The following is a 65600-nucleotide window of genomic DNA, read 5'->3' on the forward strand; positions in this document are numbered from 1 at the left end:
CGCGTCCCTATTGGCCAGGGAGCCTTCCATCATCCGTTTAACCCCCCCTAGTCCCGCCCATCCTCGCCCCGCCCCGGCTCCGCGGCCGACCGTTAGCCGCGTGCGCGATTTCCTGGGCGTCAGTGCACGCGCGCGCACGCCGGGCCAGGGAGGTGTCTCATTCAAACGATCCAATCAGCGGGCGCGTTCCCCCTCGCGTCTTCTGCTCCTCCATCATCCCGCCGCATTGCCCCCATTCTCCAGGGACCCCATTACGACCCCCGCGCGTCCCCATTGGCCGGCCCGCCGCGTGCCCCCCTCCCCAACTTCTCCTGAGTCTTCTTGCAGCTTACGGGAAGGGAGCGAGCGCCTCGAACGCCTAGGGCCGTGCGCGGTGACATCACGGGTCAAGGCGCGGCACTCCGGGACCGTGGGGGGGTGTGGCCTACAGGCGGCTATAAAAGGGCGGCGTTGCGCGCGCGGCCGGCTCAGTGCGGCCGGGTACTTGGGGCAGGCGGAGTTCTAGGCGCGCTTCGCGGCGGCCGTCGGAAACAGCCGGGAGCGGAGCGGGGCCGCCGGGGCCTCTCCAGGGCCACAGCGGCAGCAGTTGGGCCCCCCGCCCCAGCCGGCGGCCCGGAGAGAGCAGGAAAGGGGCCGGGGGGACCCGCCCCCGGCCAGCCACAGTCATGGTGAGCGCGGAGGCCAGGCCCGGGTTAGGCGGTCGGGGGGCCCCCGCTGGAGGAGGAGGCGGGGTCTCAGGAGCCTCTCGCGGACCGTGTGTATTGGGGGGTGTCCCGGGCCTGAGATGGGTCACAGGCCTTCCTGGAGGCGGGCAGGAGTGGAGGCTGGGCGTCTCGCAGGTTCCCCGAGGGGAAGGCCGGGCTGAGCCCCGGAGAGGGCTCTCGGGCTTTGTGGCTGGGCCGTGGGGGTTCCGGGAGCAAGGTATCCGTCTCCAGCCCTGACTGGAGGTTTCTTCAAGGTTAGGTAGGGGAGGGGGCCGGGGTAGGCCTCGGGCACAGCCGGGATCTTTTTTGGAGGGGGGGTACCGGACCCACCCGCAAGCCCCTTGAAAGACCGCCCCCATTTTTGGCGAGAGGCCAGCCTGGGACGACCCTAGAAGCGTACTGGGTGGGGTGTCTGGGGCTGCCGGGTCAACACCAGGATGGCCCTAGCATCCTATCTGCGGGAGGCCCTGGCTCTGCCGGTTGCTCACTCCTTTTTCTCTATGTCCAGAACTCCAATGTGGAGAACCTGCCCCCCCACATCATTCGCTTGGTGTATAAGGAGGTGACAACGCTGACTGCTGACCCGCCTGATGGCATCAAGGTCTTTCCCAACGAGGAAGACCTCACTGACCTGCAGGTCACCATCGAGGGCCCTGGTGAGTGTGGGACTGGAAGGAGGATGGGTGTGCTTATAGATATCTCCCCATCAGTACAAGAGTAGGTCAGAAAGGCAGACAAATAGCGTATGATTTCGCTTATACGTGGAACCTAAAAACCAGAACTAGAACAAGAATAGGAACCCCCTGTTATAAGTTGGCTCTGCCAGGTGCTGGAGATACAGTGGTGGACTGCACAGAGACACACAAATAACAGAGCATTGCGTATATTTTTCCTGCAGGGAGTGAGAGAGCATTTAATGGGCACCTTACTGGGGTTTGTCAGATAGGGGTTCTCTGGGACCTGGAGGGTGGGCCCCCAAGACAGGGGAGGGAAGCAAGCCAGATGCAGTGTCACAGGAGGGAACAGTAATAACCAAGTGATCGCACGTGACTGTGGAACCGTGCAGGGATGTAGTGAGCTGTTGTCACAAAGTAAGCTGAGAGGCGGCATGAGCATGTGGTGGAGGACCTTGTGATGGAGAACCTGGTCAGGAGCGGGATGTGGTGAGGGCGTCATTGCTCCCAGATAGGGGAGGGCCTGAGGCAGGTGCCCTGGATACTTGGTAGGAACAGGAAGAAGAGACCGATGAACGTTTAGGGCTTGCAGGAGTCTGGAAGGAGTTCAGAAAGGAAGCCATTGGCGGATTTAAAGCACAGGTGATGACTGCAGTGTTCAGTTGAGAGGAGGGGAGGACAGGTTCAGGAGGAGACCAGGAGGTCAGCTGCCCAGGCTACCACGGTGCAGGGTATTGTGGGGGGACCAGGGCGTGAGGAACAACATGGGTCCAGAACCATTCACTGAGGTGGGCAGGCGGGAAGACCCGAAGTGACAGAACAGTCCCATCACTTGCCTACAGGCCTCCCAAGGAGATGGAAGGCAAGTGAGTGGGAATCTTGGGAAGGGTACATGACCAGGACACTTGGGAGAGAAGAGGCATCCAGGGGTGGCTATGGGGCCCCTGGGAACCTCGCTTCTGGTGGAGGAGGTATCAAGGCACTGGCCTCACAGAGAGTCCTGAGCCTCCTGACTGAATCCCCTCTCCCTCCCTCCAGAGGGGACCCCTTATGCCGGAGGCCTGTTCCGCATGAAACTCCTGCTGGGGAAGGACTTTCCTGCCTCCCCACCCAAGGGCTACTTCCTGACCAAGATTTTCCACCCCAATGTGGGCGCCAACGGTGAGATCTGCGTCAACGTGCTCAAGAGGGACTGGACAGCTGAGCTGGGCATCCGGCATGTCCTGCTGGTGAGTTCTGAGATGGCCCAGGCCTCCTCCCTCCTGGATGTCCCAGTGATGTCAGAGCCATGGTGCATTGTTTCTTGTAGTAAAACTAACTCTGAAGTAGTTGGGAGTTTCCATATAAAAAATCCAGATTTCCAGCTGGAAAGTTCTGGGAGGATTGGCAGTGCTTTACCCAGGACACTAAGTATGGTTGTATAGGTGGTGCAGTACCTGGGGTACCTTTGCTGTAGAACAAGCAATGGGTTTGTATAATAGGATACTTTCTGATAGTACAAGTCAAGCATTTGGTTAGGGGTGTTGGGCTTTTTCCTAATCTATAACTTATGATATAAAATTCAACATTCTAAGTATACAGTTGTTGGGTATATAGTAATCACAAAACTTGTGCAACCGTCACTGCTATAGTTCTAGAATATTTTCATAAACTTCTGTTTCTCAAACAGCAGTGATTTGTACCACCAGGGACGTTTTGCATTGTTAGGAGAGGTTTGTAATTGTATCTCGCAGGGGCCAACCAGGGGTGCTGCTCCACAGCCCCAACAGAGCAGTATCAGCCAAGCCAAGATGGAGACACCCATGATCCCCAAAGGCCACTCCCCACCCCACTAAAGCTGAAGAGATGTTTTTTAGGGGCACCTGACAGGCTCAGTCGGAAGAGTATGCAACTCTTGATCTTGGGGCCTGGGATCGGGAGTTCAAATCCCATGTTAGGTGGAGAGCTTACTTAAAAAAAAAAAAAAAAAAAAAAAAAAGGTAATTTTGTTTTTAATGGAATTGCTGATGAGCCCCAGTGGCAGATGGTGGGGGATGGGGAAACTGAGTTTCCTTCAGGGCACTTGGGGAGAATTGAGCTCCTAGGTAAACATCTTTTTCTCCCTGGAGTGTCAGCCATGGCTGCCAGGGATCCTGGAGTAGAGCTCACAGAGTCACTCTGTGTCCCCAGGTGACCCCAGGGAGCCACAGTGCGGAGCCTGGGTTGGTGCTCACCCGGGAGTGAGCTGCGAGAGGGGCCTCTGGCTGTGGGTTCAGTGGTCAGGATTTGGCTGTGGTCCTAGGTCCCTGATGACCATTGGTGATGTTTGCTGGGTCTGGTGCTTTGTCACAGCAGCAAGGGGGAGCAGCTCTCACTGGCCTCAATCGCAGGTGACAAAGGTCTTGTCACCTGGTTGAGGCTAGGTGTGTTTTGGGCTTCACAGGCTCCTTTTCCCAGTGGCTGAAGGTAGAGGTGGAATGGACACCATGGTGACCCTGGTGGAGGGGCCACAGCTGGTGTGGCCATGTCTATCTGCAGGGTGTCCCTGTGCTTGCAGCTTCAGCCTACTCCTCAGTTAAAGGGGGCTCATGAAGGGTATTGGGACTGGCTCCCTTCCTTGGCCTCCCTCTGGGTGCTCCTCAAGGATAGTCCTTCTTTATTGACATCCTGGTGCCTTTCTCGGCTATGATCCAGGCAGCTGGAGTCTAGCTGTGCACTTGGGATCCTGGTAGATCCAGTGGTGACCACCCTGAGTTTGTCTTGGGACTCCAGAGCCCAACATTGTCCTAAATTGTCTTAAATTGTTCCCGAGCAACCTCAGTCAAGTTCCTTCTGTGGCCTGTGCAGGGGAGGACACAAGTGGGGGCTGGGCCAGAGCCTACTTGGGGACTGGTGTTGAGAACAGGGAACAGCCACTCTGGGTGTCTGGCCCTGACCTGGCCCATCTCCCCACAGACCATCAAGTGCCTGCTGATCCACCCCAACCCCGAGTCGGCCCTCAATGAGGAGGCAGGCCGCCTGCTCTTGGAGAACTACGAGGAGTATGCCGCCCGCGCCCGCCTGCTCACAGAGATCCATGGGGGTGCCAGCGGGTCCAGCAGCGGGAGCACCGAGGCGGGCAGGGCCCTGGCCAGTGGGGGTGCCACCCCCTCCACTGACCCTGTGGCCACGGGGGGCCCAGGTGGAGCCGATGGCCCCATGGCCAAGAAGCATGCGGGTGAGCGGGATAAGAAGCTGGCAGCCAAGAAAAAGACGGACAAGAAGCGGGCACTGCGGCGGCTGTAGTGGGTTTTTCTCCCGGTTCTACCCACCCCTGACCCCAACCCCCAACTCTGTCTCTAAGTTATTTAAATTATGGCTGGGGTGGGGGAGGGTGTGGGGGCACTGGGACCTGGATTTGTTTTTCTAAATAAAGTTGGAAAAGCACCTGCTCTGCCTTGCAGACATCCCTGCCCTTCAAGCTAGGCACAGGGCTGCAGCGTAGAGCCTATTGGAAGTCTGCAGCCAGCTCTGTCCAGCTGCGGCGCTGCGGGGAGGGGTCCCATGTCCCACCTGAAAGCTGGGGAGCTGGGCCTGCTCTTGATCACACCTGTCCTTGTTCTTTCCTGAAGTCGGTGTGTGGCTTGGCTGTGTCCCTGCCTAGGACAGCCAGGTGACAGGTGTGGACCTAGCTGGTTGCACCTATCACCTGATCAGCTCAGGGTGACAAAGCACGTTCCATGTGTATTTCTGCATAAGTAGCCTCAAGTCCCAGGCCTGAAATGACACCCATCCAGTCACTCTGCTGCTCTGCAGTGTGGGCACAGCAAGCACAAGTCCTAGGTCTTCAAGCTTATGGTGGGTTTCCGTCCCACCCACTTGGAGGAGCTCAGAAGCTGTCCTCTGCTCTTGGAAGCTCCCTGGGTCGTTCCCCCACGGCCCTTCTCAGCCTCAGGTGTCCCACTTGAGGGCCAGGTCCTTCTGAGAGGCTCCACTGATTGGGTGTGGCCACCCAGGTAGTCCTGTTTAACCCCCCAGTGACCTGATCATGGACAGATTCTGCCGCCACCCCCCCTCCCACACACACACCAGGGAAGGGGCAGGTTAGCTTCGTGTACACGGAAAGTGTGTCTCGGACTTTTGTTGGGCCAGACGTGAAGACCACAAAACCTGAGTGGTAGGAGGGGTGGAATGGGGTCTGGGCACGTTGTAACCTTTATGAAGGGACAGACTAGAGGCAGCCAGCTGGCTTTTTTTTTTTTTTTTTAAGATTTTATTTATGAGGGATCCCTGGGTGGCACAGCGGTTTGGCGCCTGCCTTTGGCCCGGGGCGCGATCCTGGAGACCCGGGATCGAATCCCACGTCGGGCTCCCTGCATGGAGCCTGCTTCTCCCTCTGCCTGTGTCTCTGCCTCTCTGTCTCTCTCTGTGTGGCTATCATGAATAAATAAATAAAATCTTTAAAAAAAAAAAAAAAAGATTTTATTTATGAGAGACACACATAGAGGCAGAGACATAGGCAGAGGGAGAAGCAGGCTCCACGCAGGAAGCCCGATGTGGGACTCGATCTGGGACTCCAGGACCACAACCTGAGCCGAAGGCAGTACTGAACTGCTGAGCCACCCAGGCTGCCCAGCCAGCTGGCTTTAAATTGACTTGTCCCACTAAGAAAATTATAGTCTTCTCAAAAAATGCTAATGGAAAGAGGAGGGAAAGCATGTCTACATAAAGACTTGTACATGAACTTTCAGAGTTGCTTCCTTAGTAATTGGTGAAAAATGCAAACAGCCCAAATGCTCAACAGATTAACACAGAGAAATCATGAGTTCATAGAAGGAAATCCTATTCAGCAAAATATTCATGCCAAAAATGGCATTGATGAATCTCAGAAATACTCTTTGCTAAGTGAGCTGTATACAGAAGTATACGAAATACCTGGTTCCACTTAGATGAAATTCCAGAACAGGCAGTGTGACTCAGGGGCCAAAAGCCTGGCATTGGCCATCTGGGATGAGGCACGGGAGCTTTCTGGAGTGATAAGAACACTCTAGATCTTAAGAGTATACCGGTGGTCACATGGGTGCATAAATTTGTAATTTCAGCAAAATTACACTGAAAATGGGTGTATTTCTGTGTAAATTATATCAGTGAACTGAAGTTAAAAAGTCAACTCATTTACCTAGAATGGAAGATAAGTCAGTGGGACAAGATAATTTGAAGACCTACAACCAAAAAGCACTCATCCAATGTATATAGAGTCCCTACAAATCAATAAGAAACACAAAAGTGGGCAAAAGCACTTAAACGCTTCACAAAAGCAGAAATCCAAATGACTGCCAAACATAAAAAGATACTCCTCTCTAGTTAGGTGAGAAAATTCAGTGTAAGCCAAAGCTGATAGCACTACACTCTCAGGAAACATTGTCAAAGTCTGACAACACCAAGTGCTGACGAGGTTGTAGAATTAGAGACCCCTTCATATGCCCCTGGCAGGAGCACATAATACCAAAACACACCCAGAAACTTCATAGGTGGAAAGCAAGCACACATTTCTTAATACTAAGCATTCTTGCACATATACCGCAGGCTTTAAACATTTGTCCCAATTTCAAGCAGTATAAAGATTGTATATTCAAGAAACAATGCACAGAACAAAAATGGGAACTAATACTGCTTCTAGCAGCATGGAGAAATCACAAATGTCACGATCAACCAAACCAGCAAGTCACAAGATTCCCCACAGTTCAGATGCCTGTTCGCACAATTCCAAAGTAGGCAAAAAGGAGTTGTTCTGCTAAACATACCTATGTAGGTGGTAGAATTGTAAAAATGTAAAAGCAGGATTGTTTCCATAAAGCTGGAGATTCTGATTACTTAAGGCCAGGGAGGAACACAGGAAGGCTTTTGAGGAGCTGGTAGTCCTGTTTCTTGGTGCTTAAGTGATCTCTACACCCAGCACAAGGTTTACAGTCAACCCCAAGATCAAGAGTTGCATGCTCCATGGACCCAGCCAGCCAGGCACCCATGTATTGCAGAATTTTTAAAACCTAAAGAAACTCATATGTGAACGGGCTGATCTCCAAACTAGATTAAGTGAACAAAAGGTAACATGCAAACAGTGCATATACTACCATTTCTGTTAATTTTTAAAATTTTATTTTAGGGACACCTGGTGGCTCAGTGGTTGAGCATCTGCCTTTGGCTCAGGGTGTGATCCTGGCATCCGGGATAAAGTCCCACATCGGGCTCCTTGCAGGGAGCCTGCTTCTCCCTCTGCCTATGTCTCTGCCTCTCTGTGTCTCTCATGAATAAATAAATAAATCTTTAAAATATGTATTTATTTATTTTATTTGAGAGAAAGAGTGTGAAGAGGGGCAGTGGAGAGGGAGAGAATCCTCAAGTCCCCCAGGGAGGGAGGGGGGAGGCCCGATCCCACAACTCATAAGATCATGACCTAAGCTGAAACCAAAAGCTGGATGCTTAACCAACTGAGCCACCCAGGTGCCCCCCTCTGTTAATTTTTAATTTAAAAAAAAAATAGGTATGTGTTACTTGCATATGAACTTAATGCCTCTAGAAGGTCACATTGGAACCTTGAGGGTATCTTGTGAGTGTTACTCTTTCAAAAAGCAAAAATCTTTTTTCTTTTTTTTTTTTTAGATTTTATTTATTTATTCATGAGAGACACAGAGAGAAAGAGACATACACAGAGGGAGAAGCAGGCTCCCCGCGGAAAGCCCAGTGTGGGACTCGATCCCAGGACCCCGGGATCACAACCTGAGCCGAAGGCAGATGCCCTATCACTGACCCACCCAGGTGTACTTTTTTTTTTTTAAGTATTTATTTATTTATTCATGAGAGACACAGAAAGAGAGAAGCAGAGACACAGGCAGAGGGAAAAGCAGGCTCCATGCAGGGAACCCGACATGGGACTTGATCCCAGGTCTCCAGGATCACACCCTGGGCCGAAGGTGGTGGTAAACCGCTGAGCCACCTGGCCTGCCCCCCCTCCTTTTTTTTTTTTTTAAGATTTTATTTATTTATTCAAGAGAGAGAGCACAAACAGGGAGAGAGGGAGAAGCAGACTCCCCATTGAGCAGGGAGCCTGACGTGGGACTCCATCCCAGGACCCTAGGAACATGACATGAGCCAAGTGCAGACACTTAACCAATACTGAGCCACCCAGGCACCCTAAAAAGCAAATTCTTTTTTTATTTTTTTAATAAAAGTTTCTAAAAAATAAATAAATAAATAAATAAATAAAAAATAAAAGTTTCTACAAAGAAACAGCTCCCCCACCACTATTCCTGTCTCCTGAACACCCAGTTCTCTTTATCACCAACAACCAGTGTTACCAGGTTCTTGTATATTTTTCCAGAGAAATTCTACATGAATTCAAGCAAATTTAAATATATATTGTTAAGCCCATCCCCTTTTATCTTCACACAGCACACGGTGTCCTATACACAGCATGCTTCTCCTTGGTTTTTCTAGGATTCTTTTTGAGAGAAAGAGAGAGCAGGGAGAGAGGCACAGAGAGAGAGAGAGAGAATCCCAAGCAGTAGTCTTGGAAGTCTGAAACAACTCAGCCCCACCCAGGTGCCTTAGCACCTTGCTTTTTCTTGCTTGCTTGCTTTTTTTTTTTTTTTTTTTCTTTTTTAGATTTATTTATTCATGAGAGACAGAGACACAGGCAGAAGAAGCAGGCTCCCTATGGGGAGCTTGATACGGGACTCAATCCCAGGACCCCGGGATCACGACCTGAGCCAAAGGCAGATGCTCAACCACTGAACCACCCACGTGCTCCTGCACCTTGCTATTTTGACTAAACTGGAAATCGTGGAAGTCTGTCCATGGCAGCACTTCCCTGCTCCTAAATGCCTAGGGTTCCATCTTATATATGTGCCATAATTTACATCACACGTCCTGCTCTGATTGACCAACAACGTTGGAACTAATACTCTTTGGACATTGGCCATGTGGCACATAAGGGAATATATCTTCAGAGCAAATCTTATAAGTGACATTACTGTGCCAAAGAGTAAATTCATTTGTAATTTGTACAGATGTTGCCAAATTGTTCCCCATGGGCTTTGTACCAGTTTACCCTGTCAGCAACGCAAGTGTGCCCATTCGCCTGTGCACTCACTAGCACTTTGAATTTTACCCAACATTTGCATTTTTCAGTCTGAGAGTTATGAAGTTTCTTAGAATCTTTAATAGGGAGATCCCTGGGTGGCGCAGCGGTTTGGCGCCTGCCTTTGGCCCAGGGCACGATCCTGGAGACCCGGAATCGAGTCCCACGTCGGGCTCCCGGTGCAGGGAGCCTGCTTCTCCTTCTGCCTGTGTCTCTGCCTCGCTCTCTCTCTCTCTCTCTCTCTGTGTCTTATGAATAAATAAATAAAATCTTTAAAAAAAAAAAAGAATCTTTAATAGGGGCAGCCCTGGTAGCACAGCGGTTAAGCACTGCCTGCAGCCCAGGGTGTAATCCTGGAGACCCGGGATGGAGTCCCATGTCAGGCTCCCTGCATGGAGACTGCTTCTCCCTCTGCCTGTGTCTCTGCCTCTCTGTCTCTCATGATAAATAAATAAAATCTTAAAAAAAAAAAAGAATTTTTTAATAAGCAGGCACCTGAGTGGTTCAGTTGGTTAAGTGTCTGCCTTCAGCTTGGGTCATGCTCTCAGGGGCTCCCTGCTCAGCAGGAAGTCTGCTCCTTCTGCCCCTCCTCCCGACTTGTGCTCACTCTCTCTCAAACAAATAAATAAATAAGTAAATAAAGTCTTTTTATTTTTTTTTAATTTTTTTTTAAAGATTTTATTTATTTATTCATGATAGTCACAGAGAGAGAGAGAGAGGCAGAGACACAGGCAGAGGGAGAAGCAGGCTCCATGCACCGGGAGCCCGACGTGGGATTCGATCCCGGGTCTCCAGGATCGCGCCCTGGGCCAAAGGCAGGCGCCAAACCGCTGCGCCACCCAGGGATCCCAAATAAAGTCTTTTTAAAAAAATGTATAACAGGCTTTTTTTTTTTTTAGAATAGTTCCGGATTTATGGAAAAATTATGAAGACAATACAGTATTCCCTCTAACTGCCTTTTCCCCATAAATACTGTAGATAGATGCTAAAACAAATATACTGGTTTTGCTGGAAGAGAGCCCAGGGCCAGGGGTGAACACACAGTAGGGACTGAGTCAGCATGCTGCTCAAACCCACATATACACATGGCAGGTAGATATTTGTGAACAGTTTCCAAGAAAAAGATAAACAGGGACACCTGGGTGGCTCAGTGGTTGAGTGTCTGCCTTCAGCTCAGGGCAGGATCCCAGAGTCCTGGGATAGAGTCCCACATCACGCTACCTCGGGGAGCCTCTTCTCCCTCTGCCTATGTCTGTGTCTCTTCTGAATAAATAAATAGAATCTTAAAAAAAAAAAAAAAAAAAGAAGTCTTTTTCTAAGAAAATAAAACAAAACAAAACAAAAAAACAAAAAATAGGTTGAGGAACTAAGGGCTGGGATCCTGGAGCCCCTCTCCACCCGGGTACTCTCCTTCCATTTGCACATCTCCAAACCTCATGCACGAAACATTCTCATAACAAAAGACTTTACTTTTTTTTTTTTTTTTAAGATTTATTTATTTATTCATGAGAGACAAGGAGAGAGCAGAGACATAGGCAGGGAGAGAAGAAGGCTCCATGCAGGGAGCCCAATGTGGGACTTGATCCCACGCCTCCAGGATCACGCCCTGGGGGAAGGCAGATGCTCAGCTGCTGAGCCACCCAGGCGTCCCATCATAACAAAAGACTTTCAAAGAATAGATGATTTTATTCTAGCAAATGACAAGAGAAACAAAAGGAATGCAACATAATTGCTGGTCAGCCTGGATCAGAAATGCTGCAGAGAATGCCATCTCACACACACACACACACACACACACACACACAAAGTCCAAGGCTGTTCACAGAAGCGTGAAACCATGGGTTTATTGGGGTATATGGATTTAGCATAGATGTTCAAAGTGCTCTGGAAGATAAGGTATTAACACTCCTCCCAGGATGCCTGAGTGGCTCAGCTGTTTAAGCATCTCCCTTTGGCTCAGGGCGTGATCCTAGGGTCCTGGGATCGAATCCCACATCGGGCTCCCTGCATGGAGCCTGCTTCTCCTTCTGCCTCTCTATCTCTGTGTCTCTTATAAAAAAATAAATAATTAAAAACAAACAAACATAAAAAAATAAAAATAAAAAATAAAAACAAAGTGCTCTGGAAAACAGGAGCATCATTTTGCTTGCAGGCAAAGAGTTACAGACCTGGAAAGACATTTCTGATGGTTTGAGTCCATCTGGTCAAAATAACATTTTAGGGACACCTGGGTGGCTCAGCAGTTGAGTGTCTGCCTTCAGCTCAGGGTGTGATCCCGGGATCCGGGATCGAGTCCCACATCAGGCTCCTTGTGGGGAGCCTGCTTCTCCCTCTGCCTATGTCTCTGCCTCTCTGTGTGTGTCTCTCATAAATAAATAAATAAAATCTTTTTTTCTTAAGATTTTATTTATTTATTCATAGACACAGAGAGAGAGGGGCAGAGACACAGAGGGAGAAGCAGGCTCCATGCAGGGAGCCCAATGTGGGACTCGATCCCGGGTCTCCAGGATCACACCCCAGGCTGCAGGCGGCGCCAAACCGCTGCACCACTGGGGCTGCCCAATAAACAAAATCTTAAAAGAAAATTTATTTGTAAAAAAAAAAAAAAAAAAAAAAGAAAATTTATTTGTTCATTCATTCATGCAATGAAATGGTGGGCCTGATCAAAATGTAAACAGAACTTGAGAAATTCCTCCACCCCTTCTGAAAATCCCCTAGACCAGCCTATAAAAAACCCAGCTGTAACCCACTTCGGGGTCCAAGTCCCTGCTCTCTGTGTCGGGTATACTTGGACCCAAGCTGGAGCTTGTAAATAAACCCTCGTGCGCCTGCATCCCTGTTGGCTCCTTGGTCGTTTCCTGGATTCGCAATCTTGGGCACAACATTTGGGGGCTCCTCCGGGATCCAAGAAACCTCCAGGACCCCACCCGGAGGGTTTCACGCGTGGTTAAGGCCGTGATCTTCAGGGACAAACCGGGCGGCCACTCTGACCAGGTGCCCAACATCCTGGTCTGGCAGGACATGATCAAGAATTCCTCTCCTTGGCTAAAACCATTTTTATCCCCCAAAGTGCACAACTCAACTGAAGGTAAGGAGAGACTCCAGGTCCACTGCCAGACTCTAGGGGCAGGTCTCCAGGCTGCCGCGCGCAAGCCTACCAATCTGGCCCAGGTATGGTTATGTAAGACAGGGTAAGGATGAGAGTCCAGCAGCCTTCTTAGAATACTAGGAGAGAAGAGCTGCAGGACTTATAGTAGCAAAAAGAGTCTAGCAACAAACCAAACTAAGTGATCGGCAGACCTGAAACCTAGCCAAGATCCTGCTGGCCACAACCATGGACGACCCACAGGAAAGACGGAGGCACCTCAAGAAGCTGGCTTCAAGGACAGGTAAGGAGGATGGCCCTGGTCCCCGTCGGGAGCACAAGCTGAACAAAAACCAATGTGCTTATTACAAAGAAGAGGGCCACTGGGTGAAAGGCTGTCTTAACAAAAGACCAAAGGCCCCTGCCAAGATCTTGGAGATGGAGGACCTGGACGACTAGGGGAGTCCGGGTTCGGCACCCCTCCCTGAGCCCAGGGTAACTCTGAGGGGAGGGACAACCTGTTGAATTCCTTGTGGACACTGGGGCACAACATTCGGTTTTATTACAACCCCAAGGGAAATTAGCAAACAAGACTTCATGGGTGCAAGTGGCCACAGGCACCAAATAGTACTCATGGACTACCCGAAGAACTGTGGATCTCGGCATGGGCCGGGTATCCCATTCCTTCATGGTCATCCCTGAGTGTCCCTACCTGTTGTTAGGTCAGGATTTGCTCACCAAGATGGGGGCACAAATTTGTTTCCACCCCAAAGGGGCAAAGTCCTAAACAAGGAGGGGCACCCCATTCAGGTGCTTGTCCTGAGTTTAGAAGATGGATATTGTCTCCACCAAACGCCGCCAGCCCCAATGACTGACATTGACAGTTGGCTGTGGGAATTTCCCCAAGCGTGGGCAGAAACTGGGGGAATTGGGCTGGCCCGGCACTGACCGGCCATATACATAGAACTAAAGCCGGGGGCAGACCCTGTCAAGGTCCGCCAATACCCCATGCCTCTCGTAGCGTGTAGGGGAATCACACCCCACATACGTCGACTACCGGACTCGGGCATATTGAGGCCTTGCCAATCGGCATGGAACACTCCCTTGCTGCCGGTTCAGAAACCGCACTCTAACAATAACAGGCCAGTCCAGGACTTAAGGGAAGTCAACCGGCAAGTAGAGGATATGCACCCTATGGTCCTAAACCCATACACCCTCCTCTATTTAAAAGATGCCTTTTTCAGCCTGCCTTTAGCATCCAAGAGCCAAGACCTCTTCGCCTTTGAATTGACGGACCCTGAGAAAGGCGTCAATGGCCAGCTCACCCGGACTCGACTACCACGAGGATTCAAAAATTCACCGACCATCTTCGATGAGACCTTACACGAAGACTTGGGTGAGTTCCATTCAGAGCACCCTCATTTGATATCCTGTTGGCAGCGGAGGACCAGGACACATGCCTGCGAAGCACCAGGGACTTGCTCCAAACCACAGCGGCTCTAGGATACCAGGCCTCAGCTAAAGCCCAGATCTGCAGAGCAGAGGTGAGCTACCTTGGGTACAAATTAAAGGATGGACAAAGATGGTTGATGGATGCACGGAAGGAAACCGTCTTAAGGATCCCACAGCCGCAAACTGTCCACCGGGATGGACAGAGGCATTTCCCACCAAACATGCAGCACTGACCGTGACCAAGAAACTGCTGGAAGACATCTTACCGAGGTATGGCTTTCCTGTTAAGACTGGATCAGACAGGGCAGCCCTGGTGGTGCAGCGGTTTAGCGCCACCTGCGGCCCAGGGCGTTATCTTGGAGACCCTGGATCGAGTTCCACGTCGGGATTTCTGCGTGGAGCCTGCTTCTCCCTCTGCCTGTGTCTCTGCCTCTCTCTCTGTGTCTCTATGAATAAATAAATAAAATCTTAAAAAAAAAAAAAAAAGACTGGATCAGACAACGGCCCAGGATTCTTCTCTAAGGTAACACGGGGAGTGGCCCTAGTACTTGGGGCAGATTGGAAATTACATTGTGCATATAGGCCCCAGAGCTCAGGACAGGTAGAGAGGATGAACAGCACATTAAAGGAGACCTTAACTGAATTAGCCCTGGAGACTGGCGGGGACTGGGTGACTCTCCCCCCCTTAGCCCTATATAGGGTGAGGAACTCCCCATATAAGATGGGACTGACTCCCTACGAGGCCATGTTCGGTCTTCCTCCGCCTGTTATCCCCATTTAGCAGCAGGTCTCCAAGGTGAACAGCCTCTGGCATGTTGGAACGTGGAGAAGGGTTCCATGTGAACAGCATTTGAACATGGGTCAGTCAGTCCTGAGAGATGGGCGAGCGCCATTTGAAGGGACGGGCGATGGCCTCCATTGCCCTCAGTGGATCGAAAGGAAGTGGGGCTCAGATCCCCGAATCCGGAGTGGCGGAGATGGGCACCACAAGGCGTCCAGTGCAGTAACGCAACCAATCCCAGAGAAGCTGGCGGGAGCCCCGGGGAGAAGGGCAGGGCGCCCTGGCTCACTCGGAGAGAGGGCCCGGACCTTGGAAGTGTCGCGGTTCCGGCGGCATCCGGGGAGCTCTCGCTGGCCCTTGAGAATCCCGGGGAGAGGGTGTAAATCTTGCCCCCCGCCATACCCATATCCAAACCTGAGGTGCTTGCTGAGTTTGGTCACCAACTCCTTTTCTCCCTCCAAATGTTACAACGAACCCATGAGCAGGTGTGGCCTAGGCTGAGGGCCCTCTACGAGACTGGGCCACCCCAGGGTCCCCATCGATACCGGCCGGGTGACTGGGTGTGCACGTGGAGATACAACACCAGACACTTCAACCCCGCTGGAAGGGACCCTACCTCGTGATCCTGACCACTCCCACTGCTCTCAAGGTCGGCGGGATTACTCCCTGGGTCCACTACACCCACCTCCGGCCAGCTGACCCACACGCTGTTCCCAAGGACTTTGTTCCAGAATGGAAAGGCCAACCGGACAAAGACAATCCCCTAAAGCTAAGACTGTGCCGTTCTCACTTACCCCACTAATGTTGCTTCCCCATTAGCCATTTAAAAATGTGCACCCAATTCAGCCTTGCTTTTAAAGTATTTTAAGAGTTTAAAAAAAAAAAAAAAAAAAAAAAAGGAAATGGTGGGCCTTTTCCCCAGATTTCTGCATACTGCATTTCAATTGGGTCAGGAAGTTGGATCTTGTGCTGTGCTCATGTCACAGACAATGGAAAGAGAGCACAAGAAATTTGCGTAGCCAGGGATGGCACATGCAAGCTTATTTAAATATAGAGACCTCGTGCAGGTAGAAATATAATCCAAGCCAGCCCCTGCCGTGAGCAGAGCATGTCTCAGCCCCAAGTCCCTGGTGCTGAGTGACCTTGTGTGTGGCAGCTTCCAAGGGTGTGTGTTCTACACTCAGTTTTGAAACCATTCCCACTGGAGGCACAGCAGCACCGAAAACCACAATCTCTGCTTCATGGAGCCCTTGAAATGATTCCATTTCACATATGGGGTAACTGAGGCACCAAGAGCCTAGGTGACTCACCCAAATGCCCATAGCTAGGAGAGTTGGCCAAGCTGCCTTCACACAAAGGCTGCCTGAGTCCCAAGGCTGCCCTGGTCACTAGCCTGGTCAGGGGAGGTAGGTGGCAGGATGAGCGAGTGGGGTGGTCTGTCTCAGCTTGTCACCCCACTGTTTCTGAGATGTCAGTTGCCAGTCTTGGAGTTCCTTTGTATGTGAGTCACTTTTCTCTTGCTGCTTTCCAGATTTTCTGTGTCTTTGGCTTTCAGCATTATTACTATGATGTGTCTGGGTACTTGAGGTTTACTTTGTTTTGAGAGAGAATAGTGTGCAAGTGGAAGGTAGGAGTGGAGAGGGAGAGGATCCCAAGCAGGCTCCACACCCATCACGGAACATGAGTGGGGCTCGATCTCAAGACCCCCAGATCCTAAGCGGAGCCAAAATCAGGAGTCAGATGCTGAACTGACTGAGCCACCTAGACACCCCTGAGGTTTACTTTTTACCTCATTTTTATTTTCCTTGTTTACCTATTTTCCAATTTCCATGTGAACACACATCCCTTGTGAGAAAAAAGTTAGAATAGATGGGCCCCATGCAAATCACACCTCCCCAGTTTGTCTCATTTCTCAGAAGGGAGATGGGAAGCCAAGTCCTGGGGAGGGTACTGTGTCTGAGTGCACACAGCACAGCTCAGCAGCACAGCTCCTGCAGCAGAGACCCAGGGCAGAGAACTGCTCCCCACCTCCTCCCTTCTGGTTCTACCCCAGCAGCATCCACATCCCTGATGTGGCCTTCCCAGCCCAGCCACCCCTGATGAGACCCCTAAGCCCACGTCATAGACCAGGAGACTGAGGTCAGGAGAGGCCACACAAGGAGGGAGGACTCAAATGCTTATCCTGAAGATGCAGGAAACTAGCACAGCTCCCCTGGGCTGAGGGCTCCAAGGTGGTCGGGGAAACATGCCACCTGACCATGAACAGAGAAGTGGGTGAGCAAAAGAGCTCACAGTCGTGGGAGCCTCAGACCTCATGTCTTCAACAACCAGTATTTATTGAGCATCTTCAAATCCTGGGGCCCCAGGCCAAGTCCTGGCTCACCAGCACAGGGCACACTTACTAGATGGCCATTAGTGCTATGGACAAAAATAATCTCAGGGTAAAAAAAAAAAAAAAAAAAAATAATAATAATAATAATAATAAACCCAGGGTGGAGGAAGGGTTTCAATTTCTAATGGACCAGACAGTAAAGAACTCACTTTTAGGGGACATTGAGCAGGGTGAGGCTGCGTGTCTCACTGCTGGGAAACACCTTCCAGGGGAGGAATTCAAGTACAGATGCCCCAAGGCAGACCTGCCTAGTGGAGGGAGGTGATGTGGAGGCAGCCTTGGCCAGAGGCCTTTCACTGGGTGTGGATGGGAACTGTGGGAGGGCTCTGGTAGGGATGAGGCCCTAGGACTTAGTTCCATCTGGGCTGAGAGCAGACCCAAGTGGGGCAAGGGTAGAGGATACTGGAGGAGTCCAAGCAAGACAGAGGTTTCGACAGGAAAGGGTCACGTTCACACCTGAGGACCAAGGAAAGCTGCAGAGGGAGGCAGGAGCCTCTGGATATCTCTGTGTTGGGGCATGCAAAGGCAGTCTCCTGACCTGAAACGGGGCCTCTGGAAGATGCTCTTGGCCAGAGCTCTGGAGTGGGGACGGGGAGAGGTTTCAGGATGTGGTCTCCAGAACAGCACACAGTAGGTACACAGGAAACAGGTCAGGGTTCCAACAGGAGCCTCAGTGTCTACATCTGCAAAGTGGGAGGGACACCTGCTTTGTGAAGTATCTGGGGTAGCTGGAAAGGGAAATGACAAGTATGAATCTAAGCACTTACAGATCTGAATACAAAGTCCAGGTTCTAGGGCACCGGGCAGGGGGACTGTCCAGCACTTGCCTTTTGCTCTGGCCAGGATCTTGGGGTCCCAGAATCAAGCCCCACATCCAGTTCCTTGCTCTGTAGGGAACCTGCTTTTTCCTCTCTGCTTGTGTTCTAAGAACATCTTTAATAATGCCTAAGTCTGGTTTCCCACAGTACTTATCTCCTAGAGGACATAACAGCACTGAGCACCTGCCATGTGCAAGCCCTCTTCTCAAGTCTTTGCTTTTGGGATGCGAGGGGCTGGGTGGGGAGAGGGTGGCTCAGCTGTTTAGCTCCCTGCATGGAGCCTGCTTGTGTCTCCGCCTCGCTGTCTCATGAATAAAATCTTAAAAAAAAAAAAAAAAAAAAAAAAAAAAAAAGCCTTTGCTTTCCTTAACCCACTGAATTCTGATGAGGCAGAGGTCCTCACTTGCCCACAGGTACACAGCTAGAGGCTGAGGCGAGGGCAGGATGGGGTGGGGGTAGTCTATGAGTCCTTCCCCAGGAGCCATCACCAGTAGTTCTAGAACAGTGGGAGGGAAGCAAGCAGAACTGGAGAACTCATTGTGGCCCCTCAGGATGAGAGACAAGGGTAGCCTGGGGAGGCCTATCCTGATGGGCTAGTGTGACTGGGGCCAAAAGCAGGGGTGCTCACACTCTGTCTAGCAGGGGGTGCAATGGGTGGCTGCCCAGGTTCCTGGCAAGGGACAGGTAGTTTAATGTCACTTGCAGCCATGGGCAGCCCAGGGACTGTGAGGACCCTGAAGCTGCACCTATGCCCAAGACCCACAGCTTCCACTTCACACAGGGAGAGGTGAATATGCTCCTGCCCTGCTTCCTGCCGTCAGGGGCCCACAGCCCAGGCCTTGAAGTCCTAGATGGTACCCTGACACCAACAGGAAGTAGGCTGACCATTGGCCTGGATCCTCAGCCCTTAGTGTCAGGCTCTAAATGGTCTTTCTTGAACTGTCAAGTGTTGTTGAAGACCTAGGACTGTGAGGACTGCAGTGGACTTTACCTGGTCACATGCACTAATCTGCTGCATGAACAGACGTGCATGAACACCTCTGACGTGTTCAACATAAGAACGTGGACCACGCCCAGTCCTGGGGGCAGAAATGGTGGGACAGAGCTCCCCCAACCTAGACCTGACCCCTCCAGCCCCAACAGTGTGAATCATATGGTAACACGGGTGGGGGACCACGCTGGGACAGGCAGCACCCACATGAATGCATAGGGGCAGAGCCCCAGGGCCACAGCGAAGGGAGGCCCAAGCCAGATGGTTAACATCTTTATTGCTCTGGGTACAGGGGCAAGTGCTCAGGAGCTCTTGGTGGGGCGGGCCCGCTTCCTCTTCACCATCACAGGCTTCTGACTGCGCAGGATAGCACTGGCTCTGCGAATGGCAGCCTGGAAGGACAAAGAAAAGGCTCAGCACACATTCCCACACCGCTTCCTGAGAGCAGCTCCAGCCCCACTGGTCAGAAGCCTGCTTACCATGCGCAGATCCGGACGGTACTTATTCTTGCGGATCATGTGCCTGATGCTACTGAGGGTGGCCCGGGCATTCTTGTTGATGGTAGTTCGCACATAGGAGGTAGCGGGTTTCCGCTGGCCTGGGGCAGGGGATGGGGTGGCAGCAGCAGGGGTCAGTGTGATGGTGCAGTGGTACATGGGGGACCTGAGCGCCCCACAGCCAGCCCTGTCCACCCAGCCTTGTACCAGTTCACTCTTCTGTGTCCCTGACACAAGTTCATAAAGTCACTTCAAAGCAGCCTGGGTGGCTCAGCGGTGGAGCGTCTGCCTTCTGTTCAGATCATGATCCTGGAATTTCAGGATCAAATCCCACATTGGGCTCCCTGTGGGGAAACCTGATTCTCCCTCCACCTATGTCTCTGCCTCTCTCATGAATAAACAAACAAAATCTTTAAAAAAAAAATTTAAATTTAAAAAAAAGGGAGGGGGCGGGAATCCCTGGGTGGCTCAGTGGTTTAGCGCCTGCCTTTGGCCCAGGGCATGATCCTGGAGCCCCAGGATGGAGTCCCACATCGGGCTCCCAGCATGCAGCCTGCTTCTCCTTCCCCTGTGTCCCTGCCCTCCCCCTCTCTTTCTATGTCTATCATGAATAAATAAAATCTTTAAGAAATAAAAAATAGGGCAGCCCTGGTGGCGCAGCAGTTTAGTGCCGCCTGCAGCCCAGGGCGTGATCTGGAGACCCTGGATCGAGTCCCACGTCAGGCTCTCTGCATGGAGCCTGCTTCTCCCTCTGTGTCTCTGCCTCTCTCTCTCTCTGCATCTCTATGAATAAATAAATAAAATCTTAAAAAAAAAAAAAAGAAATAAAAAATAAAAAGGGAGGGGGGAGAGGAAAGCAAAACACTCTTGTCCAAGGTCACTGGCACACAGGCCACCTGCCTGCCTGACTCTAGGGCAGGAAGATGCTCACCCCACGCTGGTCAGGTTCGCAAGTACCTGTGAGACTGAAGCTCCAATCAAGCTGAGTCACAAGATGAGGCCAGGGTGAGCAAGAGCCCTGCAGCAAGCACCTGCCTGCCCATCCACAGGTGGAGTCTGGACCCCACTGCCTGTGGTTCAGAGGAAAGCACCCCTTCCTTGTGTGCAGAGCTGAGGGCCTCTGTCAGGATCTAAAGTAGAGCAGTCAACGAGGTCTTGGGGAGTGTCCTATGCCCCAAACAACAGATGTGGAAGGTGTTGCCCAAGAAACCAAGGACCCTTCACCACACCAGTGACTTTAAACAATGCCAGTTCCTGGGGCACCTGGGTGGCTCAGTGGTTCAGAGCGTGATCCTGGGATGGACTCCTGCATTGGGTTCCCTGCACAGAGCCTGCTTCTCCCTCTGCCTATGTCTCTGCCTCTCAGTGTCTCGTGAATACATAAAATCTTTAAAAAACAATGCCAGTTTCTGATAGTCCAGAAGAGACCACCCAACAACCTGACAGGGAAGTGAGGGCTTCAGGGCACAGAGCAGCAGCATGGGGTTCTCAGGAGCACAAGAACCCTGGATGCTCACTGGTGAGCTGAGAAAGAGTAACCCCCCTTCAGGGTGGGCAGGAGTCCAATCAAGAACCAGCATGCCACAGCCACTGCTGTCCCTGCCCTGGGCAGTAGGCTCCAAACCCAAACAGAAAACAGCCCTCAACAGAGTTCAGGAAAAACCTTGCTCCCATCTTTTAAAATACCCCAGCAAAGGGATGCCAGGCTGACTCTAGATGAACATTTGCCTTTGGCTCAGGTTGTGATCCCAGGGTCCTGGGATCGAATGCCATATCGGCGCCCCCCAACAGGGAGCCTGCTTCTCCCTCTATATATCTCTGCCCTTCTCTCGTGAATAATGCTTTTAAAAATAAATAAATAGAATACGTAAAATCTTAACCAAAAAACCACCCAGCAAAGAACAAAGGTGAGGAACTGTGATGCCTCTGGTCTACACAACACCTGCCTCTGAAGCTCTCCAGTCCCCCTGACCCTCTGTCACACGAAAAGCCTGTCCAGTAGGAGTGGGACGCTCGGGACGTCTCCGAATGCACTCGGCGGCTGAGGGGTCAAACTACTGCAGCGCTGCACGGATACCTAGCCTGCTTCAAGCACTTTGCCGCGCTAGGTCGCGCGGTCCAGCCCCTGAGCACCCCTCCCCCTGGGGTGGACCGCCGCCCGATCCCAGCCCCGCCCCGCCGGGGCTCACCTGATCTCCGCTTCAGGACCACCACCACACCCTTGCCGTCGGCCGCCGGCTCCACGCCCACAGTCTTGCGGTGAATCAGACCGTTGTAGCGGAAGGAGTTGCGAGCTTTCAGGTTGTTGGGCTCCTGGGAAGGGAAGGGGGCGCAGCGAGGCCATGAGGCGGGAAGGACCCCGGCGATGGCGGCGGTTGCCTCCCCGCGCCCGGGCGCCCCGCTTACCGTGCTGTACGTCTGCTTGTTCCTCTTGATCAGGAAGCTGGAGCAGTTCCGCACGACCATCCACTGCAGGTGAGCGGACATGGCGGCTGCTGCGGGGAGAGAGAGCAGGGGAGGGCGTCAGAGGCGAGCCGCGGGCCGGGGCTGGGCCCCGGACGAGGGGAGAACACGAGATGCCGCGGCGAGCTCCGGCGGTGGGGACGGGGGGGCGCAGCGCCAGAGGCCAGGCAAGGGCCGGCAGAGGCCGCGGGCAAGCGTCGCAACCACGCGGGAAGACGGAGAACCGCGCGCTCACCTCCTTTCCTTACGGCAGCGAGAGACGGAAAGAGGCAAGTAGAAGACCCGGCGACGCCTTTAATTCCAAACGCATTTCCGCTTCCTCTGTGGGCACGCGCTTGCCCTCGCCTGTCCCCGCCTCCTCCCTTCCGCCTCCGAGGCGGCTCGGTAACGTTCGGCCACTTGCGCTGCCTCGTCGCCAACCGTTCGGAGAGTTCCGGACTTCTTCGGCTGGTGACCCGAGGGCGTGTTCTCGGAGCCTGAGCGCCACTGTTCCGAGGGTCCTTCGTGTGTTTTCGGAACTCCAGCGCTGGATTTCCGAGTGGGTCCAGTTCGAGAGGCCCGAAGTCCCTTTCCACAAGGGTTTCTCTCCAGGATTGCTCACCAGCGCTGAGCACAGGATAGGCACTCAATAAACATTCATTTTATGAATAAACGTGAGAATCCGTGAATTACTTAAGGCTAGCTCCAGGGTCTTTGGATACTTCCGGTCTTCTTCGTAAGCTCTCGGCTATTTCCGATGGAGGCACGGAGGCCCGATCGGGCATTTTCGGAACTCTCCGGAAAGGCTCTTTCGCGGGCTTACCGCCTTCTCTTATTGGCGCAAGCCCTTTCGGGTCTGTTCGGAAACACTCGGCTTTTATCGGCCACATTCGGAATTCCGTGGCTAATCCCCGCTGACCTCTCGGGTTGCCCTCCCCGCGATGCTTTCAAACGCTTTAGAATCTAGAGAGATTCCCGCGGGACGGAATCTTTTCGCCGACTGTCACCCCGGGAGGGCGTAGATTACCTCTAAGGGCGAGTCGTTTGCAGGAGAAGAGATTTGCATGGGGAAGTTGTTGGTTCCTTCAGAGGGTCCTACCTGTTGGCCTCTCCCGGCCCTCCCCGTCCAGTGTGCCCGCTGTGGCACCCCTTAAACTTATGGAAGTTTCTTTTCTGTGGTCGCGGCCCTCTTCGGGGGCGGGAGCCCTGCCTGACATACCTCGGGATCTCCGGCCTCGCCAACACGGGGCTCAAGGAACAGTGGCTTTATGTTGCCCCCCCTGCGCCAACCCCCAGTGCACCTTGACCTGTGGTAGTGTCGGGGTCCCCGTCTGGCTTCGTTCCCAGAGAGCCCCAATGGTGCAGAGGCACTAGGAGAAGTGCAGGGTACTGCCCTGCTGCCCCCTGTAGAGCACCCACATCTGGAGGTGGTGCACAGTGCAGGAAGGACCATCCACTCCATGCCTCTCATGCAGGCGCACGGGCCGCCCCACGGCACAGGCAAAGAGTGGGAGAAGGCTCAGCTCCCAGGAGTCCCATGCTTCCTCTGCCTGCTGATTCTTTGGGTCCCGGGACTTCTTGAGGTCCAAGAGCCTCGTCGGATTCTTGTTTTTGACCCCACCTGTCCCCTCTGTGGGGTCTGGTACATACGGGGCCCCTGAAGGTAGGCACTAGGCAGAGATAGCCTCCTGCTGGACGCCCCACGCTACCTCCATTCGGACACCCTGAATTCTGAACATGTTCCTTAGCCTCCTTCGGGTGCATAAGGCCCCTCCCACCCTGATCAGTGAGGCTGGCAGCCCTCAGCATAGGCCTCTGAGGGCCAGGACGTGCCCAGAAACCAGGGTCAGGGCACCCCCAGGTCGGGCCCGTCTGCCCCCCAGCGTGGTCAGGTGACCAGGCGGGCGCCCGGCACACCTGGCGCCGTCCCTTGACCCCGCCCCGGGCCGCACCCCAGAACGCTCTCCGAGAGAGCCAGCGCGGCGGAGCAAGGGCCATGGCGGCGGCGCCGGCGGTGGGCGCCCCGCAGGGGTCCCCGCCGGGTGCACAGTCCCCACCCGCTGGCGCGCCGGTGCCCGCGTCCGGTCTGGGCCGCTGCCGGATGGCGCTGCTGATGGCCGTGGCGCTGGACGTGGCGGGCATGGCGGCGCTGCTGACCGGCGTGTTCGCGCAGCTGCAGGTGCGCGGCCGCGACTTCGGCGACCTGCTCATCTACTCTGGCGCGCTGCTCGTCTTCCTGAGCCTGCTCGGCTGGATCCTCTGGTACACCGGCAACATCGAGATCTCGCGCCAGGAGCTCGAGCGCGACTATGGCCTGCGGCCCTCGGCGCTGGCCCGCCTGGCGCGCAAGCTCTCCCGCCGCTGGTCTGCGCCGGCCTCCGGCCCGCGCGCCGCACCCGGCTCCCAGGGAACGCGCCGAGCAGCCCGCGCGCCCCCGCCGCCCGCCGCCGGCTCCCGCCGCGTACGCCTGCAGCTAGCTACGCTCGAGGCGGGGCCGGGGGCGGCGGGCGCGGGCCCCGAGTGAGTCGGAGGTGAGGGATGGGGCCGCAGGGAGAGCAGCAGACAGCTGGACGACCGGACGGGGGTGCGGCGGGGGCAGCTGGAGAGACAGGGAGAGACAGGGGAGACAGCTGGAGAGATAAGAGGGAGAGCCGGAGAGACAGCGGGGAAAGCCAGAGCCCGGGACAGGAGGCATGAGCGCAGCCTCTGAGGAGAGACCTTGTCCCCAGATGAAGCCTAGAGCCACGATCCGCTCTCCCCCACACTAGGAGACCCTACTTTGCACTCCAGCCCACTTAATCCTCATAGAGTAACTGGGTCTCCGAGTCACTGCCGGTACCATCCCCATTCCAGTGGAGGACAGGAAGGTCCAGAAAGGTGCCACCTCTTGCCCAAGGGCACACAGCTGGGATGCTTCTAAAAGAGAGAGGGAATGCAAATGCCAGGAGTGTGAAAGCAGAGAAGGTTCTGCTGCTCATCCCTTCCCTTTTCTATCTCCCCTCTGTCTTCTGTCCCCTTTTGTAAACACCTTTGCTCAGACACCTGCTGTTTCTCCCTGTGGCTTTCTGCTTAAACCTCAGCCTCTCACTGCAAGCCCTGCACGTTTCAGCCCATCTCCCTTCTTTGCAGCTATGAAGCCATCGCTCAGTCCTCAGACAGCCAGGCTCTCCTGTCAGTTGTCCTCCATGCATGCTCTCCCCTGCAGCAGGAGTGCCCCGGGGCCGTCTGTCCTCCACACAGAAAACATCCCGTGTGTCCGTTAAGATCCAACTCAACTTTGCTGCCTTTCTCCGGGTCTTCCTTTGTCTGAGGTTCCCTGTTATTGCTTGTGATGTGTCTTGTGAGTGTGTGCTGGTACGGTCTCCTGCTCGACAGGGAGCATCCTGATTCTAAGGCCTGTGTCCCTGGTGTCTTCATTCTTAGCATTGCCCAGCAAAAAGTAAGCTCAGGAAATCAGAGGCAGGTGATTGGGTCTGTGGGTGGCTGCGTGGATGGATGGGTGGATGGTTTGATGGGTGGTTGGATTGGTGGATAGATGGATATAGTTAGACTGATGAATTGGTAGGATTCACCAGAATTGGTTTGGGCAGATAGGAAGATGAGAGAATGGATGGGTTGGCCAGTGGATGGATAAAGAAGTGGAACAGTGAATGGATGAGTGACTGAATCAGTTTCTGAGAAGGGAGATCTGCAGGGGTTCCTGGGTGGCTCAGTGGTTGAGTGTCTGCCTTTGGCTCAGGGCATGATCCCGGGGTCCTGGGATCGAGTTCTGCATCGGGCTACCTCTGCTTCTCCCTCTGCCTCTGTGTGTCTCTCATGAATAAATAAAATCTTTTTTTAAAAGAGTGGGGGTGGTGAGTTCCACAAAAGAATTAAATCCCGATGTGCTTAGACCTCTGCATGTGACGAACTTAACTCTTCGGTGCATCCAGAACAGTACTAGTTAGAGACCCTTCTTTGTGAGAACTGAGGATGTAGTCACTCCAATCACCTGCTGTGTTCTGTAGTTCAGAGGAGGAGCCAAATCTAAGAAAAGACGTAAGCATGGGTGAGGAGGCATCAGCTCGGACAGAACTTGGCCTATAATAAAGAATCGTTCACCAGCGGCGAGAATCCTTCATCTTGCCCAGTAGTCTAACGTCACTGGCTGGGTCTCCTGCTGGAACCACCTGCCAGAACCATGGTCCTAAGTGACTGGAGTGGCAGCCCCTCTTCCAAGGAAGACAGACCTGTTCAAACACAGGACTCCCTAGTGGGCGAGGTGCTTCCAGCACACAGAGGACAGAGAGCCTCAATTTTAACACAAGGACCTGAAGATTCTGGCTCTGGGACCAGAATAAGTTGAGTAGACAGAGCCACCAGCAGCAGCCATTCTTTATCCCCTCATTTTTTTTTCTCTGTCTCTGTGTGTCCCTGTGTCTCCATCTGTCCCTTTACATGTCTATGTCTCCTGACATTCCTGTCTCTCCTCCAGCCTGTAGCCCTGGACTCTGGCGAGCCACACAAGCTGCGGCAGGTGGGGGCGTGGAGGGATGGAGGAACAATCAAGCAGGTGTACCAGTCAGCGAGGGAGGGGCTCCCCCTGCCCCTTAGGCCACTGGGTGCTAGGCCCCAGGAATGTATGAATCCTGAGCCCCCAACAGTCACTAATACCACCCTTCCTCCTGCAGACGACCACACGGCCCCACGTGTCAGGACGGGACTGCGATGTTCAGCTGTGCCCCACATCACTTGGCCTCCGGGATGCCTAGCTGTCCTCCTCTCTCCTTCCCTGGATAAATGGCTCTGCCTCCTAGCTCTGTGTGTCTATCTGGGAGAGGGGACAGTACTGGGGCCAGGCCACATACTCACAAAGGGGCCACCCATGCCCTAGGAGACCTTGGGGCCCAGCCTCACACTGGTCCCTCACAAGAAAGCGGCCAGGATCTTGAGCCCATACCCACCCACCCACCCAGTCCAAATCTTCTCAGCCCAGGCCCCTCTGTTGGTGCGGGGGTCCTCCAAGAAGCAGACAGAGGGACAAATTAGGGACAAAAAAAATAAACATGCTTATTGGGAGGAAATATTTAAAAAAAAAAAAGATTTATTTCAGAGGGGAAGGGTCCGAGGGGGAGGAAGAGGGAGGATCTCAAACAGGCTCCCTGCCTGCCCAGCGCACAGCCCCACAGAGGCCTCAATCTCACAACCCTGAGGTCATGCCCTGAGTTGAAATCAAGAGTCCGCACCCACTGAGCCACCCAGGCGCCCCCGGGAGGAAGTGCTGATGGAGGGTAGCTGGCACGGGTGTGACACCTGAGGAAGGCCGGAGGGTTGGGCAGGACAAGTCTTGTGCTATACACGCTTCCAGGAAGATTTCTGCCCAGCCCCTGGAGAGTCTGAGAATAAACCCGCTGGGGGCAGCCCATGTCCTGCAGGGAGTCCTCCCCTGGTCAGGCATTGGAGGTGAGGCAGGCTGGTCAGGCACAGGCTGGCAGAGGGGAGCGGGATCCCAAGAGTAGGTGGCAGAGACTGCCGGGCAATGGTGCTCCCGCAGGAAGGGAACAAGTCATGGCCCCATAGCTGCAGTATGCACCCTGGTCCAGGCCACCACCCATGTACTCAGCACGCCCTGTTTTCAGACCTCATTCGGCCCTTGAACCCCATGATCACAGCTCAGCTCCCTGGCCCCTGCTTGCACACAACACACTCGCGCACGTGCACACACTCACACACACACACACACACACACACCTTGCCCCAGAGCTCAGGTCCCTCCTGTTCCCATGGTTCTGAGAAAAGACACCACACGTCCATATGCTATATCTGTATTGTGGGGTCCCCCCAGGGGTGCCCCTAATCTTCGTCCTCTCCACCTTCCGTTTCTTCACCCCCTTCTGTCGTCCCTTCCCCTTCAGTGGCTCCTGACACATCCGCGTTCCTCTCCGTAGGAAGGGAGGTTGGCACGCTGCCCGCAGATGTCTTTTTATCACTCAGAGTCCCCCGGTCCTTGGATAACAGAGAGACGGTCCTCGACAGGTCACATTTGCCCTTTAAGAACCCTGGAAGGTGCAGCATGTCCCGGCGCTTGGCCCACCTGGGAGGAGGGTACACACTCAGCCCTAACCAGGCTGACTGCTCCCCTGGGGTACGGGTGCCCACCCCAAGCCCCAACGCCACTTGCCAGAACAAGCAGATGCTGGAGATTAGGAAGAGGAGGCCTCCACATGTCCAGCCCAGTGCCCACATATGCTTCCTCCGCATAGTTTCTGAACAAAAGAGGCAGGTTTGAGACCTGGGAGTCTCAGTGGCCAGTCCTGCCCCAGGGACCCCACCTCCAGGCACTCACCATCTGGCCGCTGGTGGTAGCAGACCCCATCACGGTAGCAGCAGCGTAGACGCAGACAGAGATTGGGATTCTCGATTGCGGCCTGGCCCCCACAGCTCTCCCGGTCCCACACATCTCCCTCACAGCCTTGGGACAAACCACAAGTGGCAGCTATGTCACAGAGTCTGTCCCGAAGGCCTCAGAATGCCAGGGTCCCAAAGTCAGACTCCAGGCCTGCCTGCCTGGTCCTACTAATCTGTGCAGGACCCAGGAGTCCAGGCCCCCAGAGCTTCCTCCCTCAGGCCCCAGAGTCCAGGCTCCCAGCCCCTCCTCCCTCAGACCCAGGAATCCAGTCCCCCAGGCCCCTCCTTCCTCAGATCCAGGGATCCAGGCCCCTAGCCTCCTTTTCCCTCAGACCCAGGAGTTCTGGCCTCCAGGCCCTATTCCCCTTAGACCCAAGAGTCTAGTCTGGGCTCCCTGTCCTTGGGGGACCAAGGTTTAATTCATTGCTCACTCCATGGATAGAAGAATCCCTGGATTCCATTCCCATCTGTGAAGAAAAAGGATTGGTGTTAGAGGAGGCTGTATGGAGGCTGAGGAGGCTCCCTGCCCAGCTCTTGGACCCTCACTTCATCCCCCTTACCTACTGAGCCCTGCATCAGCAGGAAAAGGCTCAAAGCTGGGATCCCAGAGGCCACCATGTTGCCTCCCCCAGACCCCTGGGGCCTCTGTGGGGACAGACCCTGAAGGCCATCACCCCAGCAACCAGCGGGGCCCCGCCCATCTGCCCACCCAGCTTTCAAGGTTCTAAATTCTGTTGCTAGGGAGCCACCTGAGCAGTGGGGGAGAAGGAAGGAGGGGGTCACACTGGCCTGGTCATGCCTGGTTGTTAAGAAGTTGCTTCCTTAGCAACCAGGTGGAAAGGTCCATGGGGGTGGGGGAGGGGGCCTGGGCATCAAAGGAGCCTCCTTATCGGCTTGAGCAGAAAGCAGGTGGTGGTCTAAGGCACCTCTTGCTTGCCAACCAGGGGACCCAAAGACAGGGGCCTGGGAGACCTTACTGCCAGAGAATCCCTCTGCTTAGTAACCTGATGCCTGCGGGCAGCTCTCCTGAGACATCGTTGCCAGGGTCTTCCCCCTAGCAACCAGGGCGTGTTGGGGGGGCCTGAGGCTCACTGAGCCCCATTGTTAGGAAGGACCCCCCACTAATGACCCGGTGGCCTGGGAGGACACAGGGGAAGTGGGGGTTGGGCCAGAGGTCAGAGCACTTGCTCAGGAGTCCTCTTGTCCCAAAAGCACTCCAGGCCTCCCAGTGGAGAATGGATGGGGGATGTGTAAGGGCCCATGGATATGGGAGGGTGGCTCATGGGCAGGAAGACCTTCCCTGAGGCCTGTCTCTCCACCCACAAATGGGGAGAGGGGTCCAGGGGTCCAGGGGTCCACGTGGAGGCCCTCAAGGTCACCATTTGTTTCCCCTCAGAGGGGCTGGGTTGGGACCATGATTCCTAGTCCTCTCAGGTGAACCTTCATTCAACTTTGTAGTACAGTGAAGAGGGGGGCAGTGTGGCTTTGGGGGCTGGATTTCTGAGGAGGGGCTGGGGGCCTGGACTCCTGGGTCTGAGGGAGGAGGGAGCTGAGGGCCTGGACTCCTGGGTCTGAAGGAGGAGGCTGGGGGTCTGGACTCCAGGGTCTGAGTGGGGAAGGACTTGGGGCTGGGACCCCTGGGTCTGAGGGAGGAGGTGGCTGGGGGCCCAGACCCCTGTGTCTGAGGGAGGAGGAGGCCAAAGACCAGGTCTGAGGGCAGCTGTCCAGGAGTCCAGACCCCATTTCTCAAGAAGCCCTGTGAGTCTGACTCCCGCTCTGCGCATCTCTTGTAAACATCCTGGTGGGAGCTGAGTGGCCCTGGGCTGCCTCCGTCAGAGATGACACAGGTTAGAGGGGGCTCAGCAGGGGGCCGGGGGTGGGGGGTCATAGGGGTTGTGAGGCTGAGGCCAGCAGCTGATGACCATTTCCTGTGTCAACATCATCTGGACCCACTTCGCAATTCCCGGGATTCCTCAGGGATCAAGGAGGGGGTGGGGGGCGGGGCTGCCGGGCCCTGGACCTCGGCTTGGGACTGGGGGGCCCCCCCCCCCCCGCCCTCACGGCCCTCACCGCTAATGACAGGTTTGGGCTGCTTCTGCGGCCTGCCTGCTCCGTCACCCCCTAGAGGCCAGACAGGACCCCCCAGGGACAGACAGACGGACACACACAGCCTCGGACCTGCTGACCTCACACCAGCCAGTCTTCCCTTGCCCACGGGCAGCACATGAGCCAGGACCCCTGCTCCTGGCTCGTATCCCAGCAGCATCTTACCAATGTTTGTGACCACCCCAGCACTGGGTCTCCCGAGCCTTGTCTCTGAGCCTCTGAGCTTCTTTGTGTGTCTATAGATCACATTGTTTTGCATCCTTGTCTTTTTCTCACTCTGGATGTCTGTGCTCTGGTCCCTTTCCATTTGTTGGTGTCATCTTGCCACTTTTTGTGACTCCCCAATCCTGCCTGTCAGTGTCTGTCCCCCATCCCTTCTTGCTCTTCTAGCAAAGGAAATAATCTAAGCCGCATCCCTGTCTTGAAGACTCAGGGTCCTGCGTAATCCCTGACCTCCTGCCTCGCACTCACCCGGTCTCCCTCAGCCTCCTGAAGCCAGGGAAGATGGAAGATGGGGAAAGATGACCCCACGGCCCCAGGGTGCGGGCCAAGGCAAGATAATCCAGGGGGACAGGCACCAGCCAGGACACTGGCCCGGCCCCAGACTCCTGACCTTTCCAGTAGAGCATTCCCCAAACAGCAGAATGGCCACACCTTTTTCTCCACCTGGGAACCAGGGTTTAGGGCGTGGACACCTGACATCAAGGTCTGAAGGAGGAGGAGGCTGGGGGTTCAGGGTCTGGGGTGGCCCCCCAGGTTCCCAGTGGAAGGGGCTGCCATTGCATGATCCCTATTGTTGCTCTCAGACTGGCCCCAGGCCCAGTCCCCATCCCCTCAGGCCAGTCCATCCCCCAGGCTGGTGGCCTGAGTCACCTTGGCTGGCCCCGCCGGTCTGGGGGGGGGGGCTACGTCAGTTCTCCCCTCACTGACGCAGCCTCAGGCCCCCCCACGCTGACTCAGCCGGAAACAGGCCCCCTGAGGGGCGGAGACCCAGTGGTCAGAGGCCTGGGTCCCTGCGGGAGTAGAGCAGGAGCTGGGGAGGGCCCCTGGGGGGCCCTGGAAGGGGTGGCCATGACAGACCGAGAGAGCGTGCTCTTACCTGAGGCAATGAGGTCATGTCCCACCATGGGGGGGCTGTGACCTCACCTCCCCAGGGACTTGAGCAGTCACCCTCCCCCAGTGGTGGGGAATGGGAGGTGGAGGACTTTAGCCCTCATTCATCCCTGGAGCCCCCCTGCCAGCTCAGCAGTTTTGAAGGCCAGGAGAGGGCCTGCAGGGGGACCCTTAGAAATCTGTGTCACTTTTTCTTCTTACTCCCATCCCGTCTTTCACTAGGAGGGGAGATCCTTCTGGGGATGAGGCTCTGGACCTGGTCCCTCACTGGCTCTGCTCAGTGGACTTGGTGCTCATCCCGATGCCTCTGTCTGCAATGCTGTCCTCCCACCCCACCCCACCCCCGCTGTCAGCATGTCTCCCTCTCCTGCTCTGGTGTCCCGTGCAGTGTACTGCTACCTCTGCCCTGTTCCTGTCTCCACTCCCTGGCCGAGCCGCTCTCTTCTTGTGTCTGTCACCCTCATTATCATGCCTGCTCATTCACCATCTCCAGCTCTCACACTGGATATTACATCCTTCTCTGGGTCTCCCTGCATGTGTTAATAAAAATCAAGGAAGAGAATTGCAATGGCTCATATTTGTTTATATTGACAGCTGACCCTATGCCTTACACGAGGGAACTCATCCTTACCCAGGTGTTGGGGTGTGTGTGTGGATGGGTGGAACGGCTGCTGGGTTATCCCCATTTCACAGATAAGGAAACTGAGGCACAGAGAGGGTACAACAGCACCTGTGCAAGGTCCCACCTCATCTGGGCTTCTCACGCTCTCTCAGTCCCCTGTCTCTGCTGTCCCCCCCCACTGCAGATTCTGCCCATCACTGCCGCCATGGCTCAGCACCTCCATCTCTGTGTGCCTACATATCCTGGGGCCTCTGCAGCTTTGTCACCTGCTGCCTGCCTCCCCTCTAAGCCTGCAACAATCTGTCCCTTTTTCTCCTGGTGTCTCTCTGCTCCTGCAATGTGTCTGCTTGGTGTGCCCATTTCTCCGTGTGTCATCTCTATCTCTGCAGTTCAGACTCTTGTCTCTGTCCCAGGGTCCCCCTCATCTCTCCAAGCGTCTCTGTCTTCTTGCTCGGGTCTCACACTCTCCTCCGCTCGCTTTCTCTGTCCCTTGGAGTCTCTCTGCCTCGCTCATCCATGTCCCCAGGACTGTGTCCTGTGGCCCTGTCCCCAGCTCTCCCCCAGCCTCCCCTCCTCTCAGTCTGTCCAGTCCAGCCAACCCCCTGACCGCAGACCCCCTGCCCACAGCCCACAGCCGGGCCCCAGCTCTCCAGCCGCGGGTGTCTGCCCCTGTGGCGGCCTGGGCCCAGGAGGTGGAGGGAGGGGACGCCAATGACCTCACCAGCCCCTCTCCGACCACCCCCCCCCTTTCTCTTTTCAACTTTTCCAACTTTTCCTTCTGTGCCCTCCTCTGAGCAAGGCAGCATGAGCCCTGCGAGGCAGCCGGCTCTGTCTGAATGGAAAAGGCAGGCAGGGAGGGTGAGTCAGGATGTGTCAGGCCGCCCTCCCCTGCCGCCTGCCCCCCGCCCGCCCGCCCTGGCCCCCTATATAACCCCCCAGGCGTACACACTCCCTCACTGCCACGGCCCTCGCTGCTCACACGCACATGCCTCCCCTCCCCAGGCCGAGGCCCAGCTGACCCCCAGGGCTCCCCAACGGCAGCGGACAGGGAAGGGTTAAAGGCCCCCAGCTCCCTGCCCCCTGCCCTGGGGAACACTTGCCCTGTGGGGACATGAACAGTAAGTTGGTTCAAGTTCATGGGGTGGGGGGGACAGGAAGGGAGGAGGGAGGGACCGTGGCGAGGAGGGTGGGGAGCAGACTGGCACAGCGGACAGAGAGGGAGCCACGGGGAGGCAGAGACAGAGGAAGGAGATTCCGAGAAAGCAGGAGGCCCGGAGAAGAGACGGGAGGACGAATCTCAGACGCCGAGAGGCGCGCAGGGCAGAGCGAGGGAGATGGGGACCCCCAGACAGACAGAGGCCGGGAGGTGACCGACCCCCCAAGGGCCCGGGACCCCCATTCCTCCCGACAGAGAGGTTCCGGGAGGGAAACGGAGGCAGAGAGCCCCAGGAGGTGAGCGCCAAGTCCAGAGCACCGACCTCAGTCAGGGGGAGGAGAGGAAGAGAGACCGCGGTGCAAGACAGGAACGGGACAGCCAGACCGTGCGGACCGACCGGCAGACAGCGGCGGGGGAGGGCCCGGGGGGCGGGCTGGGGGTGTGATGCGGGAGCGGGGCGGCCCGGGGGGCGCTGATTGGCTGGCGGGCGCGGGGGTGGGCGGGGCGGCGGGGGATGGGCTGGGGAGAAGCGCGCGGGCCGGAGCCCCCAAGTCCTGCGCCGCCGCCGGGTCCCGCTCGGCGCCCGAGCCGCTGCCTCTCCCCGCCCAGGTGTGCTCCGTGGGCGTCCCCGGCACCTCGGCCGGGCCTCCTGCGGCCCGCTAGGGGGCAGGGGTGCCTCCCAGGAAGGGGTCTGGGCCCCTGCCCGTCCGGGTCTCCTAACCCAGCTCTAGCTCCAGCTCGGGCTCCCGAGGCCCGGGGAGGGGGCAGGTTCTGGCCTGTGCCTCCCCCCCTCATGCCCCGCCCCGGGGCCCAGATTCCGGCGTCCGGGGGCGGACGGGAGACGCCCGGCCAGTCTACCCGCCCCGGGCCGCGTCTGCTCCGACGGGCGGGGCAGCCAGAGCCGGAGAGGGAGAAAGAAGCCCGCCCCGGGCCTGCGACCTGCCGCGGGCGCTCCACCTTGGGACTCTAGACCCCCAGTCCCTCCCGCCTCAGACCCACCAGTCCGGTCTGAGCTCTCGGCCTCCTCCCGCCCCCAGGTGTTTGCTGCCTGGTCCTGGTCGCTCTGAGCCTGTGGCCAGATAGAGCTGCTGCCCCGGGGCCACCTCCTGGCCCCCCACGGGCCTCCCCAGACCCTCGGGCTGAGCTGGACAGCGCCGTCCTCCTGACCCGCTCCCTCCTGGCGGACACCCGGCAGCTGGCTGCACAGCTGGTAGGAGAGGCTGGAGGGGCCGGGCTGGGACGGGGACCAAGAGCGGGGAGGGCTTCTGGGCTACCACGGTGGCAGAGTCGGAGGGGAGGGAGGAGTTTGGGGCCTGTCTGGAGGATGGAGAGACCCTTGGAGTTGGGCAGGGTCCCCCTCAAGGCTTCTTTGCCCCCGCAGAGAGACAAATTTCCAGCCGACGGAGACCACAACCTGGACTCTCTTCCCACCTTGGCCATGAGTGCAGGGGCGCTGGGAGCCCTACAGGTAAGGGAAGGGAGCTTGGATAGGGGCAAAGGTGAGATCTGGGCAGTGGGGGGGTGGGGTGTGCATGGGAGATTGGGGCCAGGCAGTGGCAGGTATTCCCTGATGCCCGCATACCCTGTGTCCTAGCTCCCAGGTGTGCTGACACGACTGCGGGCGGACCTGTTTTCCTACCTGCGGCATGTACAATGGCTGCGCCGGGCGGGGGGCCCTTCCTTGCGGACCTTGGAGCCAGAGCTGGGTGCCCTGCAGGCCCGGCTGGACCGCTTGCTGCGCCGGCTGCAGCTCCTGGTAGGACACCTCAGCTCCCAGACCTGACACCTAGACTTGAAACCCGAGACCTGCTCTGAGACCCTTGCCCCTGTCCCTCAAATCCTGTTGGCCCCGAGACCCCCAGACCCTGACCTAAGGCAGCCTGGAGACCCTGGCTCTGCTATCTCCAGACCTCAAGAACCTAGACCCTGAGGTCTCAAATGAGAAGACCCCACACCTTGAGCTCTGAGTCCCTAAGACCTCAGATGCTGGTCATTAGCCCTCAGGACCTCCAAACCCTGACTGCTAAAATCCTAGACCCAAGGACTCTGAGATCAGAAAACTTCAGATAGTTCTGGACCTCAAAGTCCAGCTCCCAGTTCTGAGACCCTAGCCCTCACCCATGAATTCCTGAGCTTGGATAGGAGAGACCTCACGTCTCCAACATGCTGAGAACTGTCCACTCAGAAACCATACCTCACAAGCTAGAGACACTACGGGAGGATGTAGCCTGGACTCCCCAAGACCCCATTCAGTAGAGGCTCCAAACACCACTTCCCAGGACCCCCAATGCACCCCAGACCTATTGCTAACTTTCTGTTCTCTCCCAACAGATGTCCCGCCTGGCCTTACCCCAAGCACCCCCAGACCCACCAGCTCCCCCGCTAGCCCCCCCGGCTTCAGCCTGGGGAGGCATCCGGGCAGCCCATGCCATTCTTGGGGGGCTGCACCTGACCCTTGACTGGGCTGTGCGGGGCTTGCTGCTGCTGAAGACTCGGCTGTGACCTGCCACCCAGAACCATCAATGTCCTTCAATGCCACATCTTATTTATTTATTTATTTTGGGACTGGGGGCATGGCAGCCAGAAGACACCCTCTCTTTTTCTCCCCCTAAATAGAGACAGTCACTCCAGGAGACCAGGGCAGAGTAGGGGGGGTATCTGTGCCTTATTTATACTTATTTATTTAAGGGGGTGGGTGGGAAGCAGGTGGACTTGAGGACCAAAGGGGCAGGGAACTGGAGTCCTGGATTCTTGAATCTCTTAAGAAGTCTGGCCACAGTGTTTCCTTGTCCCTCAACCTTCTGGGCCTGGGCAAGAACCTATATTATTTATTAAACAATTACTTTTTATGTTGGGGTGGGGAGGGAAGGGAAAGGAAGTCTGGGTTTTTGTACAAAAATGTGAGAAACCTTTGTAAGATGGAGAAGGGGGAATTAAATTTGTCAAACACATCCACTTAGAGGCGATTTCTCTGAGGGCTGGGACGGGGTACTTGACGCTGGGGTTCCTGGAGCAATGGAAGGTTCCAGAAAGCCATCCTATGACCTACAATACTTGTATGTGACAAAGTATGTGTGCAAATTTGACATTGTTCATCATGGCAATGTTCACAACAGCAAATCAGTAACAGCCTAGATGTCCAACAATGAGGGACGGTTTAATAAATTACACCTGTCCAAGTGATGGAATTCCATTAGCCAGGCAGAGGGGATGCCACAGAGGCGCCATTAAGGCAGAGAGAAAGGAAGTTAGTAAACACTGCACGATTCCCATTTTGTGTTTGGATGGATAGATGGATGGATGGATAGATATATAGATGTTTTTAGAAGTCCTAGAATATGGGGCACCTGGCTGGCTCAGTAGCGCATGTGACTCTTGATCTCAGGAGTTCCAGCCACACATTGAGCATGAAGTTTACTTATAAAAAAAATTTTAAAAAAAATGGGGCAGCCTGGGTGGTTCAGCAGTTTAGCACCGCCTTCAGCTCAGGTTGTGATCCTGGAGTCCCGGGATCAAGTCCCACGTCGGGCTCTCTGCAGGGAGCCTGCTTCTCTCTCTCTCTGTCTCTCATGAATAAATAAATAAAATCTTTTTTAAAAAATTACAAATCTTTAAAAAAAATAATAGTAAGTCCTAGAAGAAAATGCACCAAAATGTTGACAGTGGTCCCTTTAGGGTGGAAGGCTGGGTGGAGTTATGGGTGACTTTTATTATTTGCACTTGTCTGTATCACCCAGAATTTCTATCATGACCACCTAGTTTACATGACACTTAAAATATATATATATACTTTTTAGAATGACAGAATATCAGTCAACCCCTTCCCCTCAAATAAGCCCTCAGAAGAAGGGTCATTGCCCACTGAGTGCCTGCTCTGGGCTGTGCCTCAAGTGTGAGGTTTTACTCACTTGATCCCCTGAATGTTCCATTATGCCCCACTTTACAGATGAGGCTGGAGGGGGGGTGCCCCTTGTTAAGGTCACATGGCTAGGGAGAGACACCTGTGATTCTGCCAGAGGTCTGGCTCATTCCAAAGTGCATGTACATCCCTTTATAACCCATGTTTCAGCAGTTGTTGCCACAGACACAAATCAGTGACATCTGGGGAAACTGAGGCCCAGTGGAAGATATGGGTCTTACTCAAGTCTTACTAGAGAAAGGTCAGTGGTGAGTTGGAGCTGTACTCAGAGCCTCCCTTCTTAAGAGTCAGAAACTCTGGTTAATTATCCAAGACAGCCCCTCCTTCCCCTCCAAGGGTTTCCACTAGTTTGGGTCCGGAGTGGGGACTTCTGATTCACACACTCCAGCCCTCAAGACTCTAGGCCACAACCTGGAGCAGAAGGGAGTGCATGCCCCCCCAGAGAGTTCCCAGAAAGAGTCCTACACGTGTCTGATGAGGTCACAAAGCCTGTCCACCAGAAGGCTCCTCCCCCAGGCCAGGGCTGACCGCCCCCCCTCCCTGAAGGGCCTGGCCAAGCCCTAGGGAAGCTCCACCCTCTGCAGCCCCTGAGCTCCCCGCACCTGTGAAGCCCAAAGGGCCAGGCCCAGTGGGCTGGGGGACACAGGGCAGGCCATGCACCCAGGCACCTGGGCCCCTGACTCTGTGTCCGTGGTGACTCGCCTTTTCTCCAGATGCCATGAACCGCTTTCGGAACATGAGGCGCATGGAGCCATTCCAGGGACCCTCAAAATGGGTCCCCACTCTGGGCGAGCTGCAGAAGACCCTCCAGAAGGGCGAGTACCTGCCCCTCCGCCCGCTGCCCATGTTCGAGAGTAACTTTGTCCAGGTCCCCAGCTTCCTGCACCCTGGGGGAGGAGCGGGGCAGGGGGGGATTGAGACCCCCCCCAGAGCTGGGGGGATTGTAACCCAGACAAGCACAGGGCAGCGGTGGGTGGGGGGGCTTAGCTGGCAGGGGGCTTGGGCTGGGGATACCAGAGGAGCACAGGAGAAAGGAGTGGTCCCAGCCCCTCTCCCTGCCCCCCAGGTGACCAATCGAGGGGCCCCCGTGTACGTGCACCACAGAACCAACCGCCTGACCATGGGTGTGGCCGCCTCCCTGCCAGGCCTGGTACTGCCTGACATCCTGCTGATCGCTCAGCCCCCAGAGGGCAAGGAGTGCTCCAACCTCGTCCTCACCAGGTGCCAGCATCCCCCCACGAATCTGCCCCTGCCCTGTCCCATCTCCTGCTCTACTATCTCCATCTTCTGCCCCCTGCCCCAGGATGCTCCCGCTGGACCTGGCCCACCTCTACGTGCATGATCTGTCTGCCTGGCGTCTGAAACTGCGCCTGGTCACGGGCCGCTACTACTACCTGGAGCTGGACGCCCCTGATAAAGAGGTTGGCTTCCTGTTTGACCGCTGGATCCGTCTCATCAACCTGCTCCAGGAGCCTGCCACAACCTGGGCCCCCAGGACTCTGAATACACCCACCACGGACCTGGCCCATGTTGTACCTCCTGCCTCCACCTGGCGCCTCCAGGTGGGCACTGCCCTCCAGCCCCTGGGGGCAGCTATGGTTTTAGAATTCAGAGCCAAGACCAACAGCCTGAAATGCAGAATCCCAAGAATTAAGGGTGGTGGCCTTGGGACTCCTGGATGACAGAGGAGGGGCTGGGAGCTGGACTCCTGGGTCTGAGGGAGGAGGGGCCTGGGGGACTAAATTCCAGGGTTTGCAGGAGCAGAGGACAGGACCCTTGAGTCCTGGCAGGAGGTTGGGCTGAGATCCTGGAGTCCTGGCCTGGGTAGGCAACAGAGATGTGGAAACCAGGAGGAGGCCAGCCCTCCTGACTGCCCTCCCTCCCTGTCCACAGGCCCAGCCACAGTCCAAACGTTCAGGTGAGCAGGCTCAGTGTCCATCAGGCTCTCCCTGCTTCTCAGCTTCTCCTGCACTAGGCATGGTCACACCTCCCCCCCTCCACTGGCCAAGCCCCTTGCACAGCTCCCTGCATCCTTCCTGTCAAGGACCCTGACTCAAAGCCCCCTCTCCTCTGCAGTCATGATTGTCGAGCCCACCTTTCCTTACAAGTTGCTGGCATCTCAGAGACAGAAGAAGGCCAAGGTGAGCAGGCCAGGCTGGCCTGGCTGCTGAGGGGTGGGGGCTGGAGGTGCTGAGCCTCTGGACTGCCCTATATCTCTCCTCTCACTGCCAGACTCTCAAGCGCAAATTCAAGTCTCAGGCTGTGGGCGATTCTGTGCCTCTCATATGGTCACAGATGGAGCATGCTAAAGCTAAAAAGAAATCTGCAGAAAAGTAAGCTTAGGGTCTCGCTCCCGAAGGGAGGCAGGGGAAGGGTGAGGACCCTGGTGCAGATGCCATCAGAGTCACATCATATTGCTCCCACAGGTCCCAACCACACCTCCACCCAGACAGATCTCAGACCCAAATCCAGATTTCCGGTAAGTATGCCACCCCCTCTATGTATGGACCCCCAAGGTTCTAGCCCTTCCCCTGAAAGCTCAGACTGTTTTCTTTCCACCCAGAGAAGCCCAGCATCACCATCCGTACCATCTTCAGCATCATTTCCAATACCATCAACCACACACAGTCCTCTTCTAAGGCAGCTATTTACTGGGGACCCAACTCTTAGTCTGAGGGAGGAGGGGCTAGAGGCCTGGACTCCTGGGTCTGAGGGAGGAGGGGCTGGAGCCTGGACTCCTGGGTCTGAGGGAGGAAGGGGCTGGGGGCCTGGACTCCCAGGTCTGAAGGAGGAGGGGCTGGGGCCTGGGTCTCAGAGCCTCCCCTGGTCCTGATGGTTCTTCGTCTTTCTTTGACCTATCTCCAGCCTTGCTCTTCTGACTCTGACCTGGGCACAGTCCTGGGAGGTCTAGTTGAGACCCCTGTACGCTGTATCTCGGAGGAGAGCGCTGGTCCTTCCTTGGCGGGCTCCTATGAAAACTTGGACCCGTACCTGTGGCAGCAGGATATCGAACACCTGATAGATCCTGATTCCAGCACGCTGTCATCTTCCTCCTTTTCCCCAGCCCCAGGCCCTCCGGCCTTCTACCTCCGTGCCCCCTACTCCTCCTTCCGCAAGCACAAGGAAAGGCCCCGGGTCCCGGGATCTGGGCAGAGGCAGCGGCTGCCACCCTCCCAGAAGACCCAGTCTATCCGTGGTGCCTCTTGGAAGGTTCCATTCATCCTTGACCAATCCAAGAAGGTCTCGGCAGCGCATGCTCCAACCCAGAAGACCTCAACTGGTGCTGGCCCATCCCGGAGGGTCCCAGTGGCACCTGTTGCTTCTCAAAAGGCACCTGTCACACGGGGCCCGTCTCGGAAGGTGCCCCCTGCATTGGCTACTTCCCAGAAGGCCCCCACAATACACGGCTCAGCCCGCAAGGCCCCACCTGCGCCAGCCATTTCCCGGAAGGCCCCAGTTGTATCTGTCCCATCTCGGAAGGCCCCACCTGGGTTGGCTATTCCACAGAAGGCTACAGCCATACCTGTCCTATCTCAGAAGGCCCAACCCATACCTGCTTTGCCCCCAAAGACTGCGCCCCACACTGTCCGAAACAGGAAATCTTTGTTCCTCCCTACGCCATCTCAGAGGGCTCTGATCTCTCCCACTCAGGACCAGGGGACCCTGGATGAGGTTGATTTGGGCATGTTGCCCAGATTAGGTTCTATGAGGAATGTGCCTAAGAGAAGCAAGCGAGAAGGGATGCCAGAGCCCATGATGTTTGTAAGCACCCATGAGATGGACCTGGTAGAGACGAGGACCAAGAAAACCTCCCTGGAGCTGCCTTTCACTACCACAGAGAGGGAGTCATCGGAGGTGGTGATCAGCAAAGCCCATGAGATCAACGTGGACGGCCTGAAAGGCAGGAGCTGGTTGGAAGACAAAGTGCAGAGGAAGAAGGAGGAGAGGGCTCTGGACATTCCTGGCTTCAAGTCCAAGGAGATGAGGCAGCAGCACAAGTGGCTCAAGACTGAGGAGCTGACCATTGAGGGACCCCCGGAAGAGCAGAGCAGGCCCTTCTCAGTGGAGGGGCTCACCCTTGCCAAGCTGATTATCATGGCCAACTCCAAAGAGCCGCCCCAGAGACCACCTGTAGTCCGTCTGCCCTCCTGGCTCTCGGTCGCCCAGGTGTCTGCCATGCCAACAGAGAGTACGGTGCCCACCAAGCCCCATAAAGAGCCCCCAGCAGAGAAGACACCTGTGGTGGCTAAGGAGAAGCCCCCAGTGCACACCTGGGTGCCCCCACCAGAGAAGACACCTGTGGTGGCTAAGGAGAAGCCCCCAGTGCACACCTGGGTGCCCCCCCCAGAGAAGACACCTGTGGTGGCTAAGGAGAAGCCCCCAGTGCACACCTGGGTGCCCCCACCAGAGAAGACACTTGTGGCAGCTAGGGAGCAGTCCCCAGTGCGTAGCTGGGTGCCCTCGCCAGAGAAGACACCTGTGGCGGCTAAAGAGCAGTCCCTGTTGGACAGCTGGGTCTCCTCATCGGAGGGCACATCTGTGGAGGCTAAGGAGCAGTCCCCAGTGCGCAGCTGGGTGCCCTCATCGGAAGGGACACCTGTGGCCGCTAAGGAGCAGTCCCCGGCACAAAGCTGGGTGCCCTCATCGGAGGGGACACCTGGGGTGGCTAAGGAGCAGTCCCCAGCACGCAGCTGGATATCCTCGTTGGAGGGGGCACCTGGGGCGGCTAGGGAGCAGTCCCAGGTGAGCCCCTGGGTGAAGGGGAAAATGCATGAGTGGGCAGAGAAGAGCAAGCATTCCTGGGAAGAGCAGGAAGCAAAGGTGGAGAGGTCATCCCAGGACTCAACGGGACCTTCCGAAGTGTACTATCTCCATGAGCTGGAATCCAGCAGCCGTAACACAGACACAGCCTCCCCACCTCCCATCCCTCTGCCTGCATCAGAGTGGGAGAGTACACCCCAGTCGCCCATGTCACTGAGCCCCATCTCAAAGATGGAGCCTGGGATATCCTCAGAGTCCAGCGTACCTCAAGAGCCCCAGGAGCTCAAAGAGATGTCAGACCATAGCCCTCTGACCATCACCGACTTGTCCTCAGAGGTCTTGCCCTCACCCTTGGAAGCTGAGAGTGTGACAGACGTGGCAACCAGTGGGGAGAAGACAGATGAATTGGATGCCTTTAGTCCTTCAGCCAGGTACTTGGGGCGAAGCTGTTCTGTCAAAGCCATTATCTGCGAGGTAGAGAGGATCATGCCCTCTTTTTTCACTTTTGCTCATGGACTTGAGATATAGTGAGTGTGGACTTGTGCCAGGCCTTGCTCTAAGCACTGAGGGTACCGCACTGAGCAATTTGGGGAGTACACACTCCTACCGTCTTGTGCGTAGAGCCCAGGGTAGCTGTTCCACATCCTACAGCACACAGGATGGTGTCCCCCCGCTCCCATCCCCAGCAAAGAATGATCCACGCAAAATAACAGGTGGGCTGAAGTTGGGAATCCTGATGATAGAAACGAAGTCAGTTACGTGGTGTGATACAAGGTGATAGCCTCATGGGAAAACAGCAGAGTAGAGGGGCTGGGAGGGAAGGCAGGTGGCCTCCAGTATTGGGCTGGTTGGTCCAGGAGGGCCTCAGTGAGCTGATGTCACTTGTGTGAAAGACCTGAAGGAAAAGAAGGAGGATGCCATTCACACATCAGGCACAAACATATCTGTGTGCAGTATCTTGGACCAGGAGTGAGTTCCAGGGGACCTCAGAGTAGGGAATGCAGTAAAAAAAAAAAAGTTATGGAAGTGGTGGTGATCATGTGGGACCTTGCAGGCCATTTTAAGAACTTTGGCTTTGATGCTGAGTGAGCTGGGGTGGGGGTGAGGGCTTTGAGCACAATGACTGGAACTGATGTTAGAGGGGCTCTCTGTGGCCCAAGCATAGAGAAAGTAAGGAGGCAAGGATGGAAGGCGGGAGAACAGGCAGGAGGCAGCTGCAGTGATCCAGGCATGAGATGGTATCAGTTGGGACAAGAGGGGGAGGTGTTGAAAGCGTTGAGAAGAAGCAGGATTCTGGAGATGATCTCTGATGGCTGAGCCAACAGATTGGCTCATGGGTTGGGCGTGTCCATGTGGCATCAAGGGCAACTGTAGGGCTTGGGGTCTGGGACACTGGGGAGATGTCGTGGCCATCAGCAGCAGCCAGAGAGGCTGTGAATGGAGCAGGTGGCAGGTAGAGGATCAGGAATTCCATTCTGGACATCTTAATTCTGAGATGTCTGGTGAGGATGCAGGGTAGGTAGCCAGATGTATCAAGAATGATGGGAAATCATTGGCACATGGATAATTATTGCAAGCTATAAGACTGGAGGAGGTCTGCAACTAGCGAGCGTAGACCAAGAGAGTCCAAGGTGTTTGGAAAAGGGGAAACCATAGTCATGGTGGGCACACTGGTAAGAGATGGGCATCCCCAATGCCACAGGAAGGGAGCCCCTGCGTCTAATACCACAGCTAGGTGCAGGGAGAGGGGAGTGAGAAAAGGTGTTTGGATTTATCAGCAAAGATTGGATTATTTGTTGCATGGTAGTAACAAAGACCTGAATGGGGCAGGCCTAAGGAAACACAGGAAGCATGGAGTCACCTGCTGCAACCCTTGAAAACATGATGCTGAGCCAAAGGAGCCAGATGCAACAGGCCCCATAGGGATGCTTCCCTTTGTATGAAACTTGCAAGGCAGGCAAATCCAAGCAGGGATTGGGAGGGGTGGGGAGGGAACGCATACTGGGAACGGGGTCTCCTTTTGGGGTGATAAGACTTCTGGAATTCAGTGGTTGTGGTTGTACAACGTGGTGAATGTAATTAATGCCACTGAATTGTACACTTTAATATGGTTGCAAGGGTCAATTTTATGTGATGTGTATTCTCCACACTGTATGCCTACCTACCTAGACCAGCTTTTGCAAGCAGTTTGCTGGAAGGGGAGAAGGGACATGGATTGGTGGTTGGTGTAGGACGTGTGTGCCAGAGCATTTCTTGAGAGGAGAGAGGTATTAGTGCCTTTGGATGTTGGTGTGAAGGATCCACAGTCCAGCTTGATAGCAACTAGGCAGGAGGGGGAGGAGCCAGGGAGGTCCGCCAGGGCCAGGGAGACGCCGGTGGGGACCCTGTTCCAGCTTCCGCTCCATTTGCATGGGTTTACTGAGTATGCATGATGCTGACCCCTAAGCTCCCTTTGGCTTTCTCTCTCTCTCCAGCATGCACAGTTGGGAAAGCCCTCAATAGCAGGATTCCGAGGACTCCATCTCAGTTACCAAAGTGTCCAAAGGAGCCCAGCCTGGCCAGGTAGGCTGAAACCCCACAGCCCTGCCTCAGTCCTGGCACCGGGGTCCAGGAGCTCAGACCCCACCCTGGCTCTTTCCTCTTCCCCACAGGCCCCTAGAGTGCTTGCACCTCTACCGTAAGAAGCAGGGTGCAGAAAAGGCCAGGCGGGGGGATGCTCCCTCTCCGGTAGAGACCAGAGCTATCTATACGTTTATATATTGGGGGGTGGGGGGCGGGGCAAGGGAGAGCCGGCGGGGTGGCCCAGTTTCGCAGAGATTAAAAGCCTGAGTCTGAGACTCGGCAAAAGTAGCGCCTGGGTGCCTGTGTGTGCGCGCCCCCCTACCCCCAAGAGCTGCATGGGGCTGGAGGCAGGAGGAGGCAGGGGGTTCCACGCAGACCCGGCCCGCGTCGGAGAACGTCCCCTGCAGCGCCGCGGCTCCCATTGGTTGCGGTCCAGGGGTCCCAGCCTATCCTGCCAGGGGTCGTGTTTCTCCTGGACTGGGACCCCCGAGACTCAGAAGCGAAGGGCACCCTTGGACGGAGTCACAAGCACCGCCGACCCAGTGACACGTTGGCATCAGTCTGGTGAGGGCAGGGCGGGTGGGATCAGGGGCTGGGCTTCCGGGTGGGGGCCGGGAGCTGGGTGCGGGTCGGAGAGAGGGCGCCCCTGAGCCCCACGGATCTCCCCGGCCCCCGCAGGAGCTGCCGCCTCCGTGGATGTTGGATGTTGATTCCCAGAAGCCCCCCAAGGGGAAATGGTCAACACCGCCCTTTGACCCGCGCTTCCCCAACCAGAACCAGACCCGAAACTGCTACCAGAACTTCCTGGGTGAGACCTTGCGGGCCGGGCTAGGGAGAGGGGGTGAGGCAGGAAAGGGCGCGCCCCACCTGAAGACGGGGAGAGGGTCGGGGACCCGCCTTGGCGGCTGAGACCGTTGGGGGGGGGGGCAACCAGGGCCCGAAGGGGCGGGGCTTGGCTGGGAGTGGGCGGGACGGAGCCCTAGAGGGGGTGGGCCGTCGTGGGGGCGTGGCCTGGCAGGGAGTGGGCGGGGCCTGCTCTGGAGGGATTTGGCCGGCCCCGGGGGGCGGGGCCTGGCCTGGAGGGGGTGGGCCGGCAATGGTGGGGTGGGGCCTGTCTGTGGGGGGGCGGGGCCTGCCCTGGAGGGCAGAGACTGAGACCTGGAGGTGGCGGCCTGATCTGGAGGGAGTGGGCGGGCCATGCTGGCCGGTCTGGATGTGGAGGGGCGGGGCCTGGAGGGGATGGGACCAAGTCCTGGAGGAGGGGCGAGGGAAGGCTAGGAGGGGTTTTCCCGTGAAGGGAGCGAGACCTGATCTGGTGTGGTCGGGATGAGCCGGAGAGAGCGCGCGAGCGAGGGAGGGAGGGAGCGAGCTCCTGGCCAGGGGCGGTGCCTGAGTCGCGGAGGGACGGGCGGCGGAGGCGGGGCCAGGCCGGGAGGGGCGGGGCCGCAGAGCCACCGAGCCGGCCCGCCCGGCCCCACCGTGCAGACTACCACCGCTGTGTCAAGAGAATGAGCCGCCGCGGGAAGAGCGCGCAGCCCTGCGAGTATTACTTCCGCGTGTTCCACTCGCTGTGCCCCAGGAGCTGGGTGAGCAGGCCGAGGGGGCGCCGGCGGCCGGCCGGCGGGGCGAGGGTGGAGGGCCCCGTGCAGCTGAGCCGGCGCCCTCCGCCTCCCCGTCCGCCGGCCCCTCCCCAGGTGCAGCGCTGGACCGAGCAGATCCAGGAAGGGACCTTCGCAGGCAAAATCTGATGGCCTGAGTGCGGCTTCTCGGAAGGGTCAGCGTCCTGACCCCCATCCTCGCGTCTCCCGGAGACACAGCCCCGGCTATCCACTCCCCGGTCTGTAAGCCACAAATAAAGCTCTGTTGCTGCTGATGTTTCTTCTTGGTATCTGGCGGGGGTGCTGGAGAAGCCCTTCCTGTATCCAGGGTCCTGCAGCTACCACTACTGGTTCTGAAGGGAGAGGGGACACAGGGAGGCTTCTTCTCCATCGGGGCTGGGATGCAGGGAGGTCTGAGATCCCCAGGGCGGGAGCAAACCCAGCCCCTCCTAACGACCCCCACCCCCCCGCTCCAATCCTGCAGCAGGCAGCGACCCCCAGCTCAGGTTCCTGTTTGACTATGGACGACGCTTGCCCGCTGGAGTGCCCCTGGCTCTCTGTCCCCGAGTCCGCCCTCTGTCTCCGCCCTCAGGGTCCTCTTCCCCTCTTGCCTGGACACCTCCCCAGCCTCCTTTGGAACTTTCATTCCCAAGTTCTGGGGGGTTCTGTGTGCTCCCCAGTGCTGACCCCAACCCTCCCTCTCCAGCTCTCACCCCAGCTGGACCCTCTCCCAGCTTTTCACTCCATCACTCCCCTGCCCAACTCCAAGTCCCTCCAAGTACAGCTCATCCTAATCCTGTGAGCCCCTCCCCCCAGTCTTCTACATGCCTGGCCCTGTCCTTTCAGCACTGTCCCCAGCCAGAGTAGTCTCTTCCGTGGTTCTCCACACACATGTGTCACGTCACTTTTTCCAGAATGCTCCTCCAGGATGTTCCAAGCTCCTGTTTGGATAACTCTTTGCTCCTGCCCCATCAGGCACTGGGCCTGCCTTCAGCCAAGGTCAGAGGTGGCAACGCTGAGATTCATTGATTCCAAATGCCTCTTGAAATGTCACCTGTCCAATCGCTCCACCCCCTGGCCAGCCGCCGCCCCCAGCCAAGGCTGAAGAGTGACCCTTATCACAAGCACAGAGCCCTAGGATTCTAGCCTGGCCTGAGTCCTGGGCAGGGAGAGGATTGTTTTCCAGTTTCTCCCTGAAGCCTCTTGGGACAGCCTGGACCCAGACTCTGCCAGAAGTAGTCTCAAGAGGCCTGTTCAGTCCTGGGGTTCAAAGGTGACTATTACTAATCACAACAACTTTTAGGGTGACCCTGAACAAGTCTCTTGACCTGCATGCACCTCAGTTTCCCCAGCTGTAAACCAAGATGGTGCAGAGTCCCATTACCAGGAGGATGTGGGATGATTGGAGGGGCTGAGTGGACTGCCTCCATTCCCTCCTCCCACTCTCCTTGATGACCACTCCCACAGATACCCTCCATGCTGCCCTCATCACCCCACCCAGGGCACACCCCAAATGTCCCATTACTGAGATGGGTCCACCCAGAAACCTTACCCCAGACTCTGTCTCTCCAACCACAACCGAGAGACAGGAGGGCAAACGAGGATGCGGGGTATGTGGAGAGCTACAGGAAGGGCTGTCCTGCTCTAGTGGTGGTGCCACACAGGCAAGGCAGCTCTGAGTCACCAAATGGGGTGACACTCGGTGAGATCACCCAGGTAGTCTCTGGGCATGGGGCCTGCCACCTGTGCAGCCCCAGCCAGCCTCTGAACCTCACCAGGGCACCAGTGCCTGGAGTGCACTTTACCCGGTTGCCCAGAAGCCACTCCCAGCCTTCCTCCTTCCTTCCTTCTTTGGCCCAGGATCCTCTCCACCATCATCCCTCCACCACTTCTGGAACATTTTATTTTTTAAAGATTTTATTTATTTGAAAGAGAGAGTATGTGTGTGCAAGCTGGTGGCAGGGGAGGGGGGGGCGGTGCAGAAGGAGAGACAATCTCAAAGAGACTCCCCACCGAGTGCAGAGCCCCGAATGGGGCTCGACCTCACCATCCTGAGATCATGACCTGAGCTGAAAATCCAGAGTCAGAAAATCCAACATCCGATGCTTTTTTTTTTAAGATTTATTTATTTATTTATTTATTTATTTATTTATTTATTTATTATTAATGATAGACATAGAGAGAGAGAGGCAGAGACACAGGAGGAGGGAAAAGCAGGCTCCACGCTGGGAGCCTGATGTGGAACTCAATCCTGGAGTCCCGGGATCACGCTCTGGGCCAAAGGCAGGCGCCAAACCGCTGAGCCACCCAGGGATCCCCCAACATCCGGTGCTTAACAGAGCTACAGGCACCCCTCTTCTGGAACATTCTTCCCACTCTGCCACCATTGTCCTGTGTATGCCCACGCCCAAAAACACTGCAAACTCTCAGGCCCTGAACTCTGAACATCTGTCCCACTGCTCCTCTACCAGCCCCTCTGAAGCAGCCTCCCAGATCCAAGCAAACTAAGGCCACTCGACTGGTTCCCTGCCCCTGCCCCCAACCTGCGGCCCTGCTCTCCTTATTGCCCCCTTCCGGTCAACCTCAGTCCTTCTCTAATCGTTCTCTGATCTCTGCAGACCCTCAGCCAGCAGCTTCCTCCCTATCTACAAACAGGCTCCAGGGCTTCCCTGTAAGAAGGGAAGATGGTGGGAGGTGAAGGAAAGGAGCTGCAGGAAACGGAACAATTGTAGCTCACAATGGGGTCTGCACTCCGCTGCTCCTCCCCCCAGCGATCTTCTCCCCTCTGGTGGCTGGTTCAGCAGCAGAGCCAAGAGTGCCCTCCAGGCTGGGCACCCCAATCCTGGGCCCACCGAGCTGCTCAGTGGCCCTTCCCCCAGTAACCCGAGACCCCAGGCCCCTGTTCTCCCTCTCCTCTCCTCCCACCTCCACCCCACAGAAGCCCTGCAGCCCAGCTCCAGCCTCCTCTCTCTGGTGTCTACCTCCTTCTCAGAGCCCGATGAACTCCTGAGAAACAGCCCCAGACAAATCCCCTAAGCCTTCAGCACCACAGTCTTTTCATCCCAAATGCAGTGATAACAATGCGTGCACTTCATAGGGCTGTCGGGGAGGATGATGCTGAGTCACAGGATTGTGGAGCTGGGTGTTCTCAGGGTGTGTGTGTGGCGGGGGGCTCTGTCCACAGAGGCAATTCGAGGAACTCAGCATCAGTGTTGGCAGTTCAGTGATGGTGCCTAACGTCACATTGGACGGTGGGAGTGACAGATTGCCAGCGGCCCTCTGGGATCAGCAGCTCCAGGATCAGCAGCTCCTGGATGGCCAGCCCATCAGCAGCAGGGGCCCGGAAGCGGCTGGTCAACACCGCAGGCATGCAAAAGCATCGAAGAGCGCCCTCGAGGAGACATGTGGGCCCAGGATTGGGGTGCCCAGCCTGGAGGGCACTCTTGGCTCTGCTGCTGAACCAGCCACCAGAGGGGAGGAGAGCACTGGGGGGAGGAGCAGCAGAGTGCAGACCCCGTCCTGTGAGCTGCAATTTTTCTGTTTCCTGCAACTCCTTCTTTCCTTCACCTCCCTCCATCTTCCCTTTGCCCTTGCTTGGCTCAGCCCAGGCTGCCTGTCTGATGGGGCTCCTCCTGACCCGCCCCTCCACACATAACCCCGGCTACCCACCCCACCCACCGGGCCCTGAGCCACCAGGGGGAGCTCTGGAGGCCCAGCACAGCTCGAGATACTTCTCTGGATACATCTTGAACTCCTTACACTTCCCTGTGGTGTTAGTGGACTATCTACTTGGGGGTCCTGGAGGAAACTGGCAGCAACGGGGACTCTGTGCATGTACCTACTGTCCACAGGTCATCTGGGAGTGCTATCGTGAAGGCTGGCACCAGGACACAGCCCAGCCATGGGTATTGCCCACAGTTCGTCCTGGAGGTCTTCCCTGTTGCTCAGCCCAGTGATTCTCAGGGTGGCTCTGGCCCCAGGGGGACATTTGGCACTGTCTGGAACCACTTTTGTTACCACTGGTGCTCCTCATCCTACAACACAGAATGGGCTGGCTCAGGACGGCGGCAGCGCCAAGGGTGAGACCCTGCCCATCAGTTTCTGTTTTTTTGGGTTCCAGACACTTTTGAGAGTTGGATGAAGGCTCCAAACTCCCTCCCCTGAGAAGGCAGTGCACATGCATATGTAGTTACCATGTTTATTTTTTTGTTTATTTTTTTTAAAGATTTGTTTATTTATTTATTCATAGAGACATAGAGAGATAGAGACACAGGCAGAGGGAGAAGTGGGCTCCGTGCAGGAAGCCTGACGTGGGACTCGATCCTGGGTCTCCAGGATTACACCCTAGACTGCAGGCGGCGCTAAACCGCTGCACCACCGGGGCTGCCCTATGTTTATTTTTTTTAATATTTATTTATTTATTTATTTATTTATTTATTTATTTATTTATTTATTTATGATAGACATAGAGAGAGAGAGGCAGAGACACAGGAGGAGGGAGAAGCAGGCTCCATGCCGGGAGCCCGATGTGGGACTCGATCCCGGGACTCCAGGATTGCGCCCTGGGCCAAAGGCAGGCGCTAAACCGCTGAGCCACCCAGGGATCCCCCGTGTAGTTACTATGTTTAAAATATAATTTCTGGAGGTTCTTGTAATCCCCAGTGGCCTTAGGGGAAGAAGATTCCCGGCTCTGCCGTGCTGTTTGTCTAGAAGCCTCAGTGAAGGTGCCTGCACTGCAGTCCGTGCAGATGCCCAGTTCTTTAAGGATAGCCCTCCCTCTGTGCTCCTCTATGTTCTCTTCTCCCCCATCTTTAACAGGAAGGAGAAAACTATCAGGGGCAATAAGAGTCCCAGGGAAGCCCGGTCTCAGGCTCTTTGTCTCCTCTAGTTCTGAAAGGAAACCCCTCTCAGTAAATGAAAGGAATTTAAAGTGAAAAGGTTACAGCCCCAGGCAGTTCCTCTGCCCCACCCAGGGGCCTCTCCCTGCCGCCCCACCCTCTCCTTAGCCCCCAGCCCCACTTGACCCTCAGGCTGTGTGAGGCCACACTCACTGGTCCTGGTTAGCTGTCTGCCTTGCTGGCATTTGTTCTGTGCCACTGGGCAGAGGGAGGTGAGGATGAAGAGGGATGGCAGGGTCCCCACTGACCTGGATCCTGAGCAGCTTGAGAAGGTTCACCGCCCTGGCCCCATAGAGCTGGGCTGACCAACAGAAAAGAACATGGAGGAGGATGCAGGGGCAACAGGACCTGCAGGCGAGTCCCTCTGTTTGCTGGACCTGTTACCTCATCTGAACGATGAGAGAGCCCGATGAAGAGAGAGCCCGATGAGAGAGCCCGATGAGAGAGCCCGGCTCGTGAGGACAGCGCCTGAGGCACTCTTCCTAAATCTGGCTCGGGTGCAGTTGTGACTCTGGCCTCTAGGACAACCTGCAGACCTTTCTTCTAAAGCTCGTAGGCCCCCAAAGCCTGGGCCACCTCCCCCTGACCTGATTTCCCCAGCAGGGCCGAGGGTTTCCCCCTGCTGATAAACATCCCCTCAAAACATCAATCAAAATGAAAAGCTACAAAGGGTGCTGCTTATAACAAGGTTTTAATAAAATAAAAAGTTCAAGTGCTTCCAATCCCCCAACATATCCCATTCTGGTGTGAGGGAGGGGAGGGACCCCCACACCCCAGTAGCACCAGGGATAGCACCATGAGAAAGATGAGGTCGCATCCGGCCTCCCTGAGACCCACAGGGTGGTGAGGGCATGTCTCAGACAACCCCCCTGCTTGCCCCCCACCTCGGACAGTCGCAGAACTGAAAGCAAGTCCATTCCCCTCCGGAGTACAGTCTCTAGGGAGTGCCACCCCTAGGTGAATCTCACTCCTCCTGAGGCCTGGGCTTCTGGGGAGATGCCATAGGGTGGCCCCCACCCCTTATGGCTTTGCTCCCTGGGCAGGAGGTGGGTAGGGAAGGGAACGGCTCCCATAGTCCTGAGGCTGGAGTTGGGGAAGGGCAGCCAGGACCAGAACACGCTGCTGGGGGTGGGGGTGGCTCAGGGGTCAGCAGTCACAAAAGGTCAGGGGTCAGATCCCTGGGTGTCTCCAAACCCACTCAGCCCAGGTCAGAACTGTGCTGGGGCCAAGGGCCAGCTCCCTCCCAGAGGTCCAACAGCTCCTTCTAGAGGTCAGTGAGTCCTGGAGAACCTGGGGCTTGGGGAGGATGGAGGACGAGGAGGGACCCTTTGCTCTCCTGGCCTGCGGCCTCCCTGTCCAGCTCCTCATGGCCCGTCACCGTTGACGTCCAGGTCAATGGAGCCATGGCTGACCACCAGCCTCAGACGCTTGGGTGGGCTGAAGGGGGCAAAGGCCAGGGCCTGCTTCGGGAAGGGGGTGGGGCCTGGGGTCCCAACAGGGGCGGGAACGGGGGTGGCAGGCAGGGCTGCAGCCACGCGGCTCAGATCCACGCGCACCACGTAAGGCAGCCCATAACGCCGGGCCCAGTGCCAGTCCTGCTGAGGGGCCCAGTGGGCTCGGGGGGCTGGGCCCAGGGCCACCAGGGCTTCTGCTCGCAGGCAGCAGCGAGGGCCACAGCCTCCCCACTGGTGCAAGGAGACGCGGGCTGCACGGAGGACAGGGAGCGCAGGGGCCCGCCGGGGCTGGGGGCGTCGGCGCCGCCGGGGGCGCGCCCGGAGCTGGGGTTGAGGCAGCCACTGGAGCCAGAGGGGCGAGGCGTCGGGGCGAGTGCCGCAGGGCAGGGGGCGCAGGGGCTGGCAGGCAGCTGTGGAGGCCCGGGGGAGGGGGAGAGACACGAGGGGCTGGTGAGCAGGGCCTTGGGGAGGGTGCCCAGGGGCCGGAGGGCAGGAAGGGGCAGGGCAGGCGGCCAGCAGACAAGGGGTGGGCCTTGGGGGGCTCACCACAGAATGGGTCCCGGTGCAGCGGGGACAGGTGGGCACAGGCCCTGGGGCCCAGGGGGCCCTGCCGGCGACTACGGTCTGGGCCCTGCTGCAGCCTCCGTTTGGTCTCCCGGAGCTCGTACTTGTCCAGGGGCCGAGGGGGCAAGGGTTCCCTAGGCCGCAAGCGGAAGGCTCCTTCGCCTTTCCTTGTGGGGGTGGGGGGAGATGGGAGCAGGTCCTGAGGAAGGACTTCTGGGTTCACAGGCACAGCTTTCCCGATGTGCCATGGCTTTCCCACAACCTCCTGACGTGCCTCCCATGACCTCCCCAGTGCCTCCCACAACCGCCCCCACATGCTTCCCAACAGCCTCCCCAGGCCATCCCATGGCCTCTCTGGATGCCTCACCTCTCACACGTGTAGCATTCACAGTGCTCATTCTTCTCACCAAAGAAGCCCTCACCATAAAAGCAGGTCACCTCATCCCCTGGCTCAATGTCCCGAAGCACCTTCACACAGGCTGCATTCCCATCTGCCGGCACAAACTGGGAGCCAGGATGCTCAGGGGCCTGTCCTAGACTCCACCCCACCTGGCCAGTCCACTCCAAGTGCACTCCTGGGGATGGGGCCTGGGATAGGGACTGGCAGGGGCCAGGAGCCCAGAGCCCTGGTGGGGGGAGGGTTCCCCTCCAGGGCCTGCCTGCCACACACACTCCCTGACCTCCCACCCTTCTGCTGGCCTCTACCCTCCCCACATGATGATGGTCTAACTAGACCCTGGTGGTGTTGGCAATGCGCATGGCCCACTCCCTCCTGCACTCTTCCTCCACCCCTCTAACACACTGAACCCACTCCCTACTCCCCGCACCTTGTACCCCAGTGGCCAGCTCCCTTCCAGAGGGTCTGGCCACTCTGCAGCCCAGGTCTGGGATTGCTGGCCCACTGGCCACTCCTGCCTTCTGCCTCTCAACCCCCCACCAGTCTGGGAGGAGTGGGACCCCCATCAGTCCCTGCACTCTAGCCTGACACACATCTGGGGTGGCTCTCACCACCTGCCTGCCTTATCCCAGACCAGATGGCCAGAGCATCCGTGCACAGGGTCTTGTGTCTTTGTCCTATCCCCTACTCCAGCTGGAGCCAACCTCTCACTCAGTTACATACCAGGTCACACACCAGGTCACAGGGCAGCTTCTGGTCCTTCCCCTTCCTGCCAAACCTCTACCTCATAAGCTGCCAGGGCTGTCTCAGAGCCAAGCCCCATTATTCACCCAGTGGGAGCGTCCACAGGGCAGACTTGAGCTACTTGTGGCATGTGGACGCCAGAGTCACCAGGCCGGTCCTGCCTCCTTGGCCCTCCACTGAGACGTATCCATCTGGGATGCCCTGACACGTCGGTTTTCCTTCAACACCTAGGAAAATCCTAGTCCTCCTTCCAGGCCTAGCTCTGGCGGGACTTCTCTGCAGTCTCCCTGTTTTGCATGGCCTTACTCCTGGGCCCTCAGGCAGCTGCCATCTGCTGCACTCCAGAGCCTGGTTTTCTGTGCTCCCCAGCATTTTTCTCACCCCCAAATCCACACAACGGGACGGGTCTGCAGTCACAGAACACAGGAACCAGGGTGTGCACTTCACTTCCCTTGCAGGAGGTGAGTTCTCACGGGCTCCCACGCAAGAGAAGTGAGTGAGGCAAAGACTCGGATCCAGTTCTAACTCTGGAGCCCCAGCTCTGGACCCCCTGTCACACCTTGGGGCCCAACATTCAGCAGGATGTGTACTCAAGACCTTCTCGAGACTGCTCTGTGTTCACACACCCCATGCTCCACCACGTAGAACACACAGTGGCCCCTCCCCACCCCTCTATCCCAAAGCTGCATCCTCAGTTCACTCCTCTGCCTGGAAGCCCTGCCTCCCAGACTCTCATCTTCTAGGGCTGTCTCTGGCTTTACCCGAGGTGGCTCGCATGAATTGACAGCTTCCTGTCCCTCAGCCACCCCAACACCCCACCTCGCCTTCTGCTGTGGCCAGTGGACATCTCCACATGAGGCCAGGGGCTCGCTCCCTCCTCTGAGTGGCATAGCCCTGAGTCTAGCCAAGGCCCCCTCCTCCCTGACTCTCTGATCGCTGCAGCCACAAACATGATTCTGAAGCTACAAAACCAGGGCTGGAGGACAGTTCTGTCAGATGGGGAGACTCTGGGCAGTTTTGGGCTAGTCACTGACACAAATGCCCTTCCCTGGGGCTCCCTCATCACCCCATGCCCACTCCTGGGTGGAGGTCCCCAAGTCTTACCTTGCAATTGGGTTTGCAGTCTGGAGCATGGAGGGGTGGGTGAAGGAGAGGGAGAGAAGAGATTCAGGTGAGTGGAGGGGTGGCTGGCCACCCTCCCTGCCACCCGCCCCACCCCGCCCCTGCCCCCACCATGGTTTATGAAGGCTGCCGGGCCCAGCCACAGCTGTGCGATGCGCTTGCGGGTGGAGTACATGATGCTAAAGTCGTTTTCGCCAGCTCTCAGCAGCCCCTCGTCGGCCTCCCGCAGCTCTGCGATGCAGCCCACCAGCAGTTCCAGCTTCTCATTCTTCTTCCTGCCAAGAGGCCAGGCAGTGGGTGGGTCTGTGCACAGCACCTCTAGCCACTATCTCCATGGACAGGGGCTCTAGGGGACCAGGCCTCCTGCATGCCACTGCTGGCCACCGTGGTCCGATTTCTCAAACCCACCCACCACTGCATCTACACCTGCCAGGGGCACTTCCTAGATCCAGCATCCTTGGAGAGAGGATGGTGCCCAGACAGGACACTACAACCCAGGCACCACTCACACTGTCCTCTTGCTCTGGCTCCTCTTCCAGGTCCAAAACCCCTTGGGCCTTGCACAAGTTGCCCTTCTGCCTGGACTCTTCACAAGCTGCTATCCCACATGCTTCACCAGACCCTCTGGTGGGCCTCTGCCTAGGCCTGCTTCCCAAGAACATTCAAAATTCCCTAGTGGCTCCTGAAGCACCTAGGAACTGTGGTCAGTACCTGTGTGTTTACTTGGCTACACCTGCCTTCTGTCTACACTGTGAGTGGCTGGCAGGGTCGACCTTGCTCACTGCCCTGCCCCTTACCCAGTAGCATGGTCTATGCTGCAGAGGCCCCACTGGCACCAAGGCTGCCACAGTCCTGGGGACAGTCAGTACTTTCCTAGCAGCCCCTGGAACCCCAGGGTCGCATGGAGTTCTCATCCCCCATCAGGGCTGCTGAAGGCCAAGAGGGTCTCTGGGACTAGACCTGGCCTCAGCACCAGAGGCTTCTGCCCTGGTCTGCTGGGGTATCCTCTCCCAGCAGCCTCCAGGGCTCTTGTCTGTGAGCTCTGCCCTCTTACCAAGCTCTGGTAGACACAATCTTGGCTCCATTTGTCTCCATGGAATAGCGTGTACAGGGCAGGATGGTAAAGCCGCTTTCAGGCAGGAAGGCTCGGAGGTAGCGATAGATCTGGGGGAGGTGAGGGGGTGGGCGGGGTGAGGAGCTGGGGCAGGGTCGTCCTCGGCCCTCTCTCTCCTGGGTCCTAGTCCTGCTCTGTCACTGACTCGCTGTGTGGTCTTGGGGGGTTCACTTCCCCTCTGGGGGGTCTCAGTTTCCTCATCTGTCAAATGAAGAGGTTGTACTCCATCTCAGAGGGCCCCCAACTCTCCTCTCCTAGGATTCTCTGAGCCTTGTCTCAGATGGTCCCAATGGCTAGGAAGTTAGGGCGTCTTGTGGGGGTGGGGGATTTGCAGAGGGTGGGGGTTGGGGGCGAGGTGGGGTGGAGATGGGCAGAGCCTGGGGCTCCAGAGGTTCTGTCTGGCAGGGTGGCAGAGGTGAGAGGGAAGACCTGTGGGCTGAGGGTGGAGATGAAGGGAAGGGCGCCCTCACGTGGGTCTTGAGGGCAGCCTCCTGCCGCGGGCCCCGGCTCTGGAAGTAGTGGGCCATCCAGCCTCCCAGCGTCAGGGCCCGGTATGCAGCCTCCAGGTCCCGCTGCCTCAGGAAGGCCTCCAGCGCTGAGCGCAGGTGGTGCTGTCGCCGCAGTGGGGGCACAGGGCTGGGGGAGAGGGCATGCCTGGGTCCCAGGGCCTTGGCTGGGCCTTCCCAGGCCCCGCCCCCACCCCCTCTTGGGGCTGCAGGGGCCCTGGAGGAAGGGAAGGGGTCCCCAGCCGCCTCACCTGACGTTCATCTTGTGGGTACGGAAGCCGAGGTAGGGGTCCAGGACTAGGCTGGTGGCAAGGTCGTCATTCTCACACAGCTCTCTGGCTGTCACTCTGTCTGGTCCCATGGTGCCCCACGGACCATGCTGCCTCTGGCCCGGAGTGGAGGGCACAAGGTAGGGGCAGGGGCAGTGCCCCAGGAGTGCCACTTAGGAGCTGCGCGGAGTTTGGCAAGGCTTTTAAAGGTCTCCAGTCTCATCTATAAATCAGGGAGTAAAAGCAATGCTGACTTCACAGGGCTCTCGGTGAAGCCAGAATGCAACAAGTACTTCTGCTAGTGGGGAAGCCCCTAAAGAAATGCCAGTCATCGTCATTAGTATCTTCATGCTCTGGAGCACAGACACAAATCCTTCAAGCACCCATGACCACCTGCTGTGCACACCCACACACATGCAGATTCCCTCATCCCTCTCTCTCTCCCTCACACACACACACACACACACACACACACACGTGCGCGCGCACGCAAACGCACTCGTCCCTACTGGCTCAGGGAAGGCTGATTAATTGGCAGTCAGGGATAACCCTAAAGGCTTAGCCCTACAGGGGTGGGAGTCAGGGGGAGCCCATCTCCACCTCCAGCCCTCACTAAGGAAAAATCCAAGGCTTCCCACCCGCTAGGACAGCCTGTTCCTCCACCCACCCCCACTCTTCTTGGCCTCAGCCTCCACCTCCCTCCAACCACCCCTCCATTCCTCCCCAGCAGCCCTTGGGAATCATCTGGAGACTATGGGAGAAGCCTCAGGCAGCCTGGAGGGGGGGTAGGGGAGGGAGCGCGGAGGAGGGATCCCAGCACCTGCTCCCTCTCCAAGGATTCTGGGGGAGGGAGGGGGGGGCTCGGAGGACAAAGCCCAGAAGGGGGTAGAGGAAAGGACTGATATGGAGAGGCAGTGCAGGTCTATCAAAAGGGGAGAAAGAAGGGAATTAGCAAAAGGAAACAAAACAAGACCCCTGACCCTGACTACAGAAGGCCTGCTGGGCATCCACGCCACGGTGCTTCAGGGAGAGTCCACGGGGGACCGCGAGGAAGGGGAGCTGAAGAGGGACCAGCAGCTTGAGCTGCTGGAAGGGGTTCCAGCCAGAAAAGACAGGAAGGCTGGGGATACATAAAGAGGGGGCGATGCGAGAGGGCGCCGGGACGGAGCGGAAGCTGCAGACAAGCTTGTGGGTAGAGACAAAATACACTGCACAGCGGGGATCTGGGGCACAGAGTAGGGCCGGGGGCGCCTGCTGGACAGAGCGCGGTTCGGAGGCCTGGGGGTCACGGACGACCCCACGAACGCCAGAGTGGAGAGCTGGGGTCGAGGGCAGGTCCCGTGGAGGAGAACGGGGGCCTAGGGGTGCAGAGCGGGGCGTGGAGAAGCAGCGGAAAGGCAGGTCCTGCACACCCCGGGAGGAAGAGCTTGTGCTCCAGGAAGGGACCTGGGCAGGCTCTGGGGGTCCAGGAGCCGGGGCTGAGGTCCGCGGGCGGCACTCAAGAAGCAGACAGGGGCCTGGCAGGCAGCGAGTGTGCAGGGGAAGAGCCTGAGGGCCAAGGAGGGGAGCGGGGGGGTGCCGGGGCGACCCGAGGGTGCGGGGAGAGGCTGGGCGCCCGGAGCAGCCTGAGGCCGAAGGGCGGGAGACGTGGGGCGCCTGGACATGAGGAGGGGCCGGGCGGGGCGGGGGCGGTCGGGGCTGGGGGCGACCGGGAGCCAAGGCAGCGCGGGCTGGGGGCCAAGAGGGGGCTCAGAGGTCGGGCCCCGCGCCGCCCCTCACCCGCTTTTCCTCCTCCTCCTCCTCCTCCTCCTCAGGCACCAGAGCCGCAGCCGCCACCACCTCCTCCCACTGCCTGCTCCAGCTCTCGTCAGACACGGTCGCCGCGCCTCCCGTCTGCGCCGCCGGCCCCGCCTCACCGCAGCCAGCGGGAGCGCCCATTGGTCGAGGCCGCCGCCATTCTCAGCGGCTGCGGCGCTTCCGCCACTCTCATTGGTCGAGACCCACTCGGCCCCTCCCCGCCTGCCTCCCGTCGGTGCCCCTACGAAACCCCGCTCAGCTCGCGCGGCTGCCAAGAGCCGCCGACTTTGGCTAATGGCTCCCGCCGCTGTCCTTCCGCCGCTGCCATGGAGACACGCCCCGCCCACAGCCAGGAGTCGACGCCCTCATTGGCCGAGAGCGTCGTGGCTCCAGGCGAAACTCGGGTTTGGGTCAGGTTATTCAGGTCCTAGTGGAAAGGGGCGGGCTCGCCGGCTCCATAGCCCGCGTGTGACTGGCTGGCCTTGGAACGGCTCGGCCTCCCATAGGCTAGGGCCTTCCCCCGTCACCGTGGAGTCGCTTCTGGCCCATTCTTTTCTCCGGCGAAACCTTCGCGAACCTCAGGGAGAACGCTGGGGCGGGTGGGCGTGCGCGGTCGCCCGGGTAGATCCCGCCCGGCCTGCGGTTGCCGAGGCGACAAAACTTTGACAGCCCTGTCCGGCTACAAATGGCACCTCGCTCTCGCTGGTGGCTGGAGCACCTTCTGGGCTGCGAGAACCCCGAGAACCCGCGGTAGCTGTGTGGTTGAACGGGTCGGACAGGAGAGCCTGGGAAGCGGGGCCTTGGAGAAAACTCTCATGGGACAGCCCCCCCCCCGGTTGGCATCAGCCCCCCCCCCCCAGCTGCAATCCTGGAGGCATGCATAATTACCAATTCATCATAATTATGCCCAGAATAATAAGCTCCGCACTCGGAGCAGGCCGTCTTTGTGTTACTCACTGCCGTGTATCTTGTGTGTTTAGAACAATGGCTGGCTCGGAATAGGTGCTTTCTTCAAGTGCACTGGATGAATGAATGTGTGCATGACCCGCTGGCGAGGAGGAGCTGACGGTTTCTGCATAGCTCTGTGATGCTGGGGAAGTGGCTTACCCTCTCTGGACCTCAGGTTCGCGTTTGTAGAACAAGGACCACGCTGGTCCCTCTCTGAGGGTTTCTCCTTGACACCCTCCCGATTGTCTTCCATCCGTGCTTCCAGCCTACCTACCCCCCTATGTTCCTGCTGATCCTTCCCCAGCTGGGGCTAACCCCAGCTCTGAGACCGCTCCCCTCAACTGAGGCACACACCCACAGCTCTCCAATAAGGACGGCCACAGCTCCAGAGGAGAGCAGGAGCCAGCAAGCAGAGAGGACCCTACAAACTTAGCTCTCTGGAAAAGTCCTATCAGCACGTCTGGATCTTACAAGGACAGTCCTTCTTTCTGTTCGCTTGTGTATATAACCTACAAAAACACTCGCAAATGGGAACCAAAAAGATAAGCTCCCAACAGTAATGTTTGTAGTGGTAAAAAACAACAACCTGGAATCGGCTTAAATGCCCATCACATGAAGATAAATGGATCATGAGGTATTCATACAGGGGAGCACCATACAGCAGTGAAAGGGAGTGAGCCTGCACTCTGTACATCCAACCTGGACAACCTCAAAACATGATGCTAGCTGCAGAACTCTGCAGAGTCGAATGTGGGCAGTTTTAAAACACTTGAATCGAGGGTTGTAAAAAAAAAAGAAAGAAAGAGAGAAAGAAAGAAGAAAGAAAGAAAGAAAGAAAGAAAGAAAGAAAGAAAGAAAGAAAAAGAAAGAAAGAAAAAAGAAAAGAAAAGAAAAGAAAAGAAAAGAAAAGAAAAGAAAAGAGATTGTATGTGGATGTGTGTTTTCCACGTGTATAGATGTGCATAGGCATGACAAAAGGAGGGGCAAATCCTATCTGTGACCCTTGCAGGTGGGCCAGAAAGAATGCAATCAGGAAAGCCACGCACACGTTGATATTTGTACTTTTTTTCTCTCCTTTTGTAGAGTCCAGAGGTGGAAACATGAGTTTACTATATTCACTATCTGTTGTTTTTCTATGTCTCAAAAAAGATTGCATAATATATAGATATAGATTTTATTTATTTATTCATGAGAGACAGAGAGAAAGAGAGAGGCAGAGACACAGGTAGAGGGAGAAGCAGGCTCCATGCAGGGAGCCTGACGTGGGACTTGATCCCAGGTCCTTAGGATCACACCCCGGGCTGCAGGTGGTGCTAAACCGTTGCGCCACCGGGGCTGCCCTTTTATTTGTTTATTTATTTTTTAAAGATTTTTATTCATTCATGAGAGACACAGAAGAGAGGCAGAAGAGGGAGAAGCAGGCTGTCCGCTGAGCAAGAAGCCAGATCATGCCATGCCAGCACCCGAGGATCAAGACCTGAGCCGAAGGCAGACGCTCAACCACTGAGACACCAGGTACCCTCACTTCCAGGGTTTTATTTAAAGAAAATAAATAGCAAATGTTAAGATATTTATATAGAAAGATGTTAGCCGCAGAGTTGTTTAAAACATAGAAAAAGGGACGCCTGGGTAGCTCAGCAGTTGAGCACCTGCCTTTGTTCCATGGCATGATCTTGGAGTCCCAGGATCGAGTCCCACAACATCGGGCTCCCTGCATGGAGCCTGCTTCTCCCTCTGTCTATGTCTCTGACTCTCTCTCTCTCTCTCTCTCTCTCTCTGTGTGTGTGTGTGTGTGTCTCTCATGAATAAATAAATAAAATCTTAAAAAAAATAAAACACAGAAAAATAGGGCATCTGGGTGGCTCAGTCAGTTAAGTGTTTGCCTTTGGCTCAGTCATTATCCCAGGGTCCTGGGATGGCATGATCCGGCTCCCTGCTCAGCAGACAGCCTGCTTCTCCCTCTTCTTCTGCCCCTTCTCCTACTTGTGCTGTCTCTCTCAAATAAATAAATAAAATCTTAAAAAAAAAACACACAGAAAAATACAAAAAGCCTTAATGTCCAACAACAGAAGATTGGTCAGTTCACTGGACAAATCCACCAGATGGAGTAATGACCACGCCTAACAGTTTACTGAGCTCTTGGTATAGGCTGGTAACTTTGCAAATAGCTCTGCTAGGGGAGGGCTCTTATAACCCCCATTTTATTTTATTTTATTATTAATATTTTTTTAAGATTTTATTCATTTATTCATGAGAGACACAGAGAGAAAGAGAGGCAGAGACACAGGCAGAGGGAGAAGCAGGCCCCACATAGGGAGCCCAACGTGGGACTCGATCCTGGGTCTCCAGGAGCACGCCCTGGGCTCAAGGCAGGCACTAAACCGCTGAGCCACCCAGGCTGCCCTAACCCCTATTTTACATATGAGCAAAGTGAAGCTGACAGAGGGGATTTAACTGAACATCAGACACCAGAGGTTTACTCCCAAAGTCTGAGCTATATTGCTCAGAAGCATCCAGCTGGTTCTCAACCTCCAAAGGCATAATAAGAGACAGCCCAGAGCAGGAATGAAGCTTGGACAAACCGTACAACATAGATGAACCTTGAAAACATACCAGGTAAAAGGAGCCAGATACAAAAAATCACATATGGGGATCCCTGGGTGGCGCAGCGGTTTGGTGCCTGTCTTTGGCCCAGGGCGTGATCCTGGAGACCCGGGATCGAATCCCACGTCGGGCTCCCGGTGCATGGAGCCTGCTTCTCCATCTGCCTGTGTCTCTACCTCTCTCTCTCTCTCTGTGACTATCATAATTTAAAAAAAAAATCACATATGGAATGATTCCATTTCTTTTTCTTTTTTAAGATTTATTTATTTATTTTAGAGAGACGGAATGCGTGTGTGCACACAAGGTGGGAGGGGGGCAGAGAGAGAATCTCAAGCCAACCCCACACTGAGTGGGAAGCCCGACTCAAGGTTCGATCTCACAACCCTGAGATCATGACCTGAGCCGAAATCAAGAGTCAGATGCTTAATCCACTGAGCTCCCCATGTGACTTGGAATGATCCCATTTCTATGAAATATCCAGAATAGGAAAATCCATAGACACAGCAGATTTATGGTTGCCAGGGAGTGGGCAGGGGCGGGGGAGGTGGAGGGAAGAATGGAGAGAGATCAATTATAGGTATGGGATTTCCTTTTTGGATGATGAGGTTTTGGAACTAAAGAATGGTGATGCTGCAGAACATCGAACGTGTACATAAAGCCATTAAATTGTACACTTCAAAATGGTTAAGACAGTGGGATGCTGGGTGGCTGGCTCAGCGGTTGAGCGCCTGCCTTTAGCTCAGGGCATGATCCCAGATTCCTGAGTTGAAGTCCCACATCCGGCTCCTTGCATGGAGCCTGCTTCTCCTTCTGCCTGTGTCTCTGCCTCTCTCTTTGTGTCTCTTATGAATAAATAAATAAAATCTCGGGGATCCCTGGGTGGCGCAGCGGTTTAGCGCCTGCCTTTGGCCCAGGGCGCGATCCTGGGGCTCCAGGATCGAATCCCACGTCGGGCTTCTGGTGCATGGAGCCTGCTTCTCCCTCTGCCTGTGTCTCTGCCTCTCTCTCTCTCTCTCTCTCTGTGACTATCATAAATAAATAAAAGTTTAATTTTTTTTTTAAATTTTATTTATTTATGATAGTCACATAGAGAGAGAGAGAGAGGCAGAGACATAGGCAGAGGGAGAAGCAGGCTCCATGCACCGGGAGCCTGACGTGGGATTCGATCCGGGGTTTCCAGGATCGCGCCCTGGGCCAAAGGCAGGCGCCAAACCGCTGCGCCACCCAGGGATCCCTAAAAGTTTAAATAAATAAATAAATAAATAAAAATAATAAAATCTCGGCAGCCCAGGTAGCTCAGCGGTTTAGCACTGCATTCAGCCCAGGGCCTGATCCTGGAGACCTGGGATCGAGTCCCACATCGGACTCCCTGCATGGAGCCTGCTTCTCCCTCTGCCTGTGTCTCTGCCTCTGTGTGTGTGTGTGTATGTGTGTGTGTGTGTCATGAATAAATAAATAAAATCTTAAAAAAAATAAATAAAATCTGTAAAAAATGATTAAAACAGTAAATTTGATGTTATGCATTTTTTACTACCCAAAGAGAGGGAAGCAGAGAAACAATCAACTGGAAAATATAGTGAAAATATAGATTCTAGGATGCCTGGGTGGCTCAGCAGTTGAGTGTCTGTCTTTGGCTGGGGTAATGATCCTGGAGTCCTGGGATCAAGTCCCACATGGGGGTCCCTGCATGGAGCCTGCTTCTCCCTCTGCCTATGTCTCTTGCCTCTTTCTCTCTGTGTCTCTCATGAATAAATAAATAAAATCTTAAAAAAAAAGAGAAAACATAGATTCTAAGTCTCAGCCTCCAGAAAGCCGGGTTGAGTATTTAATAAGCATTTTAGGACAGTGTGCCCAAAGTGTGGCTCGTGCACCCACAGGATCAGGCAGGATCACATGGGTGCTTGGTGGGAATGAAGAATGTTGGGTCACATCGCAGAATTCCTAAATCAGAATCACCCAAACCAGTGATTGGAATGCTCTAGAATGTTTGAGAAGTGTGCCTTTATTTTTTTTTTAAGATTTATTTATTTATTCATGAGATACACAGAAAGAGAGAGAGTCAGAGATACGGGCAGAGGGAGAAGCAGGCTCTTCGAAGGAGCCCGATGCAGGACTTGGTTCTGGGTCTCCAGGATCCCGACCTGAGCTGAAGGCAGCTGCCCAACCGCTGAGCCAGCAAGGCAACCCAAGAAGTACGCCTTTATAGGTGGCTTCTTCAGACCACACATTAACACACTGGGGGGACATTGTAGCCTTAGTAACTTCCAAGTTACTTATGGCTTATTTTAAGGGGAAAACTTGTTATAAAACTGTAAATTCGAGGGGTTGCTGCGTGGCTCAGTCAGTCAGGCGTCTTCCTTCAGATTAGATCATGATCTCAAAGTCCTGGGATCAAGGCCCACATTGGCCTTCTGGCTCAGCAAGGAGTCTGCTTCTCTCTCTCCCTCTGCTCTCCCTTCTCTCCACTGCACTCATGCTTACTCTCTCGCTGTCAAATAAATGAGTAAAATCTTAAAACAAAAAACTTTTGTAAATTCAGGATGACCATACTTTGAGGGAAAAGGGGTATTTACTTATACGTGTATGTAAATTACATGATTGAGGACCAGGATGTGGAACAAAGGGGACCCTTGTGGCTGTCGATGGGAATGTAAGCAGGTGTATCCACTATGGAAAAACGATATTGTGAATCCTTAAGAAATTAGAAATAGAGATGTGGTATCATCCAGCAATCTCATTTCTGGATATATATCCAAAGAAAATGATCACTATTGCAAAGAGATACCTGCACTCTCATGTTAATTACAGCATTATTGACAATGGCCTCAACATGGAAACCACCTAAGTGCTGGTCGATAGATCAATGACAGAAGAAAAGTTAGGGCATGTGCATATATAATGGAATATCATTCAGCTGTGAGAAAGGATGAAATCCTGCCGTCCGCAACACAATGGAAGAAACTGGAGGACATGCTGCCGAATGAGATAAGACAGACAGAAAAGCAAATACTGTACGATCCCACATGTG

At 55.9% G+C, this 65600-nt stretch overlaps 8 protein-coding genes across 15 annotated transcripts; 5 read left to right on the plus strand and 3 right to left on the minus strand.

Moving 5' to 3' along the window:
* The first annotated feature begins 443 nt into the window (after nt 1-443).
* Nucleotides 444-4803, plus strand: UBE2S (ubiquitin conjugating enzyme E2 S). Its single transcript, XM_077914487.1, has 4 exons — nt 444-668; nt 1213-1360; nt 2417-2607; nt 4313-4803. Exons 1-4 carry the CDS (start codon nt 666-668, stop codon nt 4640-4642), a joined length of 672 nt encoding a protein of 223 aa, XP_077770613.1. The 5' UTR covers nt 444-665; the 3' UTR covers nt 4643-4803.
* A 14446-nt stretch (nt 4804-19249) lies between these two features.
* On the minus strand, nt 19250-22329 carry RPL28 (ribosomal protein L28). The gene is made up of 5 exons (XM_077914579.1): nt 22188-22329; nt 21896-21984; nt 21679-21802; nt 19472-19590; nt 19250-19384 (listed from the first exon to the last, which is right to left on the minus strand). Exons 2-5 carry the CDS (start codon nt 21974-21976, stop codon nt 19295-19297), a joined length of 414 nt encoding a protein of 137 aa, XP_077770705.1. The 5' UTR covers nt 21977-21984; nt 22188-22329; the 3' UTR covers nt 19250-19294.
* A 1360-nt stretch (nt 22330-23689) lies between these two features.
* On the plus strand, nt 23690-26726 carry TMEM238 (transmembrane protein 238). Its single transcript, XM_077914569.1, has 2 exons — nt 23690-24462; nt 26602-26726. Exon 1 carries the CDS (start codon nt 23928-23930, stop codon nt 24453-24455), a length of 528 nt encoding a protein of 175 aa, XP_077770695.1. The 5' UTR covers nt 23690-23927; the 3' UTR covers nt 24456-24462; nt 26602-26726.
* Nucleotides 26727-27719: 993 nt separating this feature from the next.
* On the minus strand, nt 27720-29018 carry TMEM190 (transmembrane protein 190). Its single transcript, XM_077914555.1, has 5 exons — nt 28879-29018; nt 28750-28785; nt 28257-28382; nt 28092-28176; nt 27720-28004 (listed from the first exon to the last, which is right to left on the minus strand). Exons 1-5 carry the CDS (start codon nt 28934-28936, stop codon nt 27764-27766), a joined length of 546 nt encoding a protein of 181 aa, XP_077770681.1. The 5' UTR covers nt 28937-29018; the 3' UTR covers nt 27720-27763.
* An 82-nt stretch (nt 29019-29100) lies between these two features.
* IL11 (interleukin 11) lies at nt 29101-36266 on the plus strand. Of its 5 annotated transcripts, none has more exons than XM_077914530.1 (5): nt 29165-30165; nt 34353-34525; nt 34697-34783; nt 34910-35071; nt 35647-36266. In XM_077914530.1, exons 3-5 carry the CDS (start codon nt 34754-34756, stop codon nt 35815-35817), a joined length of 363 nt encoding a protein of 120 aa, XP_077770656.1. In that variant the 5' UTR covers nt 29165-30165; nt 34353-34525; nt 34697-34753; the 3' UTR covers nt 35818-36266. The 5 variants fall into 5 exon arrangements, 3 of the variants coding, with proteins under 3 accessions (XP_077770656.1, XP_077770648.1, XP_077770663.1); XM_077914522.1 differs by lacking the exon at nt 29165-30165 and adding an exon at nt 33118-33277; XM_077914537.1 differs by lacking the exon at nt 29165-30165 and adding an exon at nt 33388-33611.
* Nucleotides 36267-37720: 1454 nt separating this feature from the next.
* Nucleotides 37721-44776, plus strand: GARIN5B (golgi associated RAB2 interactor family member 5B). 2 transcript variants are annotated; one of them, XM_077914499.1, is made up of 11 exons: nt 37721-38102; nt 38301-38455; nt 38538-38796; nt 39128-39152; nt 39311-39375; nt 39467-39567; nt 39661-39713; nt 39798-39874; nt 40100-42426; nt 44470-44557; nt 44647-44776. In XM_077914499.1, exons 1-10 carry the CDS (start codon nt 37953-37955, stop codon nt 44495-44497), a joined length of 3240 nt encoding a protein of 1079 aa, XP_077770625.1. In that variant the 5' UTR covers nt 37721-37952; the 3' UTR covers nt 44498-44557; nt 44647-44776. The 2 variants fall into 2 exon arrangements, with proteins under 2 accessions (XP_077770625.1, XP_077770635.1); XM_077914509.1 differs by having other exon boundaries at nt 37721-38049.
* A 141-nt stretch (nt 44777-44917) lies between these two features.
* Nucleotides 44918-46430, plus strand: COX6B2 (cytochrome c oxidase subunit 6B2). The gene is made up of 4 exons (XM_077914589.1): nt 44918-45121; nt 45236-45365; nt 46043-46143; nt 46252-46430. Exons 2-4 carry the CDS (start codon nt 45254-45256, stop codon nt 46303-46305), a joined length of 267 nt encoding a protein of 88 aa, XP_077770715.1. The 5' UTR covers nt 44918-45121; nt 45236-45253; the 3' UTR covers nt 46306-46430.
* Nucleotides 46431-51725: 5295 nt separating this feature from the next.
* KMT5C (lysine methyltransferase 5C) lies at nt 51726-59144 on the minus strand. Of its 3 annotated transcripts, none has more exons than XM_077914599.1 (9): nt 59003-59144; nt 57206-57446; nt 56919-57084; nt 56389-56498; nt 55446-55609; nt 55317-55336; nt 53439-53575; nt 53054-53238; nt 51726-52917 (listed from the first exon to the last, which is right to left on the minus strand). In XM_077914599.1, the coding sequence occupies exons 2-9, from the start codon at nt 57313-57315 to the stop codon at nt 52418-52420; spliced, it is 1392 nt and encodes a 463-aa protein (XP_077770725.1). In that variant the 5' UTR covers nt 57316-57446; nt 59003-59144; the 3' UTR covers nt 51726-52417. The 3 variants fall into 3 exon arrangements, with proteins under 3 accessions (XP_077770725.1, XP_077770733.1, XP_077770742.1); XM_077914607.1 differs by lacking the exon at nt 59003-59144 and adding an exon at nt 58204-58809; XM_077914616.1 differs by lacking the exons at nt 56919-57084; nt 59003-59144 and having other exon boundaries at nt 57206-57441.
* Between the last annotated feature and the right edge of the window lie 6456 nt (nt 59145-65600).

Source organism: Canis aureus, chromosome 1 (genome assembly GCF_053574225.1).
Source record: "Canis aureus isolate CA01 chromosome 1, VMU_Caureus_v.1.0, whole genome shotgun sequence".
Classification (NCBI taxonomy): Eukaryota; Metazoa; Chordata; class Mammalia; order Carnivora; family Canidae; genus Canis; species Canis aureus.

Bases quoted from the DNA above. Each gene is read 5' to 3' on its own strand.
- UBE2S (XM_077914487.1), top strand. The intron at 1,361-2,416 runs GTGAGTGTGGGA...CCCTCCCTCCAG, and splicing joins GGTCACCATCGAGGGCCCTG to AGGGGACCCCTTATGCCGGA. The intron at 2,608-4,312 runs GTGAGTTCTGAG...ATCTCCCCACAG, and splicing joins GCATCCGGCATGTCCTGCTG to ACCATCAAGTGCCTGCTGAT.
- RPL28 (XM_077914579.1), bottom strand. From the start codon at position 21,976: ATGTCCGCTCACCTGCAGTGGATGGTCGTGCGGAACTGCTCCAGCTTC. The intron at 19,591-21,678 runs GTGAGCCCCGGC...CCCCTGCCCCAG, and splicing joins GGTCCTGAAGCGGAGATCAG to GCCAGCGGAAACCCGCTACC. The intron at 19,385-19,471 runs GTAAGCAGGCTT...TTGTCCTTCCAG, and splicing joins ACCGTCCGGATCTGCGCATG to GCTGCCATTCGCAGAGCCAG.
- TMEM238 (XM_077914569.1), top strand. From the start codon at position 23,928: ATGGCGGCGGCGCCGGCGGTGGGCGCCCCGCAGGGGTCCCCGCCGGGT.
- TMEM190 (XM_077914555.1), bottom strand. From the start codon at position 28,936: ATGGTGGCCTCTGGGATCCCAGCTTTGAGCCTTTTCCTGCTGATGCAG. The intron at 28,786-28,878 runs GTAAGGGGGATG...TTTTCTTCACAG, and splicing joins GCTGATGCAGGGCTCAGTAG to ATGGGAATGGAATCCAGGGA. The intron at 28,005-28,091 runs GCAAGTGGCGTT...CCCTCCTCCCAG, and splicing joins TCCAGCATCTGCTTGTTCTG to GTGGGCCAAGCGCCGGGACA.
- IL11 (XM_077914522.1), top strand. The intron at 34,526-34,696 runs GTAGGAGAGGCT...TTGCCCCCGCAG, and splicing joins GGCAGCTGGCTGCACAGCTG to AGAGACAAATTTCCAGCCGA. The intron at 34,784-34,909 runs GTAAGGGAAGGG...CCTGTGTCCTAG, and splicing joins GGGCGCTGGGAGCCCTACAG to CTCCCAGGTGTGCTGACACG.
- GARIN5B (XM_077914499.1), top strand. From the start codon at position 37,953: ATGAACCGCTTTCGGAACATGAGGCGCATGGAGCCATTCCAGGGACCC. The intron at 39,875-40,099 runs GCAGCTATTTAC...ACCTATCTCCAG, and splicing joins ACACACAGTCCTCTTCTAAG to CCTTGCTCTTCTGACTCTGA. The intron at 42,427-44,469 runs GTACTTGGGGCG...CTCTCTCTCCAG, and splicing joins GCCTTTAGTCCTTCAGCCAG to CATGCACAGTTGGGAAAGCC.
- COX6B2 (XM_077914589.1), top strand. From the start codon at position 45,254: ATGTTGGATGTTGATTCCCAGAAGCCCCCCAAGGGGAAATGGTCAACA. The intron at 45,366-46,042 runs GTGAGACCTTGC...CCCACCGTGCAG, and splicing joins CTGCTACCAGAACTTCCTGG to ACTACCACCGCTGTGTCAAG. The intron at 46,144-46,251 runs GTGAGCAGGCCG...GCCCCTCCCCAG, and splicing joins CGCTGTGCCCCAGGAGCTGG to GTGCAGCGCTGGACCGAGCA.
- KMT5C (XM_077914599.1), bottom strand. From the start codon at position 57,315: ATGGGACCAGACAGAGTGACAGCCAGAGAGCTGTGTGAGAATGACGAC. The intron at 55,337-55,445 runs GTGGGGGCAGGG...TCCATGCTCCAG, and splicing joins GGCAGCCTTCATAAACCATG to ACTGCAAACCCAATTGCAAG. The intron at 52,918-53,053 runs GTGAGCCCCCCA...GGGCCTCCACAG, and splicing joins GCACCGGGACCCATTCTGTG to CTGCCTGCCAGCCCCTGCGC.